The following is a 72,089-nucleotide window of genomic DNA, read 5'->3' as shown; positions in this document are numbered from 1 at the left end:
GTCCCTTTCTTCCTGAAGTTCAGCCTTTTCTTTCTCGAGAGCAGCATTGGCCCGTTCAAGACGAGCCTTCTCTCGAGCGATTTCCTTCTTCGCGGCCCGGTCGGACATCAGCTTGCCTTCAATCTCCTCGAAGGATCTCTTTCTCTTCAGCATCCTTGTCGTTGGCTTTCTTGTGTTCGCCCCTTGCCCTCTCAATGGCGCCTAATCTGGCCCGAGCAAGCTTCTCCGACGCTCCCAGTTGGACCATTTTCTGCTTCAGCGCGCTATCGTACTTCTCGACGAGGAAGTTCATGCTTCTATCACTCTGCAAATGACAAAGATAAAACGGGGGAGGAATTAGTCAAGAGAATTTCATCCAACTCGTTTGATGAAAAAGATGGAGAGAGCATGTTACCCGCCTCCTCGTAAAAGCGGCATCGATGTACTCGTCCTTGAAGAATAGATCTCTGATTGGCGGTAACTCCTTCGTCCCACCACTGATCTGACGCGTCAACTCTGCGCATTGAAGTGGATTGAAGATCAGAGGGGTCGCCTCGTCATACGAGAACTGCACGTGATCCGGGAATTCAACCCTCGTCCTCTTCGCGAGAGAACCTTCGGACTGGGAACCTCTTCTCGTCGATGCCGAAGCAGGGACGGTTCCCTCGCTTGCAACAGAGTCCCGTCGAGGTTCAGAAGAGGGACTCCCACTCTCCGTGACGAATTCAGGCTGAACCTCACCAACAGACGGTTGCTTCTCCTTCTCAGCTGATTTCTTTCTCGTCTTCTTCTTTTGTCACTCCTCGGACATCACCTCGATCGAACCAATCTCGGCATGATCTTCTGCGGTGTCTTCCCGATCCTTCGCCGACGCCCTGTTTTTGTCGCCAGTAGAATCCTCTCGTGATCTCTTCTTCTCCTCCTTCTTCTTCTTCTTCTTCGAGCCTTTGGGAGCTTCGCCGAGAGAAACATTCTCTTCGAGAGACGTGGACTGCTGCTTCTCAGCAGCGTGTTTCTTCGCCTTCGCCGTCTTGCCCATTTTGTTTTTAGGACTCGGAGCAGATAGCTCCACGTCTACGTCCTCGTCGACCAAACTAAGGACGTTCTCCTGTGAAGTCCCAGCATCTCCAGGACCGTTCGTCTCCGATGGAACAACGGAAGTCGACTTCTTCGCCGAAAGCACCTGCAACTTCCCCTTTAGCAAGGCGCTCAAATCCGGGACTCCTTCCATTTCTCTGGCTTTGTTCAGGAGCTTTTGCTGCTTTCGGGTAAATAAAGACAGTCGTAACTTACGAGGACCGAGTACACAAGGAAGTCTAGATTCCCAATCAACTGCAAAAGACGACCAAAACATGAAATCAATGCAAATCATCGACAAAACTGGTCGACTAAAATCAAAGAAGGCTCTCGCGGAAAACTTACCTCTCGCAATTCGAGCCTGCTGACGACGTATCCACTCTCGACTGAGATCTGGCCAACGAAGATGGCTATGTGTTGCAATCGTCTGAGCACTCTCGAACAACTTCTTTGGGTACGCGATCGTATTTGGGTGGCGAACTGCAAAATGAAGAGGAAACGGTTTGTATCCGCGAGTAAAAATGATTCCAACAGTTAATCTCTACCAAGTTGCTTGTTCCAGAGAACATGATAGTCGTCCCCTGGCGGCTCTTAAAAGGCGTGTTCGTCACACTTAATTTAAAAATACGAACGCTGCCTGTGCTTCTTCTTGTAAGATTCATACACACACTGGTAGCCAACTGGAGGCGACCAGGACCACTGCTCCATAGAAGGAATGATGTATGTGATACCAGCGCTTCCGTGCCGAACACGTTCTTCCAAGATTGTCCTTCAGCCCACGGGTCCGGCAATGCCTCAGGCGGAAGTGGAAGGAGCTCCTCAAAGATCCCACCAGGATGATAGATCGTAGGCCGGCAGTCCATCTGATCGAAACGAATCCTCCAATGAACCATTCTCGAAGGCCTCAGAACTTGGCTCGATGCTTCAGAACCACTACCCTCTGAACTTCTTTGGCCATCACTCCCGTCTCCACGACCGTCGCTCCCACTACTCCTACTACTGCTCTCGCCGCTATCCTCGCTAACTTCAATCCGACCGGCCGTTTCCTCACGAATCTGCCTATGGGCATCGGCGACTAAAAGTCGCTGCGCTAGACTCATATTCTCTGTATCCCGCATAGCGTCACGATGGTCTAGGTCGAATTCATCCAACAGGCTACCGTTCGCCGTCGTGTCTTTAGTCGGACTCGGAGTAGTAGCGACAGCCTTTCCTTTCTCCTCGCGTGCTAATCAGGATGCTCACTTACCCGAATGCGAACTTAGAGAGAAGCAAGAAAAAAAAGTAGAGAGAAGGGAGAGAAAAATGGGTACCAGAATCTGCAGAGAAGAATGACAGAAGCAAAGCGAAGTGGCCTATTTATAGTAAAGACGAAGGCGCACTTCCCAAACGCAATCATTAGGTCCTGAAAGGCCTAAATGGGCCTCAGGGGGCCGCCTATAGACGCAATAATCTACTCGCGACGGTTTGGCTTCTCGTCCAAACCGGTTCCCGGTTTGCATCAAACCAAAAATCAATTTCTGTTTCGCACTTAAACCGGATCCTAACAGCAGATGGTTAATGGTCGACCACCCCGAAGACCAAACCGCTAGGGGAGGCGAACGGCGACCAAAACCTTGATGTGCCAGACATAGACAAACGAGGGACGACTAAACGCGTTTTCTATCACGAAAAACAGCAAGTTTCGAGTAAATGTCCCTCGACAATCACCCTCTACTCGACCAACGATAGGCAGAGTGTCTCCTATGCTGGATCTTATTATCCGATCGAACCTAACCCATAAATTCACTGAGACCGCTACGCTGCTCACAAGTGAACTGGGGGGGACTTATTGTAGGAGATGGATTACATCCCTCTACAAGGCCCATCAAATAATAAGATCCAACCCGCCAAGCAAGGAGTCTACTCGGCTCGGCGAGTAGAACTGTCGGCTCGGCCCCGGAGTGCTTTTAGCCGATGGCAAAGCCGACAAAAGAACCAGGCTTAAAGAGACTCCTCGAAGGCCCATGTACTCGGCCTTCACAAGGCAGGGCCCAATAAGGCGTACTCGGATTAGGGAAAACGAGGAGAGGAGGCTTATAAAAGGAGAGGAGGCGGCAACAAGAAGGGGATCCACGCTTTGACACACAGACCGAGCGGCTAGATCTAGGGTTTTAGTTTCTCTTTATCTCTCACCACTTTGTACTTTCCCGGTTAGCTCTCCGAGTATCGACTTGTCACCTCAGTCTCTTCACACCCTTGTAATCTCTTTGTCCAAATCTAATAAAACGTCTTTGTTCATCTCACCTTTGAAGTTCTCTCACTCTAGTCGACTGAACTCTGTGCAAACATTTTGGATAGTATTGGGGTTAAAATCAAGTTTTGAATCATATTTAACAAATTTCCCTGATTTTAAACATTCAAATACTCAAATATCTGCTGATTCAAAATATCTGAAAAGCAAAAACTAAAATCTAAAAATATCTTACCAAGAGACAAAAAGCGATGACGTTATTTCGTTTTCACTGAACAGGTCGGGCTAAAATATGTACGGGTATTTTTTTTTGAACAACCGTCTCATCTTGACACCCTGTTGAGTTTCTTGTGGGCCAAAGAAGATTTAAAGTCGTAGTTAGGTGAGTATCCCGAGTTAATGATGACTCCAAAAGAGTGAAAGAAGAAGATCACATGGCAAAAGGCAGAAGAAGAGTCGTAGAAGTTTGTTCAGTTAGGGAAGTCAATTTTTAGTTTCGCACTATTAATTAATTAAATCGACCCAAACCTCATGTCCTATCTTCAATCACATCTCCACTACAGAAGATCACCACCAGAACAGAAAAAGTTGTCTTTTATTAGGTCTTTTGTCCGGTCTATTGTTCGGAAAATGGCATTAAAAACCTTTATAAGACAATACCATGTGCCATTTTATCTAGAATTCACGAAACTAACCCCTCATTTTCTAAAGGCATACACATTTTGATACTACGGCTGTTTGAGTTACATTTCTTTTTTGTGAACTGCCCTTCTAATCAACTCAACTCTCTTTTTGAGATTTCAAAACGGTTACATCATCAATAAAAGCTAGAGAAAGAGATAGGATTCCATATATAGTTTTTGTTTCAAGATCTGCCAAAGAAAAACCTTTTGGAACCCAAGTTCAAGCACCGATAACAGAGGAACACTACAAGAAAACATCGGTATTCTAACAGACATTCCGACGGAAAATGAAATCTTCGGAATTTCCCGAGGAATTTCCGAGGAAATTTTGAGGAAACCCAAAATTTGGGTTTCCTCGGAATTTCCTCGGAATATACCGACGGAATTCCGAGGAAATATCAATCCGTCGGAATATTCCGAGGAAATTCCGAGGAAAAGTGTGTTCCTCGGAAAAGACCGATGAATTCCGAGGAAATAGTATAGGGATTTTACAAAATTCCGAGGAAATTCCGACGAACTAGTGATCGATCGATGCGTTTTTGGACATATACCCATCGATCGATCACATTGTTACGCTTTGGTCTATCTTAGTGATCGATCGATGCGTTTTTGGACATAAATCCATCGATCGATCCGTTTATAAAAAAACATTCAAGATTTTGAAACCCCAAACACTAGTTCCTCGGAATTTCCTCGGAATATTCCGAGGAAATTCCGAGGAACACTTGATATCCTCGATCGATCGATGGGATAATCTCATCGATCGATCACATTGTTACGCTTTGGTCCATCTTAGTGATCGATCGATGCGTTTTTGGACATAAATCCATCGATCGATCTGTTTATAAAAAAACATTCGAGATTTTGAAACCCCAAACACTAGTTCCTCGGAATTTCCTCGGAATATTCCGAGGAACACTTGATATCCTCGATCGATCGATGGGATAATCTCATCGATCGATCACATTGTTACGCTTTGGTCCATCTTAGTGATCGATCGATGCGTTTTTGGACATATATCCATCGATCGATCCGTTTAAAAAAAATTGACGTTTTGAAACCCCAAACACTAGTTCCTCGGAATTTCCTCGGAATATTTCGACGGAATTCCGAGGAAGAAAAGGGTTTCCTCGGAATTCCCTCAGAATATTCCGAGGAAATTCCGAGGAAATAGGGTTTTTAAACCGAAAACAACGTTTTGCGGTTTGAATAACACCTATATAACCCTTATTAAGTGTCTTACGTTCATTATGAAGTCAAAAATTTGTTCCTTACCCTATAATAAACATTTTTCCAATTGTATGAACGAAATCCCCACAATATAAGAGAAACACTTATACACTTTAATGAACGGTAAAGGGAATACTTACAATTCGTTTTGAAATTTGTTATTTCATGGTTTATGCTCATCTATACAAAGAATCCTCAATGGTATGCATTACAATTGTATAAGAAATGAAATACGGCAAAAAAAATTGATGTTTTGAAACCCCAAACTCTAGTTCCTCGGTATTTCCTCGGAATATTCCGAGGAAATTCCGAGGAACAATATAAATTAATAGAAATACATGCACAGGATATTCTTTTTCCTCGAATTAATGAAAATATTCCGAGGAAATTCCGACGGATATTTAAGTGGCCGTCGGAATTTCCTCGGAATATTTTCATTTAACCGGGCAAACAAGCCGCCAAATATTTCGCGAAAATTGAAATTGAAAATACTGAGGGAATTCCGACGGAAAATATCCGTCGGACCCAAGGTTTTATTAACTCGAAACGCATCTTCTTCCCCATTTCTCTCTTCTTCCTCTCCGGCGATCTCTCTCTCCTACCGGCGTTCTCCACCTTCTCTTGCGACGATCTCTCCGGCGAATCCTTTCCATTCTCTTACAAATCATGTAAGGATCATATCCCACTCTCTTAGGTCCTATTTGTTAGGTTTTTAAGTAGATTTGATGATTTTAGAAGGTTTTTGATAGATTTTTGTTAGGGTGATTGGGTAGGATTGTGATTTGTTGTGTAATAGGTTTAGAATTGTGATTTGGTTGTGTTGAATTGATTTAGAACTTTTTTTATAAATTGTTCATTATTTTTGTATTTACAAAACTTTTTTTCTATATAAATTCGATTTTACAAAACGTTTTTTGTATATAAATTCGATTTTTGGATTTATAAAAGATGATTTCATATTTATAAAAATATTTATATTTATTAAAACTAATTTTTTATTTATAAAACATTTTTTTGATTTATAAACACTATTTTTTATTTTTGTATTTATAAATACTATTTTTAAATATACAAACCGTTCTTTGTATATAAATTCGTTTTTTGGATTTATAAAAGATGATTTCATATTTTGAAATTAATTTTGTATTCATAAAATATTTTTTTTTTTATTTATAAACACTATTTTATTATTTTTTGTATTTATAAAAACTATTTTGTATTTATAAAAAGATGATTTCATATCTATTAAAATATTTATATTTATAAAACTAATTTTGTATTTATAAAACATTTTTTGATTTATAAACACTATTTTATTATTTTTTGTATTTATAAAAACTATTTTGTACTTATAAAAAGATGATTTCATATTTATTAAAACTAATTTTATATTTATAAAACATTTTTGTTATTTATAAAAACTATATTATTATTTTTTGTATTTTAAATATGTTTTCTATTTTAATTTTAATTTTATATTTTCGAATTTCAATTTAAGAAAAATAAATTTATAATTTTTTTTTTTAATTTGGAAATATTCTGAGGAAGTTTATCCCTCGGAATATTCCGACGACATCTTCCTCGGAATATTCCGAGGAATTTCCGACGAACTTGTGGTCCTCGGAAATTCCGAGGAAATAGGGTTTCCTCGGAATTCCGTCGGAAATTTCCGAGGGATTTCCGAGGAAAGATGAATTTCCGAGGAGTTATTTCCGAGGACTTTTTTCGTCGGTATGTCGTCGGAATAGCGTTATTCCGACGACATACCGACGATTTTTTCCCTCAGTATGCCGCTGTTTTTTTGTAATGGAAGACTAAACTAGTGTTACCAAAACGTGAAGAACAAGTATAATACTGAATATAGTTTTTATTTATGCCTAAGACGACTCAAGTGAGGCTGTTTGTATAGAACAAAGATAAACAAGCTTCCTAAAAAAGCTACCAACTAGTGAACTATACTTTCGATAAACTAAGACGCGACTGTATTTACCATGGACCAAGAAACAAATTGAAACTTCTAGCATAAGGCTTATAGTGTATCTTTATTCTTCAATCCCTTCCCTAAACTGGAAATGCCCTGCTTCAAGTTTCTTTTTTTTTTCTTTTGCTAAATAAGTTTCTTTTCCTTCCCTCCCATGTTCCTTGCTTCATGAATCATGATGTTCAATCCAAACTAGATTACTGAATATCTCTTATATTTAATCATACAACATCTTTTTTGCTCATATGGAACCAGGTACCAACGAATATCTTGATTGCTTATTCACCTCTTGTTATGTGTTTTTGCTGCATGTCAATGAACCATTCAGTATAATCCAACTTCTGCTGCAGCTCGCTCCTCTTTTGCTTTGCTTATCCAAGCAATGCGATTATATTGAGAGAGTAGTAGATGGCATCAATTTTGTTGTAAAATTCCTCAAATATCTTATTCTGATCCTGCCAGACTTTCTTCATTAACTCCATGACTTCATCTCTACTGTATCTATCCTCATACGACGGATTTGGTTGTGTAGGATTAACTCCAGGCATCTAAAAATCCCTCATACTGTGGTAAACTCTAATACTATCCTCCTGACTTATCTGCCATCTCCAATATTGCTTCTATATCATCCTTAGAAACGTTGATGATCCTCCAATCCAATGCTTGTGCATTGCCATCCTCGTCTATGTATACTTCATACTCATCAGGCTGCACAACATGGATCTTCTTATTTATAGGGGTAGCAGTCGAAATCGCAAAACTCTCGCGATAGTCTGGAAATTCAGGACCGTCTTTCGATGCTTTAAGTTGCCTATCGATCGTTGCCTCAAATCGATTGTCGAACAACACCTCCAGTTTTGTGTAGATCAATAGTTCTCCGTCAGATTCGCGTTCTGCTTGAGAAGAGGACTAACAAACTGCTATGAGACTGGATCATCTCCAATCTTGATGTAGGACGTCTTTGTCTTGACAACTCTAACTGGATCATAGTAGATAATAGGGTTTGTAAGTGTCAGGCACAATTGGTTAGTCTGCATGTTGCAAACTGCTCCTACAATAGCCATGAAGGCTCTCCCAAGTAGTAGAGAAGAATTCCAGTCAAGCTTGATATCCAACACATGAAAGTCCACTGGAACTAGGGAATTTCCTATCTGCACCTCAAGGTTTTTGACGATTCCTCCTAACCTCAAAGTTTTTGACGATTCCTCCTGAATTCCTCTTAGAACAATCCATAAAAGTGAATGACTCCTCTGAAGGCTCTATATGTAAGCTCAGATGATCTGCCACTACCCTAGGCATGTTGCTTAGTGAAGAACATGTGTCCCAGAGTGCACAAGGGTAGTCGATGCCTCCTATCAAGTAGGAAACTACAAACTTCCCAGAATCACTCTCCTTCTTTTTCAGTGTAACCCTTTGCTTCATCTTCTCTCTGACCTGATGGAACATCCTCTCAGTGTCCTTCTCAGTCTCCTTGGTTTCTCTAAAAGACATCCACAATCTGTGGGTAAAGTAAGCTATATTGAATGACTTGTCCATAAGGATCCTTAGTACCCTTTTTGTGAAGCTATTCATCTCCTTCTCATTAGCTTCTCTCCTTAGATGCTTGGAAATCTCTTCTTTCCTTCCCCTTCAAGTTTGTCCCTCAGTAGCCTGGTCAATGATCATAGGCTCTGTTACATCCTCAGATTGCTGGTTGTTGATGTTTGTTGATGTCTCTGAAGGTTTAGATGGGTGTCTGAGTGCATTCAGTCTGGCCACATTGATGCTAGGTAGCCGCACTCGGTAGGTGAAAGGCGGGTGTGAATCACTGCTGGAGAACTCATGTCGATCGTGGCATGACTCCTTCTGTCGATCGGTGACTGATTGTTAGTGCTGATTGATTTCGTCTGTGGTCATACGGTAGGGCTGGGGTGGATGAGGTGGGTCATGATCCTCACTGTCTCGCACGATCCAACTGAGTCAATAGATGGTGTCAATTGATGCTTGACAGGATGTGTCGGTCGGTTCTCATCTGACTCCATCGGTCGGTGCTCCTCTCTTGGTGTCGATCGACACCAGTGTGAACTGCCAAAACTCATAGAGCTTCAAACTTCAAAATTGCCCTCTTGAAGCTTCTTTGCCTTAACCACTTGCCATAAATCATCATCTATGATGACATTCACGTGGTGTTTTAGCGCTTTGTCTCCTTTTCCCTTGATTAAGGCTTCTTGCCTCTTAACAACTTATCTTGTCTGAACCACCTAAGTCTCAAACTTCTTCACATGTGTGCTTAAAGTTTCAAACTTTGTGTTCAGGTTGGTGAAGTTTAAGCACACATGCTAGCTTGGCTTTAACATCGACTAGCTGCTCCTTTCCCAAGCTAGCAGCCACTTTTCTCCTCTCAAAGTCAGTGTTCTTGGTGTTGTTGATGGATGCCAAGTTCTCAATAAGTCTCATAGCCTTTTCTGGATTTTTAGTGTTGAAGTTTCCCTCACTAGCAGTGTCTAGAGCCATCTGGCATGCCAAAGCGATACCTCTGAAGAAAGTACTAAGTAGCTATACTTCATTGAATCCATGGAGTGGACAGTCTCTCTGATATGATTTGAATCTGATCCATGAGCTTCTGAAAGACTATGTAAACTTTTGTGTGAATGTAGCAATCATGCTCCTCAAGTTCTCAGCGCGTGCATCATCAAAGAAGTTACGAAGGAATGTGTTCTTGATGTCTGTCTAGGATGTAAGAGATCCTGGTGGTAACTGATTAAGCCAGTGCGAAGCATCTTCAACAAGTGAGTACTTGAAGAGCTTGCAGAGAAGATAGTCCTCAGGGACTCTATTAGCTTTAATGACAGAAACCAAATCCTCGAACCACTCCAGATGGCCCATTGGATGCTCATGTGGGTGACCATGGAAAAGTGTCTGTCCCATTAGTAGTATGCATGTTTCAGCTCGAAATCTATCCTCCGGAAAGTAGGAGGACGAATTGCAAATTTATTGGAATAGTATTGGTCCGGACGGTTGTAGTCAGCCAAAGATATGGGTCGAGCGGCCTGAACATTCTCCTCAGCTACAGCGTGAGCATTAGCTCCGGCATTCTCAGCATTAGCATTTGGTAGATTAGCTGCTTCAGGTTCAGAGATTACAGCCCCCTGATCATCCAACCTCTGACCTGATGCATTATGCAGATAACTGTCCTGGTCATGCAGGTCTCAATTCCCACCCTGAATAATACCTAGAGTCACAACCATGTCTGCTCGCAGATTAGTGTCTATCGATATTCAGATAGAAGTGTCAATCGGCGGTAGCTAACAGGTATCGGTCGAGGAAGTTGAATTGTTGTCAATCGATGTAGCGCGTCTCTCTTTGGAGATTTTACATTCCAAACGTGCAGGGTCTGAGAATAATAACGATTTTTCCTTGGTGCTTTTGGTACTGCTTGGCATGCACCTGAAAAGATCAAGAAAATCATTTATGAGAAAATTTTAAATAAGAAAACTAACCTAGACTAAATCGAACTAATCAAATCTAATGGCGATCAAAGCACTCCGGCAAAGGCGCCAAATTTTATATCACTCAAATTATCCTAGAGTGACTTTTACTCACTCAAATAAGAAGTTCAGTTGCAGTACTTAGAGATTGAATCCACAAGGAGTGATGGCACATAATAGATATAAGTAGTCAATGATTAAGCTACGAAATAAATTACAAAGCAGTAAATAACTCAAAACTAGCGGATCGATTGGATGGTTGGTTTGTATACAATAAGAGAAAATGGCTAGATCTAGGGTTCAGGTAATCATGATTATAATGATATATAATGCTTAAGGTATGTCTAATGCATAAGATGTCCAGCTTCCATTGCGAATCAAATCTGTTGACTAAGTCCAATATATCAGCTTTCGCTTGTTGACACGGATCGAGCGTCGATCGATGCTATTAAGTTAGTGTCGATCGATGCTACCTTAGACAAGCGTTAGCGAGCTAATCGATGGGTTCACTAGTCTTAACTAAATCAGTTGTTGCTTGTTTCTAGCAATCCTAGCTCAAGAGAAATTATTCTGGTGGAGAACCTACTGTCATAGTGGTCCACAATCCTAAAATCAAGGTCTTAGTTAGCTACTCAAGAACACATTCATTAATAGCAATTCTTTGAAGTTTGTTTAATTATCACCTTAAAAATTTTATAGTTTTGGCTAATCCTTCGTTCCCCTAATAACCATAAATCTAACAAAGAGAACTACTTAAACATAATCAGGCAAAGCATGACAATAAATTGAATATAATGCATAAATAGAATAGGTAAAAAACAAAGAAGTTCCAATACAAGCTCTGAAAGAGTCTTGGATCTTCTCTCCAAACTCTTAAAAACCTTATAACCTTATGCTGTATATAATAGAAAATAAGAAAGTGTATGTTATCCAATACAATGGCATAACACATAAATATTAGGGTAACGTCGGGCAAGGATAGTCTTGTAAGTATGTGGAACTTGGGCTTCAAATCAGCCATTTCTCGCGCGTCGTTGTTGGTCGACGACAAAAGGTGTTTGTCGATCAACGACAAAATCTGTTTGTCAATCGATAACAAAATGTGTTTGTCGATCGATAGTTGACTCCATTTAGAACATTTTATTTTTCATTAAGAATATATATATATGTATTTTTTTTTTGAAAGTTTGTGTTTATGGTTTAGGATTTTGGATTTAAATATGTTAAGAATTTAGGGTTTTAAATAGTCACAAAAAAATTTGTAGTAAATTCATGGCTAAACCGTGAAAAAGATATTTTCATAGATAGGGGTGGGCGTTCGGGTATCCGTTCGGGTCCGGATCGGGTATTTTGGATTTTCGGGTATTTCGGTATAGAGATGTAGAACCCGTTCGGGTATTTTTGTACTCCGGGTCGGGTTCGGATATTTTTAGTTCGGGTTCGGTTATTTCGGATCGGGTTTGGATTTTTAGATTTTGAAAAAAAAAAATTAAATTTTCATTTCTCAAATTTCTTTTATTTAAAAATATAACTTTCGCTTAACTAATTTTTTATTTTTAATAGGTTGAATGGTTAATATATTTGGACATAACATTTTGAAACTAAAAAGGCATTAATTTGGTTATTTTTTAAAAAATTTGGATGTAACTTTTTGTTAATTCTTTAAATAAAAAATTTGACATGCATTTTAAGCGAGTAGCAAATCATTTTCTCAGTAATTTTATGTATATCATATGAACTTAAAAAATATGTGCAGTATCAATATAAATATTTTATATAAAATGAGAGATGTAAACTAAAAATATAAGGTTAATTATACATATGTTCAGTTATTTTCGGATATCCATTCGGGTTCGGATATTATCCGTTCGGGTTCGGAAATCCAATCTCTCCTAATTCAATACCCGTTTGGATATTTTGCTACTTCGGTTCGGATTTCGGTTTGGGTTTTCCGGATCAGGTTCGGGTGCCACTTCGAATATCGGGTAAAGGGCCCACCCCTATTCATAGATATAAGACAGTTTTATTCCTTGACAAAAAAAAAATAACAGTTTTATTCATGTTTTGATTAGTTTGTCACGGATAAATCACGAATAAATAGTGTATATTGGTGTTAAAAAAAAAGAAAAAAGAAAAAATAGTGTCTATTGCTGTGAAAGTAATAGAAAAGTCTATTTTTATTCATAACATAGAGGTTCTTTATATAACAGATTACACCGTCATAAATAAACAGAAAGATTACAAATCATAATCTCTTGGTTATGAGCCATCCACAATCAGGTTCATAACAATCCCTCTTGGATGTCATAACCATTTAGAGCTTGTAATGTGCTTTAATGTTGTCTCATCAAAACCTTACCAGGAAAACTCAATTGAGACAAAACCATAGTGAAAGAAAAAGAGTACAACACACATTACTCCCCCTGATTTGGACATTACTGAAGGTCCCTTGGACCTCTCCAATTTTCTGCAATCTGTGGGTGATGAAGATCTTGGGCATAATATGCTTCGTCCTCGAACATGATAGTTGGTTCTTCTTTACCATCGGCCATGCCACAATTTGATCGAACATATTGAGTCATCGACCTCAAATACACACACACGAAATCTTGGATGATGTTGTTGTGATATGTGTGTACCACTATGTGTAAAACATAACCTGTCTGAAAAACAAATCAACAAAACCAAATAACCCCTCTTTGGGCTGGTTAGTATAAAATAAACCAAAATCAAAGGCTTCTTCATCGTCCTTCTTATGGACCAATCAGATCAGTGTCTAAAACAAGACTTCTGCATCGTCCATCTCAGGACTAAATGAACTTCTGTATCGTCCACCTTTGGACGGAATGGACTCATTTATATCCACTAGCTTTATATCTCACGATTTCTATTCCTCACAAGACCCATTTATATCCACTGGTTTTAACATCATATGGCGTCTTAATCATATGGCCAAATACGCCTTTCTTCCTTAAACTATTTAACCCCACGTTTCCATTCAATCCAATCTGTTCTACGAGTGCACACTCTTATATTGACATGGGTTCATAATCCTTGCTTATATTCATAAATTCAAGTGCTACCTTGTATGCAAATAAATCATCTTATGTCGACATTCCTTATTGGTTCCATTATGTTCCAGACATGATATAATCGATTGAGATTCATTATTATCAGGAGCTTAAATACTTTGCAGCTTGGCGTCCCAAGTTACATTGTTTGGTACCTGTACCTTAGAGTCGGCCGGCCTTATCTCCATGTCTGGGATGGTTTCCTTAGTAACCTCGGATTTGGATTTTGATTATCATTCTCTGCACCTTTCTTTTGTTTCTGAGGATTCTTATCTTTTGGAACCTATTGGTCTACCACGTTTCATACGTTGTCTAGACTCTGTAGCAACTTGACTGTGTCTCTTCTTGGACATCAAATTCGTTGGTGCATTACAAGCTGGTTTATATATGACTTAGTCATTCTTTTTCGGGTCAGCAAATGTGTCTGGCATTTGATTAGCTAGATTTGTAAATGTATAATCTTTGGACGTCTATTTCACATTCTTTAGTCCGAGGATCTTGCCAAGACATTGATGGTTGATTCCATTCTATTTCTTTTACCATTCTTTTACCAGCTTTATTATTTTTCTCCTCTGGTCTTAAAATAATCTGTGTACTTGGCCTCAAATATAATCACCCATAGTTGGCTCAAAATACTTTATTATTGTGGGAGAATCATATCCAACATATATCCTCATCCTCCTTTTGAGGTCCCATCTTAGTTCTCTGTGGTGGAGCAATTAGTACATAGACAGCACATCCAAATGTCTTATGATGGGGTATATCTGGCTCTTGACCCGTTTATAATTTTGATAGGGGATATCTATGCTCATTAAATGGCCTGATGCGTATTAATTTAGGTGCATGTAAATTTCGTGTGGCCCAAGCTGTGAATGGAAGTTTTGACCTCACAAGTTATGGTCTATCAATCACCTATTTGCATTTTAAAAGATTTCGGCCAAGCCGTTCTTGGTATGGACATGTATCACAGAATTGTCCACACTTACCCCCATGGACATACCATAATCATTTAAATGCTTGGGACATGTATTCACCAGTATTATCTAGACATATAGTCTTTATTTATGAAAAAGGGGCTCGTAGCCATTTTACTGGTGATGGCCTAATGAGTTTCCCTTGTGTACATGCTACACACGTGAGATTCTTTGGGATAACTCTTCTTATCTTTTAATGTGTGCCTTTTGAATATCAATTTTTGCATCATGTTTGAACCAGGATGGCCAATCCGGTCGTGCCATAAAGTGTATATTTTCGTAGGCTTTTAGCCTCTATCATACTGATCTATGCATAGTCTAGGTCAGTAGAGAATGCATGTATAGTCTTTAGGACTTATTATGGTCTTGAGCGATTTTATACATATATCTGAAGGAACTCTTTGTTTCCTTCGCCCATTGTTTCAATATGGAAACCATTCATTCTTATATCTTTAAAACTCAATAGGCTGCTCTTGCTCTTAGAGCTGGGTGAATATAAGGCATCACTGATTTCTAGATGCATACATTTAGGCAATAATATATTAGCCTAGCCATAGTCTTCTTTCAGACAGGCGATACCTGCTCTAGTACTTATATTGGCGTTTTTCAGTGTACTCATATAGAAAAATCATTCATTCATTTAATCTAAGCAGACAATGTAATAGAAATAAATTCAAGGAGATAAAAATCAGAGAAAACATACAAGCAAAGCAATCACACAAATCAGATTATCAACTTGATTCTTTTAGGCAATCATAAGTCTCATATTCCATAAGATCATCTTGATCATGTTCGAAATCATTTTCACCATCTTTATAGACCAAGTGGGTTTCAGGATTCTTCCATTTCAGACTCTCTTTGATAGAGGTCACAAAAATGTTTGGGAGTCCTTCATATCTTAGCCCAATGGTTCCCCATCCCACATCTATGGCACACTGATTTGGTCGAACTTTGTGGTTTAAATGATATACCACGGCCACTGCCTTGACCATGGCTCAGATTGGGTTGATACCCACGGCCTCTGCCATAGTGATTCCCACGGCCAAATGTGTTATAGTGGCCATGGCCACGTCCTTTCCACCCTCCACGGCCATGACCGTGTGGTCTATCATTCTGGACGTGGTTACCTTTTTTTTTCTGCGGCCTTATTGGTATCAGGTAATGAGGTTAATCCAGGAGGTCTCAATTCACTGTTTCTCATCAGTAATCCATTAGTTTGCGCATCTAGCAGTAGACTTATCCAAGGACTTATAGTCCTGGATTCTGGGATTCCTCCAATCAAATAGGGCCTTTGGTAATAACACCGTTCTTTGGTGATCATATCTCGATTTTTTAACTCTGTCCAAAGGTCTAGAGGATTCTTTATAGTCAGATACTACTGATCTTTGAGACTCTTAATAAGATGATGGCTAATAATTAATATTGCTATGTATCAATCTTTCTCATTGGCATTATTGCCTTCTATGATACATTCACCAAGTCTTTTTGACTTTAGGATAATCTTTGTATCCAATGCCCACCGTAAATAATTATTTCCAGAGAGATTTAGGGCAGCACAATCCAGGTTGATTTTCGACATCTCAAATCATATATCACCCAATATTTATGTATAATTTTCATGTGGTCTTACTCTTAAAAACAATCAATTCGGATTTCAATCTTGTGAGGACAATGAGACTATCAATCTAAAGGCATTTAATCAATCAGTCAATTTCTAGCAAGTCTCAGCAATACTATTTCTATGTGCTCATAATATTATGTTTTATCAAGACTAGCAAAAACGGATTCAATTAATCATGCAATTAGGGTTTAACAATCAATGGATTTTAGCAAGACTAGTAAAAAGATTTATTAATCACTCAATCAGTTTCAAGGCTGATTTTAGCAATACTAGAATATAGATTTCAAGCATGAATTTCAATTAATCAGTTTCAATGCTGATTTTAGCAATACTAGAATATAGATTTCAAGCATGAATTTCAATGAATCAGTTTCAAGGCTGATTGGTATTTAGCATAAACCATGTGTAAATAATTTATCTAATATCCGAATTTATCAAACCTCAAAAACATATAATCAGATCAATCAATTTAATCGAACTTAGCATACAATCTTAAACCTCAAGACATTAGATTTTATCATGAATCTATCAACCTAGCATACGGATTCTCAATTCTCAAAGACATCCAAATCAGATCAATATAACCTATCATATCGATTATTTAGGGTTTCTATTTAAAACAGATCAGATTACCAAACTATCAATCCAAGCAGATGATATTAAACCTCAAGAATCATGCAATCAGATCATTCAGATTTTAAACAAGTAAACCTCAATCAATCTATCAACCTATCGGATTATATAAGCAAAGCAAGCTAGCAACCTATCGGATTCAATCAATGTTTTAACAGGCTGGTCAGTTTAAACAATTTTAAATCATATGAACAATTAACCAAGCCGGATGAGAAAATAAATCTAACAATTTAACGGTCAAACAATTCTAGCAACATAGCATCAGATTAAATCAAATTTAAAACCTCAATGATCAAAACCGAAAATAGTTTTGATTTCAAAATATTCGATTAGGGTTTTAATATATAGTATAATTAATTCTGATACTTATATTATTTAGGGTTTATAGATATAGGGTTAGGGTTTATCGGATTTTAACTTGTAAAAACCGATTTGGGATTTTAATCATGTAGGAACATGATTTAGGGTTTGGGGTATCGAACTTTTAGAGCTTCGATTTACTCAATTAGGATTTTTGATCTATTACCCTATGGTTTTGATTCATAAAGATTAGGGTTTTAGGGTTTCATTCTTTATCAATCAATCCATGTTCGATTATCGGTTCTTAGGTTTTGAATTACCTTTTAACCTTAGATGATTGTTGAATCGGACCACCAAAGGAGTTGAGCCGCGAGCTGGACACGAACGGGACGCGAGCTGGAATGGATCGAGTCGCTTCTATTGGGTCGTGGACGTCCTTTGTTGCTTGATCGGGAACGCCTTGATCGTCGGACGCGAGCTGTCTGATGCTGTCGCGAACGAGGAAGAGGTCGCGTGCTGGAGCTGCTCTCGGGTCGCGAACGTCTGAGCTAGGATCAGGAACGCCTTGGACTAAAGCTGATCGGGGACGCGAGCTGGAACAGATGCGAGAACAAGAGACACAATCGGGGTTTAGGGTTCGTCGGATCGCCGGCTAGGGTTAGGGTTTTAGGGTTTTTCGATTTGGATATTAGCTTAGGGATTTAGAGTTTCGTGCTGATAACGTGTTGTGAAAGTAATGAAAAAGTTTATCTTTATTCATAACATAGAGGTTTCTTATATAGGAGATTACAACACCGTCATAGATAAATAGAAAGATTACAAATCATAATCTCTTGGTTATGAGACATCCGCAATCTGGTTTATAACGTCTATTTATAAGTTTCCGTTAATGACTATTTCGTTGCTTCTTTTTTTGACAACTAAAAAAAAAACTATTTCGTTGCTTTTAGTCGTGAATTTGACATGATTAGTCACATATTTTACTTCGTAACTATTTCGTGGCTATTTTGTAACTATTTAAAAAGGGTCACGATTTTTGTGACCAATTCGTGACTATAGACGAAAGTTCTACTAGTTTGTTCACTGTTTATGTAAGCCCACCGTTATCATCGTAGGCCCATTTAAGCACTTCAATTAGCATCATTCAAATCCTAGTTTTTTTTTTTTTAATCCTTTAAATATTTTGAAAGTTAAAAAATAATTTTTCTATCTTTCTTGGTTAACGTGGACCGTCCACACCGACCATTAATTGGTTGGCCAAACACAATGTATTTGGACATGTACTATATGTTTTTAAAACCTTTCAAGAAAAACACAAAACCTTGTTCCGATCAATGTTTATGGTTTAACGGGAAACTAGTGCTAAGTATCATTAAATTAACTTATAATTAAAAATAAACATAAAACAAGTAGTTGAGGGAGTGGTGATAAACTCAAAACACTATAAATAGAGTGTGGTTGAGCTCTGTAACTCATCAATCCTCACAACTTGCAAAGCAAAGTATTTTTCGCAATCAAAAGTGTGTTTTACGTAGTTTCTTGGTGTTAGCTAGTTACTTGTTTTAAGAGATGGCAGATCATCCTCGTTCAAGTGAGCAACAAGAAGCTGATGATGCAGCTTCCAAAGGTTGTGGAATGTTTGACTTTCTCAAGAAGAAACCTGAAGATGAGCATGTCTATGTGACTGACGCGACCAAGGAAAAAAAGGAAGAGGAGACACCTTCTCTTGCGGCAAGGCTTCACCGTTCTGGCAGCTCTGTAAGCTTATGTATATGTATACACATTTGTATTTAGAATTCTATGAGAAATGTTAATAAAACTTGTTGTTTGATGATGTGATATGTATCTACTCGAGTGATGAAGAAGTGGATGAAAATGGGGAAAAGAAGAAGAGGAAAGGATTGAAGGAGAAGGTGTTTGGTCACAAGGATGAAGATCATGTTTCTGAAGATCATCAATATACAACTGAGGAGAAGAAGGGCGTCACGGAGAAGATCATGTTAAAAGTTCATGCAGGTAAAGGGACTCATGAGCAAGCCAACAAGCATGAGCATGAAGATGGGGAGAAGAAAGGGTTTATGGAGAAGATGAAGGAGAAGCTTCCTGCAGCTGGAGGTCATCATGACCAAGCCAACAAGCCTGAACATCAGGAGGATGGGAAAGAGAAAGGGTTTATGGAAAAGATCAAGGGGAAGCTTCCTGCACCTGGAGGTCATCATGACCAAGCCAACAAGCATGAGCATCATGAGGATGGGAAGGAGAAAGGGTTTATGGACAAGATTAAGGAGAAGATTCCTGGAGTTCACAATGGAAAGCCCGAAGTTGAGCCTCGTCATGAAAATGGTAAAGAGAAAGGGTTTATGGAGAAGATCAAGGAGAAGCTCCCTGGTCATATCAAGCATGATGACAGTGATGAGAAGAAAAAGGAAACTTAGTCGTTCGTAAACCTCTTTTTTTTACTTTCTTGAATCAGCTTTCTGTTTTCAGTACTTTGCTTCATCATCTTCTTGTATTGTGATCACCTCATCATGTCAACGAAATGCCAACTTTCCCTTTGAAAACTCATGAATGCATGACATTTTGTTCTGTTCTCTTTGAAAGCTTTGTTTCAATTTCGCTTTGAGATACTTTTGACACATACTATGAAAAAGCTATCTTCCTATCTAGGCCTAATCAGTTTAAGTTTGGACCCAATAAAGGCCAACTTAATCTCCATATGTTGCATGATTGACTGTCGAGACTTGAGCACGAGATAAGTCAGAACAAAGTGTGAGAGAAGTGAGAACACAAACACGGTGACTGTGTATGATCAGGTTGAAAGAGAAATGAGAAAGACGTCTCTCTCAACGAGAAGAAAAAGAAGAAGATGTGACTTTTGTCAGTTTGTGTTTCTAGTTGTCACTCACTTACGTGTTAATGCAATTGGTATATATTGAAAACGAAGCTTATAAAAGAAAAACTTGACGTTGAAAGTGAAAGGAGGACACAAACTTGAATAACCAAAACCTTTTTTTTTTTTTGAGCAACCAAAAACCTTAACAATGATATATGAGCTGTTTATGACGTTACCATTGAATTTTATGTTAATATATTAAAAATAGTGTAATCTATTTGAACAAAAAAAAAAGGGAAAATTTGGAGAAATGCATTCAAATAAGAATATAATTTGAAAACTACACCCTTATTTAAGTTTTTGGAAAAATACACTTATATATACATATTAAATTACTAAATTGCTCAATCTTAATATTTCTAAAAATCTAATATATTGTTTATAATTTTTTAAAAAAAATTGTTAGAGAATCTACCAATTATCCCTTTTAATATATTTACACAGTATCTTTTCCATATTTTTTTAATAATATTTTAAATTATTTTATTATTTTGAAAAAAAAGAACTCAAGACTGCGACTCGTCTTCTCGTCTCCTTCCTTCTTGTATCCTCTCCATTTCTGAAATTGTTTTTCTTTTTTTTTCTCTAATTTTGCAGATGTTAAAAGAGGTTCTGGAAGACCTGTGAAAAGAAGATATGAATGCTTTGGAGAACAAGCAACAACTAAAAACAAAGCACGAAAATAAGTTTGCTCAAGATGTCATCGTTCAGGACACATTCGTGCTAGCTACGACTTTGGAATTCGACGCTTTTATGTTCTAAACGTTTGTTGAAAACGTTTTTCTGTTCTAAACGTTTTTCTGCAAAGCACTATGTCTGTTGCTTACTCACAACGGTTCGTGTAGATTAGGAGCTAAGAAGAATGCAGTAGCTTGGGTTCAAGATGCTGTAGTGACCGGTTTTTCCCAGTTCAACTTATTCAAAGAGCCTGGAAAGCAAGAGGATACTACTGCTCACCAAGACCATCATCACTACATTTTTATTCCCAACACGTCTGAGAAACTAAATCCCAAGGAGAATACAACAAGTCCAAGAAGCCAAGCTTACAAGGGTGTCAAACAGGCTTCAACAAAACATAGTTCTGTTTCTGAAATAAGTAATTTTGAAGTTAAGAACAGGTTAAAAGAGTCACTGAGTTTAGCGGAGGAGTTACTCCGAGTTTCAAGCCAATGGTTCTTTAAATATTTGGAGAACTCACTGAAGAAAAGGTCCTTCTTTGTGAAGAAGGAAGAAGCAAATGGAAAAGAGTCTATTCTTATCAGCCTTAAAGCAGTAAACTGTTGGCTCGATGATCTGATAAAAAACAGATGTGAAGCCAGTGAAAAAGTCGAAGAGTTAAGAAAGAAGCTACATCAGTTTCTATTTAAACATATTGAATCTGCCATTGGAGAAACAATGTAACATAATAATCCCATTATATGGAATTTTTATTTCAGTGACTAATCTGACAACGGTTTGATGAGGAAGATTTGTATGAAGTATGGTATAAAATAAAAAAATTTGTCATTTCCGTATCCATATTTGATATTGTTCCTCTTCATCGTTCTCTTCCTCAGCATGAGCGGTCTTGACTCCCCCTTAAGCGATAAGTACACAAAGGTACAACAACAACTCTTAATCATAACTCTTTCCTGCCAGTAAGGTACAACTTTCAAGCTACAATTTACACTCTGTGGAAAGAAAAGAACAATTGGAGGCATGGGAAAATATTTCCCCACAAGAAACTTGGAAAGATTATGACATATTTATCTCAACACACATAGTTATCTTACACATAAATTATTTTAATGATATTATTTTTATTAGTTTTGAATTTATATATTAATTTCGAATTAATATCTTAATTATTGAAATATCTTGGGTAAAAAAGTCAATTCATAATCAAGGAAGTGTATTTTTCAAAAAGTAAAATAGAAAATGCAATTATCAAATTTCAAATCCTAAATAGGGTATTTTGCAAATTATCCCAAAAAAAAATTATTTGCGCCGCAAAACCAAATTATCCAACATTTTAGGTAAGGATGGCAATCAAGGACCTGGACCGCGGGCCTGGCCCGTAAAGGCTTGCAGCGAGGCGAAATTGGGCCTCCATTTGGTAAGCCCGCAAAATTACGGGCCTCGCGGGACGGGTTCAAACCGGGACGGGTGCGAAAGCGGGACGGGTCGAAAGCGGGATGGATTTAACCTGCAGGATTTTGAAGACCCGCAACCCTAAGTCCCCATTTCTGCTTTCGCCTAAAACATTGAGAGATAGGAGAGAGAGAGAGAGAGCCTTCGATCTGCACCGGTGGATTTTCTTCAAGTCATCATAAGAAGTTTGAAAACTCACTTTCCACCGAAGAAGAATATCTAGTTCCTGCCATGGGTTCTTCATAGTTTTGCCTATATGTATTTGTTCATATTATCATACATTTTGGAGTTTTAGGTTTCAATATATCTTTAACTGACTTCTATTATTCTTATTTGCAGAAGATGAAGTTGATAGTGAAGAAAAGAAATTTCTATCTTTTTATCGCTTGTTGGTGATAAAGATGAAGAACAAGAAGTATGGTTGGTGTTTTCTTTTTATTTATTTTTGGATTAGCATCTTTGATTTGTTGTTGGTTTTATTTAATTTTGGATTCAGAAAACTAAAGCATTTGTTATGAACTTATGAGTTATAATATTTGGATTCAGCAACTAAAGTATTGTTTACTTTTAAAATGTTTGGAGTCTAACAAAAGTAAATAAACTAGTGTTTTGATCCAATTAAAATCTTCAACTAACAAGTGTATTGCCTTATCCAGTTCGACTAAACTCACTTACTGATGCGTCATGAAACTGATAAAGCGTCCTGAATCATGTCTTGAAGTGTTCAGAAGCCATATGTCCGTTTGTAATTCTATGTCCCGCGGGCCGATCAGCAAAGGCCTACATGTTTTGCAGTACGGGTTTGGTCAGCCATTTTGAGGACCGCAGTCCGCGCGGACCTGACCCGCAGTGACCCGTTCGAAAACGAGTCGCTACGGTACGGGACAGAACAACCTATTTGACATTCCTAATTTTAGTCGCTTAATTTCTGTTTTTGGCCTTTTATTTTGTCTATGGGAGGCTCTCTCTCCTCTCTTTAGAAAGAGAAAAATTTCCATGTTCTCTCATCTCTATCTTTCAGAGGATATGAACTTTCTAGAGGAAAAAGACTTTCTTTTGTTGTAAAATAATCCTTTGATTTCTAGATCGATTTTATTTCGCGTTAGGAAATTTTCAGTTTCGCGTGGGCGATTTTTTGGAGTTTTTTTCAATCTCTCTCGAAGCTGTTCTTCAAGTCCTTTTTTTTAATTTGATCATTTTTCAGCCAATTCAGAGATAAAAAAGACGAAACCTTTATCTTTATTGTAGATTGAAATAATCAGTTTTCACTAGATCGGCACTCCATTCCGGTTGTTTATTTGGTTCAGTTTTTGTTTTACCCGTGTTCACTTTAATTTGTCTCTGGGAGAATCAGTCTTTCATATTTATTTGCCTGCTATGGCGTAAAGGAAACATCTCTGATTTGAGATTAGATTGGGTTTGATGGATACTCTCAGCCAGTTCTGGAGTAAATCAAGATGAGTTGGTGTTGTATAACGGTCCGACAAATGATTATGCTTTAGTCTGACCCTCGATTCCTTTGTTTTAATTAACTTCGGTGAAAAGAGGTTTTCTGATCAGATATGTGCGGTTGAGGAGGAATGCATCCTTCATTGCTGTTGACGAAATCCCGTGAAAAGATACGATGGTGATAGGAGGCGAGTCTGGAAGTCCATGGTGGTAGAAGATTTTGTGGCGATCTTAGGAGCCACTTTTGGCATGATAAACACGTGGGAGGACGCGTGTATTCAGACGGCCATGATTATCCCTAAAACTGTTTTTTGTGTTTCTTAATTTTTTTTTTCTCTGATTAAAAAAAAATTAAAAAAAGAACTAATCTTGGACCGCCACGTGTCAGTGGGGCTCGCAAACAGTACAAGAAACAGACAAAAGTGGATCTTTATTTCATCTCTTCTATCACCGGTTTTTAATTAAAAAGTGGAACCCACCGCTTAAAAACCCCTCATATATCTCACGATAATTGTGCTCTTAGAAGCTAATATGTGGAGGGACACCAAGTTCGTTACATCTTCAAGATATGGGCGTTATTTCATTTATATTATAGGCTTTTTGTAATGCTACCAATGCATCGGCCTATTAGGCATGATTTAATGAAACCCAAAGTTGACAAAAAAATTCTGTTTTTTTTTTCTTTCTCTTTCTACAGTCAGTTTTAGTTATTGATGATGAATAAATCATACTATATTTTATTATTATTATTATTATTATTATTATTATTATGAGTCTTATTTTGTGGACTATTGCTATTATTTAACTACCTTATTTTTCTATTTCCGACATAGATACAATGTTTCGTCAAATATCCTTACGCGTTTCAATCAAATATTAGTTCATTATTTATTATGTAGAACAAAAAAAAATCTCATTTCAATCACAAAAAAATGAGAGTGTAAAGATTGTATATTATATCCTAAATACCACATAATGAAAATGAAACGAAGGATTAAGTTCGTATTATTATAAGTGAGAATGCATGGTTTGATTTTCTTATAAATAAAACTAGAAATTGATCTGCACTTTTTTTTACCCTTATTTTATAAGTGAATATTTGTTTTTTCATAATTTTTAGCCAGTAACATAAACAGATTCCGCTAGGACTCTGCACACTAAACTGGTGACTCCGTTTTCATGTGAAAGACAAAAAACGGTTGTTTCTTAGAACATAATGCGAGACTATGCCCCCTGTATTTTGCGTATTTTGCGTTCGAGGTATACATATGACTTATGATCTATTGAAACTTCCCTTGAGGATCTGGATATCTTTCAATTAAGTTGCAAAAGCAGACCATTCTTGAGAAAAATCTGTTGCGAACGTCATATGAAGCTGCCGTAAATTACTCACATTTTCCATTACCAAGATAAGAGCTTCTATTTCCGAATGAAGGGGTGAGAGGATGGTCATATTTCTTGCCCCCAACAAACCAATAAAACATTCTTAAGTAATGTACCACTCTTGTCCCGAGTATTTATCCTTTTCTTTCCATGAACCATCCGTAAAACACCACCGTCCCAGGGTGTGAGATAAAGTCCTCAGCTCCCCCTCTCTTGATTGGGTTGACCATTGTGTTAGTGATGTCTGTGCCGCTTCCCAAATAATAGATTTGGGTTCTTCCAATTGTCACGTATCTCTAGGGTCAGTGTCTATATTACTGAAAACTATGTTATTTTATCCTTTCCAAATGTACCAGAAAATCCATGTGAACTGATGATTTTCCATTTTCGGGGTCACCCTCCAATACAAGTGATCCATATTTTCACAAAGCAATGGATTCAAAATGTAGTTGGATTGATTCCTGTGTTGCTCCACATCATGCACACTGAGTATCACATTGTATCCCTCTTTCCCTCAAATATTTCTTAACCGATAGACATCCTGTGACTATTTTCCATAAGAAGTGCTTCATCTTCGGTGGGCATTATATTTTCCAGGAATGTGCTTTCAAATTAGTGACATCTCGTCAGGATCCGTTTTTTCTGTATCAGGGTACACCCATTCCACTTGATACCCAGATTTAACCGTATATTTTCCCTTTTCAGTGAAGTGCCATCCATCTTGGTCTACCAAAAGGTTCCAACTCAATGGTATACTTTCTATAATCTTTACATCTTCCGGATTCACTACAGCCCGGGTTGCCTGAAAGTTCCATGTTGTTGATGTCGCGTTGATGAGAGAATGCACTGTAAGATCATGGTAGATATTGTGTTGATTACTACTTTCTGGTCTCGGGCGAGTGGTTGGGAGCCAAAGATCATTTCATACTGAGATGGATGACCCTGATTCCATCCTTTTGATTAGTCATTTGCTAACCACAAATCTAGCTGAGACAATACTGCGCCATCCATAAGATGGTGAGTATGATTTAATCGGTTCCATGGGTGATGCATTCCTGAAATATCATCATTTGAAAACTGTAAAGAAAGGTATTTGGTTTCTCAATCAAACGCCATAATTTTTCCCCAACATAGCTCTATTAAAATTCACTTGATCTTTAAATCTGAGGCCTCTTTCATCCTTGTGATGACACAATTTATCCATCTTCAATCCTTTGTACGTTAGGTCTACTGAATTATGATGGTACCCTGAACCACGTCCTGCAATCCGACTCCATGCACGATCGACTATGTCTACGACAGATGCCATTGCACTCCAATAAACAAAGTAATCTGATGGCAAGACTCCAGTGAAATGTCAAAGATACGCAGCTTGGGGGAAACTCATAGAATCTCTACGAGAAGATATTGGGCCATGGAACTCGTTAGAACGAAGGACAAGAATCTGTAGATTAGGCAGCAAGCTCAACCAAAAAGAAAACATGTCATTGAACATATTGTCTTCCATGTTCAGAAACTCAAGGCGGGCACAGTTTATCAGAGACTTGGGAAGTTCTCCTGATAACTGATTGTGAGTCTGTGACCAACATCGAGTGATATCAAGTGATCACTAATAGTTTCCTCCGGAAAAGTACCAGAGATGATATTATTCTGAAGATGCAAGACGGACAGAGTGGCGTTGAAATTCTCAAAACACTGAGGAATAGAACTGTTGAAGTGGTTGTTGGATAAAACAAGTGTATCAAGTGAAACCATATCACATATTGTTCTAGGAATCTCTCCCCCAAAAAAATTGTTGGAGCCTAAAAAGAAAATAGTAGAGTTTGGTAACAAAGGAAAATCTTGAAATGTGTTTGAGCTTATATCAAGCATATATTTTTCACTTCTTTGAATAACATCAGGTGGTCCTTCAAAACTGCTAAAGGAATTTTGAGAAATGTTTACATACCGCAATACTGGCAGTCCCCATAACCACTCTGGTACTTGACCTTTAATTTGATCGGCAGAAATGTCTAAATATACCAATCTAGTTTGGGTGTGTAGAAACTTGGGAAACTCATAAATATTACAGGATGAGAATGTCAAGATTTCTACGGATGAGGGAAGATGGAAGGTTGAATTAATCTTTAGATTATTCCCTGAAAGATCCAAACTTCTGAGTGTGATGAGATGTGAAAAAAATACTCAAGTCAACCATACTTTGTGTATTCAGATAGGAGAGGTCAAGAGAGGTAAGTGACTTGAGATGCAAGAAGATGCTAAAATCGACCACACCCTTGCCTGTGTTCCAATAAGAGAGATCAAGAGACCTAAGGCCGACTAGTTTGAATATAGACCTTGATATTGGCCCACTGAAATTGTTTTCTCCAAGGGATAACTCTCTAAGTTGAGATGGTTAAGGGATATATTACCTATTTCAAGAGGACCACTAAAGTCATTTCTTACTAGAGCAAGGTGGGTCAACGAAGACATCATGAAGAGGGACGACGGAATAGGTCCAGAAAATGAATTTCCGCTCATATCAAAATACACCAGTTTGGAGAGGTTACTTAGATTAGATGGAAGCATACCTTCGAAATGGTTTGAACGAAAAATGATCCGGGTGAGCTCGCTCAAGTTGAGTAGCATACGAGGAAAGTTCCCATTGAGGCTGTTAAATGCAATTTGCAAGTCCGTTCGTCGCCTTAGGTTGCCGATCAAAACAGGAAGTTCACCGGTGAAACCGTTTTCAAAAAGATCAAGTTTGGTGAGATAAGAAAGATTCCTCAATGAAGAGGGGATCTTTCCGAAGAGATTGCAGCCAGGAAGACTCAAAACCCTCAAATATTTGTGGTTGCTGATGGAATTTGGTAGGGTACCAGAAAGATTATTCGAGTCAAGACTAAGACTCGGTATTGTAGTCTAAACAGACTGCTGTTAGTTGTCAAAGGGCCATTGAGAAAGCTCTCCTTGAGGTCTAACTCAATCACCATGCCCGTCTTAAGTTCACAAGACACACCATCTCAAAAACAGCAATCAGTGTTCTTCCTCCACTTTTCTGTTTTTGGATCAGACTTCCACCAATGAAAATTGAGCCTTTGGACATAGAACTCTCTCTTGAACTCCCAAAGAGCATGCCTCTGGTCTGGACGACACAAGTACTTACCAGGAGAAGCAAAAACAAATATTGAGAAAGAAAGATAAAAGATTAAACACAATCTCCGTACTATCATCTTCCTCTCACTATAAGAATGCGTCATGTTTTTTTTGTTTTTTATTATATGTGAACGAATGAATGTCGGTGTAACACCCGTTTCCTCCTCTCTCGAGAACGGCGTGCTACTAACCGAAAAATACCAAATTAAACCGATTTATAAAACCGAATAAAATGTCAAACCTTTTAATCAAATAATTTCCAAATAAAACCAGTTTATAATTTAAAACCAAATACATTAAATCGAAAAGTTAATTAAAACCAAAATAAAATGCAATGATCCCAAAACACCAATCCGTCCACATATCCAACTACTCGTCATGTTCACCTGCAAGGGGAAGAAAGAGGGGTGAGTAACAGGAGAGTTACTCCGTGAGGTATGAGATGCTAAACCGCAAACCACTGACTCAGTACATAGCACTATGACCATGTAGGCCTAGTTCTAGCATGAAACAACCACAGTGTCTAATACACCACATAAAACATCCAGTGCGCTGATAGTACATGCTACTCTATGCACCCCGCATTTCCTCATAAGGATATATGTATATCTCCAGGCATACAGTAGTCCATCTTTGTACTCCCAGAATTTGCGCGTCGGCGACTGATACAAACGTCTTTGTACCCCCGTAATCTCACTTCTCGTTGGCGGCTTACACAAACGTCTTTGTGCACCCGCAATCACACTGCTCGTCGGCGGCTTACACAAACGTCTCTGTGCACCCGCAATCACACTGCTCGTCGGCGGCTTACACAAACGTCTTTGTGCACCCGCAATCCACACAAACGGACTTATATATTTATATACATATATATATATATATAGCAGTTTTAACATCACTCAATTCATTCAACAGTTGAATCCTCTATTATCCTATTTCCGGTTTAACAATCAATAATAATAATAAACAAACAAGACTCTCAAAAAGACTCAATTCACAGAGACAGATCAATTTTCGAAACTAGACTTTCCATAATAGTAGTACTAAACTAGCTCGGGATTTAACAGAATAGCCCTCACCTTAGCCAATATAGAGAACCAGAATCAGATCGGAAAACAATGACATGACTTGATCACCAGAAAGCTAAGGTTTCACCTTGGATTGGTTTGAAAAAGTGGCACATCCGGAGGACCATTCGGACACATAAAACATTAACACAAAAGAAAAGTGGCAATTAGTTTAGTTAGATTTACGGCTTCACATAACTTGATGCGCAAGAAAACAAGGAAGAACCACACTTAACCCTTCACATCTTTGATCATGTTCTTCACATCACCAACCATGTATGTAACGTCATGAGGCTGCATCTATGGCTCTCCGTCAACACATCTCATCTCCAATGACCAAGAGTTCACGTCGGCATGTGCGGATGGTCAACAGAGAGGAACGTGGCGGCTCCGGTTTGCTCGTCTATCACCATGGCGAGTGTACCACCACCGGCACGAGGCAGAGATAACGTCCAATCACAAGGCTTGGTCTCCGGTGATCTTCATCAACTCCAGCATGGCAAGGCTCCTCCGAGTGGTGAGTTTTGATCAAGATGACGTACAAACCACTAAGTGATGTTACACGATCGTGAAGAAGAAAAAGGGAGAAGTAGTGGAGGCGTGAGGTTAAGCGGCGAGGGTTTTGAGATAGATGAAGAAGATATAAACACTTTTGTGTATTTATATAAGGCAACAATTAATAAAACCTAAGAAACCAATTTGCTTGTTGGATATATACTTAATTGAACAAAACCAGATTGGTTTACCAATTTAATTAATGAGAAACACAAACCAATTCTGGTTAAGAAAAACGAGTCGTTACAATTCTTCCCCACTTAATCGGAATTTGTCCCGAATTCTAAATTAGAACCCGAGAAGAACTTCAACGGATACAAAGGAGAAGAAGAACACGAGATAAAGAACAAATGAAACAAAAAGAAGCTTGGTCTTCTCCTCCTAAACAAAACAAACTCAGAAACGCTAAAACCTAACCAAGTGATACTGGAGAGGAAGGTGTCATATATATATATTTTTTGAAAAAGTTCCCAATCCCCGAAATATTAAAAATCGTTGAAATCCAAGTCCCATAAATCGCCATCCGGGTCAGAGCCGGGACGGAACCCCGCTCTGATACCACTTGTAACGCTCCGACCGCCCACAGCTAATGGGCCACCCACGCCCGCTCTCTCGGCCCGTGGGGCCATCCCGTTCATGCGATTGGTCCGTTTATTTTTCTAAAGGCTCGAAATCATTGTTCATTGACCCTGAAATCACCACCCGACCTTTTCCCATGTTTTGGCCTCACTCGCACGCTATCGCGAATCACTTTCCGATAGGTCACCCATCCTTCCACTACTCCAGCTCAAGCACGCTTAACTCTGGAGTTCTTTCAGGATGTGCATAAAGGTAAGTCAACTTTGGTGACATAGGTAGCCAAATCAATTCCTTTAAGCCTTTTTCACATATCACAACTCGGGATGTTACAATTCACCCCCTCTCAAAGAACGCAACGTCCTCGTTGCGCCCACGACAGGTCTCAAGATGCCTCTCAGGTCAGAACTGAGATGGCTAACCAGCTCTGATACCAAATTGTAACACCCGTCTCCTCCTCTCTCGAGAACGGCGTGCTACTAACCGAAAAATACCAAATTAAACCGATTTATAAAACCGAATAAAATGTCAAACCTTTTAATCAAATAATTTCCAAATAAAACCAGTTTATAATTTAAAACCAAATAAATTAAATCGAAAAGTTAATTAAAACCAAAATAAAATAATCCCAAGACACCAATCCGTCCACATATCCAACTACTCGTCATGATCACCTGCAAGGGGAAGAAAGAGGGGTGAGTAACAGGGGAGTTACTCCGTGAGGTATAGGATGCTAAACCGCAAACCACTGACTCAGTACATAGCACTATGACCATGTAGGCCTAGCTCTAGCATAAAACAACCACAATGTCTAATACACCACATGAAACATCCAGTGCCCTGATAGTACATGCTACTCTATGCACCCCGCATTTCCTCATAAGGATATATGTATATCTCCAGGCGTACAGTAGTCCATCTTTGTACTCCCAGAATCTGCGCGTCGGCGACTGATACAAACGTCTTTGTACCCCCGCAATCTCACTGCTCGTCGGCGGCTTACACAAACTTCTTTGTGCACCCGCAATCACACTGCTCGTCGGCGGCTTACACAAACGTCTCTGTGCACCCGCAATCACACTGCTCGTCGGCGGCTTACACAAACGTCTCTGTGCACCCGCAATCCACACAAACGGACTTATATATTTATATACATATATATAACAGTTTTAACATCACTCAATTCATTCAACCGTTGAATCCTCTATTATCCTATTTCCGGTTTAACAATCAATAATAATAATAAACAAACAAGACTCTCAAACAGACTCAATTCACAGAGACGGATCATGTTTCAAAACTAGACTTTCCATAATATTAGTACTAAACTAGCTCGAGATTTAACGGAATAGCCCTCACCTTAGCCAATATCGAGAACCAGAATTAGATCGGAAAACAATGACATGACTTGATCACCAAGAAAGCTAAGGTTTCACCTTAGATTGGTTTGAAAAAGTGGCACATCCGGAGGACCATTCGGACACATAAAACATTAACACAAAAGAAAAGAGGCAATTAGTTTAGTTAGATTTACGGCTTCACATAACTTGATGCGCAAGAAAACAAGGAAGAACCACACTTAACCCTTCACGTCTTTGGTCATGTTCTTCACATCACCAACCATGTATGTAACGTCACGAGGATGCATCTACGGCTCTCCGTCAACACATCTCATCTCCAATGACCAAGCGTTCACGTCAGCATGTGCGGATGGTCAACAGAGAGGAACGTGGCGGCTCCGGTTTGCTCGTCTATCACCATGGCGAGTGTACCACCACCGGCACGAGGCAGAGATAACGTCCAATCACAAGGCTTGGTCTCCGGTGATCTTCATCAACTCCAGCATGGCAAGGCTCCTCCGAGTGGTGAGTTTTGATCAAGATGACGTACAAACCACTAAGTGATGTTAAACGATCGTGAAGAAGAAAAAGGGAGAAGTAGTGGAGGCGTGAGGTTAAGCGGCGAGGGTTTTGAAATAGATAAAGAAGATATAAACACTTTTGTGTATTTATATAAGGCAACAATTAATAAAACCTAAGAAACCAATTTGCTTGTTGGATATATACTTAATTGAACAAAACCAGATTGGTTTACCAATTTAATTAATGAGAAACACAAACTAATTTTGGTTAAGAAAAACGGGTCTTTACGGTTGGTGACTCTACAACATTCAATTGCCTCTACAACATTCGATTGCCTCTTACATATATAAGAAGAAATTGAGAGCTTGACTTACCAAAAAAAAAAAAAAAAAGCTTGACTTAACAAGTCTACTGTGAAGACTAATAGCTTCCACACAGATTTAAAAAAAAAATCAATAGGAACGGTCCACCTAGTCAAGTCAAATAAACTAAACGTTGATGAGTGATTTGATCTTACAGACTATTCAAAGCCACAAACGCAAATTTTCTCAGCCGTATGGTGTAGGTTAATCGTTGAAACGCTGAAAGATTCTGAGCCGAGCAAACGTCTTGTGTCTCCACTGTGACAACTGACAAGTAAAAGTCTAATAGTCTGACTCGTTTTTCCGCTCCCGCAAACACACTCAGTTTTTTGCAGTTTTACAACAATCACAGTTTCGTACTGTTCCAAACCTCTCAAAATCAAAAGCTGATTCCAGCTAGCGTTTACGGTTGCCTAGGATAATTTTTTTTATTGTTTTGTAAAAATTATGTAAATATAAGAATAATAATTATATATAAGTGTTTATAAATACTAATATATATATATATATATATATATAAGTTTAATACTATTATTTTATGAATATAATTTATATTATTATATTTATTATAATAATATTATTTATAAATATAATTTTATATTTATTATTTATTATTTTCTATTGGGTTTTAATTATTATTTTTGTAATTAAACATTCTGACACTACAAGAAAAATGACTTTTATTAGCGGACGAAAAACGCTATCTATCAATTCGATAGCGGTTTATGAAGTGTTGTATCATCGTCCGTCATAATAGGTCAAGCACTTTAAATAGCGGTTTTTTGCGATGCAATCTTATTGTCATATATTATAGTGTTTTTTTGTATGCAATTAAAGAGTTTTTAATAGCATGAATTTTTTGTTATTATTTACATTAAAATTTATTTATTTTAGAATTATTTATTTTAGAAATATTTATTATTTAATTATTTAAAAATAAAAACTTAATTAAAATTTAAAATTATTCATAGAATCAAATTTTCTTTATTACTTAAATTTATCTATAGTTAAATTGGTTTACAAAAATACAAAAAAAAAATCAGATTAAATAATAAACCAACAAACTAAATAAACCAAAAACTAAACCAGGCTTTAACCTAATTACTAACTAAACACACCACCACTTCGTTGTCTTCTTCATCTACCGGCCGCACCACCACCTTCGTCTTCGTGTTTTTCCATGACCTTCATTAGTATCCAGCCATGATTCTTCTTCATCCTGGGATTTGAGAGGCAAGTTGCAGAGAGGAGGCAAACGTCACATCCATCTAGACCTAATCTCGTCGCCTCCTCACCAACTCGCCGTCAGCTTCCTCTTCCTGAATCTGAAGCCGTCATCTTCCTCCTCCAGCCGCCATACCTGCCTTGCCTTGCTTCCTCCATCCCTAAAACAAATAATACAGTTCAAAACAGAGAGAGAGAGATAGAGAGATGAGTTCTAACTGTGGTTGTGTGGTGGTGGTGATGCTGGGACGGCGAACGAACGGTCGTGTGGTGGTGGTTGTGATGCTGGGACGGCGAAAACAAACGGTTCGTCGTGTGGTGGTGGTGATTGAGGAAGATAGAGATCCAAAGAATTAAAAAAGATTTAGATCATATCAGATTTAGATCTGTAACAAAAAAAAAGAGAGAGATAACGTGAGACAAGGAAGGAAGAAAGGAAGGAAGAAAAAGGAAGGAAGAAAGAGATTGAGATATGAGATGTGTGATTTCTAGCCATAGGATCAAAAATACTCAGTGGTCAAGATTGCTATCCTTGTGTTTAAGATATTGACCAATGAGAAAAAAGGAAAAAGATAAACCAAACATATAATAATTAAGTTAAATATTTATATAATTTCGACCAAAAAAATATAATTAATGTAATTATAGTTTGGTTCAATGTTTCAAATAATAGACTGAAAATTTTAAAATTGTTTATAAGTTATGATTTACTTTAAATGTAAAATGAAATTAGTTTAAAGGTTTAAAATACAAGAGTATAGTAAATAAAATTAGTTTAAAGGTTTAAATTTAAACATATTAAAATTTTAAAAATGTATGCTCAAAGTTTGGTGTTTAAGTTTGAGAATATTAGATTTGTGATTTATGATTTAGTTTAATAACTAAATGTATAAATTGAAGGTTTGAGGTTTATTATGATATATAAGATTTGAGTATATAAGGTTTAGAGTTCAAGGTTAAGATTTTAAGTTAAAATTCAAAAATAAATTTGAATTTATTTGAAGAATAAAGTTTAAGTTTGATTTTTTTTTTTGAATTTAGATTTTAGATTTAAAGTTATGAGTTTAGAATAAAGGTTTGAGTATAGGGTTTGGGGGTTAAAGGTTTAGGGTATTGGGATTTAAGATTAATTATTGAAAAAGAAATAGTTTTTGAGTTTATATTTAATATTTGAGGTTAAATTTAAGATTTGATATTAAAATAGTTAGATTTTGAAGTTATGTTTAAAGTTTAGGGTTTAAAACTTGTTTAGGGTTTAGAGATTTAAAAAGTCAAAGATAGCGTTTTTAATAATGCGCTATTAAAAATACGCTATCATAGCGTTTTTAAATATACAGCTCTATCATAGTGTTTCTAAATATAAAAACCCTATCTAAAACTAACGGGTATGTCAACCATAGTAGAAAGGCAAAAAACGTTATCCTTCACTGCTATCAAAGCACATTTTTTTTGTAGTGTGACTATTAAATAATTTTTTATTAATTGATTTATGCATTTGTTGGTAAACCAGTCAAAATGATCTGCAAACGAAATAATTTTTAAATGTTGTGCCAGTCAAACAAAACACTAAATAATGCTTGAAATCGCAGCTATCCGCTTCTGCAAATTCGTACAGCCGCAACCGCCGCGTTTGAACTAGTGAGGCTCTAAGCCGTTGTGTCTGTGAGAAAACTCTGAATTATTTCTTTATTGTTGGATTTTTTGCCTCTAATAAACGTAACTTAGAATTTATTTCCTTGTTGCCCCGAATATTTGACATCTTTCCGCTTGCCTTAGAAGACTTCTCCGTTTTTAATTTGAGAAAATGAGACTCAGATTATGTCTTGTTTCTTCTACTATTAAAACTGATGTTAATTTTAATAAGTAAACCCTTTTTTTTTTTTTTTTTTTTTTTGATAACTCTGGTATCTGGGCAGCCACAGTCCCAACTATCCATCCGTAGGGAGTCCAGCGCCCCAGCGGAAGGAATGTTAAATCCGCTGTGGCGGGGGCTCGAAGTCGTGATGGCGAGCACCTCAACCGAAGTTCCTTTTACCACCAGACCACGAGGCCCGGTTAGTAAACCCTTCTTTCATCCTAATAATTATAACTAGGATTTGACCAACTCATCCCGTGCATGTTACTATAGTTGTTTTTCCAATTTGTAATGCGAAATATTTTAATAATTATTTAATAGTTTTTAACTATTTGTATATTTGTGATATTCTCATATTGTATTGCATCTTGATAAATAAATCAATTTTCTATGGTAGATAAGTTATTTTTTATTTGATACCTACCGTCGCATGGATCATTTATATATTGTATTTTATATGAGTTAGTCTAACCAGTTAGTATGTATGTTAATATATTTATTTTACTGAAACCAAATATTTTTTGGCAAAAATAATTTATATTTATTTAAATGAATATGTCTAGTAGTTTTATGAAAAATTATTTACTTCATTTTTTGTATTCTTATAGTTTAAATATAGTTGTGTAGACGATATGTATATAAGACAAAAGTTAATTTTATTATTTAAAGAAAAAACATTTAATATGGTTATATATTGATATTATAACACCTTATATAGTGGAAGCACTTGTTCTTAAAAAAACTATCATATATATATATATATCATATTTATAGTATATATGTTAAGTGTTGTAAATAAATTAGAAACATATTAAGATAACGGGTTTTACCTACAGTAGAACCTCCATAAATTAATATTCTAAAAATTAATAATATCTATAAATTAATAAATTTTGTCGGTGCCAACTTGGGCCGGTTCAAAATTTGACACAGATCGATAAAATAATAAGACAATAGATTTTTAGAAATTTTTATGTAAATATATGGACCCATTAAAATTATAAATTAATAATTTATATGTATCTGTTTTTATATAAGTAATAATAACCTATTATTATATTGTTTGTTTTATATTCACAATGGAATTATCTTTATATTTTCTTAACACTTAATATATTTTTGATGAGATTTAGTAATATTTTATCTAAAACCACATTTAAGTTCTATGAAATCGACAAGAATGAAACCAGTGACGATTGGTTTTTGGGTTAATGTTACAAGGCTGACAGGAATACCTCCGGTAACCAGCCCCAAGCACCTTTCGCCAAGACGTCTTTTCCAGTGTCGATCATCTTGCTTTCCCGAATTCGTTAGATTTCCGCCAGTTCCAGGATTGGGAGAACATAGGATTGGTAGTTGGGCTCTTCTCCTAAGTTGTTTCGCGAAGACTGCAATCTTTCTAAAGAAACAAGCAAGAAACTTGACTTTGGCTCCAACCGCGTAGTCACTTGCATCGCACATGACCTCAAATGGTAAATTCCAATCCGGTGGCTGGACTATGGGGGAAAAGAGAGGGATTCAAAAAAGGCTGGCTCCTTAGAAGGGATTTGAGTGCTTTAGACTAAGAGGTGAGATTAGATAGGCTTGTCTTAGGATTTGATGCACATTCAAGGGAAACTTCTCTGTTATTCCTTTTGTTTGTGGGTAAGGTGATCCACCGTGCTGAGAGTAAGATGGACTCTTTGCCAAGGAATGCTGTTTTACGTCTCAAGAAGTCCATTTATGGCCGTACACCAACTAATATAATAAAATTAATATAAATGTCAAATTTCAAAAAAATAACAATTAATGTCTATACATTAAAATCAAATATTTTTCTTATCTTAGAATAAATATATCTTAAAATAAGAAATCTAAATGTGTAAACTTTTGTAAATCAATATCTTTATAAATTAATAAAATTTCAAAGTTCCAATATTATTAATTTAAAAGAGGGTCTACTGCATTTCATTGGCAGAGGCTTAAAAATAAAATGAATTAACATCACATCATTCTTTCCTCTAATAAAAACCAGAAAATATGTAAAAAGGATATCCTAGTGAAACTATCTTTTTGATTAACTTTGACCTTCCCATATCTCCCTTTGAAAATAAAACAAATCTGAGAAAAAAAATTTGCTGTCTCATTTTTGGAAAAACATAATTTTGTTAAAATATATTATTTCAGATAAATAATTAGATTGATTCATTTGTCAAAGACAAAAATATCCTTAATGAAAATATAAATTCCAATGGCAATTAGTGTAAATAACACATGAGGTAAATGTTAATTCTAATGTGTACTTCTCTTTTAATTGAGTAGATTTGGGCCACTTAATTAATAACTATTAATTAATTAACAACAAATCATTTATTTTGTTAGATTCTTCTCTATCCACACTTACCAAATTTAATTAATTAACCATAATAATTTATTTTTAGACTTTTATCTAACCAAATATACGAGACTTAAGATTATTCTCTAAATAGATTATTCGTTAACTCAATTTTACAACAAAATTAAAAAACAATTATTTGACATCCAAAATATAAAGTATATATGTTTTTATTAAAAATAAAAAAAGTTATTTTCAAAAATATGTTAAATATTTTGGTGAATAAAATAATTCACCCATATATACTTGAATTACAAGAATACAACAAATAAATTTTAGTTAAATATTTTCCTCAAAAATAAACATAGAAGTGGTATTTATTTGGCACATGAAACATTTTGAGACATATCTATCTGTATTATTAAAACAGAAATACATTTAATTTTGAAAATTTAGATTTACTAGTCTAATATACATTAACATAATAATTGGTTTTTTAATAGACTAAAGGACGATTTGGGAATCTGGTGGAATCTAAGGAAGATTTAGTAGCCATTGCTACAAAATATTTTAGATAGATTTTTGATTCATCAAATCCACCAGGAATAGCTGAAGCTCTATCTAGTTTTAACACGTCTACTAGATTCTGACCCGTCCTTTAAAAGGGCGGGTATATTTTTTGTTTTAATGTTTACATTTAATAAAAAAAATTAATCGAATAACCTATTTAAAATCCGTTAAACTAAATGAGTTTATATTAATATTTATTTCTATTAAAAGACCACTTAAAATCCGTTAAATCCATTTTTAATATCATGTGATTTGTTAATTGATAAACTTAATGTCTGTAAAAAATATGTAAAATTTGAATAAATTAATGTCTGGTTGAATAAATCATAATTTATTGGGCTGGGATGTAAGTTATGTTTTTGTATTGTAAATCCTAATAGAATAGATTAATAGTCAAACCAAAAGGAAAGAACAATTATATATCTGAAAGTGAGGAGTGATATAACAATTGACACAATTAATAAACTATTACTCTTAGTATAATAGATAAAACCATGGTTGTTACAAAAACCATGGCTGTTACAAAAAAAAAAAAAGAAAAAGATAAAACCATGGCATTTGGTACTAACTAAAATGAAGAAATAATATTCAACTAGATTTTGACCCGACTTGGAAAGCGCGAGTTTGTTTTTGTAATTAAATATATTTTAACCGAATTTCTATATAAGATAGTGTATAAGTTTGAGCACATTTATCCAAAACCACAGACCAAACCGTACCAAACTGAAAAAACAAAAATTGAACTCAATTGCATAAATAATAGAGCAAATCATATATATCTATGACTGGAAAACTGAAACCTAACCGAGAACCAAATGAGTACCTGAATTTTTAAATAAAAATTATATATTTAAAAATATTAATTACATTCAATTTTTAAATAACCAAATATCCTAAAAATACCATTTATAAACCGGATAACCCAAAAACTTGAATTACCCGAATATTTTTATTTGGTTGATAAATAATTTAGTTAACCAAAAGTATAATTTATGTATATAATTATTTATTTCAAATATATATATATATATATATAACTATGTTTAATATAATACATAGTATCAAAACTATTTTCAAAATAATATTATGTTTTAAAATAAGTAGATTTTGTTCTAAAACACAATTCTACTGTTTTCCTATTTTAAAGTATCGATATAGTGTTAATAAATAACAAAGTATTTTCAAAGTTTTTAGAAGTTATCACTAACCGATTTATAATTGGTTAGACTAAATATCTAACAGAACCGAATATAAATAGCCATTTTCTGAAAATATAGCAGATGGAAAAATTGAACCGGTTTTAAGTAGACCATAATCATATCTATGGATTCGTATAGGAACTGGTTTGGTATTGAATAATACAGCCAACTTGGAATATTAAGTTGTGACAAACATCGTTTAGTTTGTGAATGATAATGTCAAAGTGTTCATATATATAACATAGTTAATGAAATCAGTTTAGTTAATAAGGTTGGTATAAAATAATGGTTGATCTCTGTAAAAGATGCAATTTTTTTACAATGGATATTGTATTATGTTTATAGTCTTTGAAGGTATTAACTATAAATAAATCACCAATAATCATATATACAAATATAGGATGGACATTATTTAATAATAACACAAAATAATTATGATGGAATAATGCGTACGCGCGGGTGTATTTTTAAAAAAATATGATGCTATTTATTTTTATGTCACTATTTAGGGTTGGGAAAAAAACTTGAATTCGAAGAATCGAACCGATCCCAATCCAAATAAGTAGTACGGAATCCGAACCGAAATTGATTAAATATCCGAATTATTCAAAATTTTGGTATTTGAAAAACTGAAACCTAATCCGATCCGAAACGAAGTATTTTGGGTATCAAAAATAGATTTATATAATTATATATATTAATTATTTTTAGATTTAATATATATAAAAACATCCAGAATATATATGATACTTTTAAGTTCGTTTAAATACGTTTAAATAGTTGAAAATATATACAAATAATCAAACGTAAATATTTAAAATATACTCAAAACTCCAAAAACACTTAAATAATTATTAACTCACTATCCAAATATTTAAACCAACCCAATTTAAATTGGTTATCTAAATCCGAACAGAATCCTCAAATATCTGAACCGAACACGAAATCCCAAGCAGACCCGAAAATGAACCGGAACGCCCACCCCTAATCACTATTATATATCATATATGTGTCATCATAGGTTACAAAAATATGTGTTATCATATAATTAATCGTATTTTACACGTACGATCAAATAAATTTTTTTATAATTAATAATATTTTATATGTACAATCATATAAATAATCACATATATTATATTTTAAAAAAATTCTTATATAAACTGAAAACAAATTTATAATGGTTATTGTAAAATATGTTAGTAAAAATCAAAATTTGAATATATGTATATTTTTGAATGAATTTTTGATATAAATAAATTTTAAATTATTATTTTGATTTGAATATATATATCAAGTAACATAAACCCATTATTTTTTAATATAATGTAATGGACTTCTAATTGTTTTAATAAAATAAGCTCATTACTCTTTTTTTTCCTAACTTACTGCTATCCATGTTTCCAAACAACATTTTTTTTTTAACTGCTATTTATGTTGCCAAACAAAAGCTTAAAGTATTTCTACTTTAATAAGATAGATATAGTAAATGTATATGTAGAGAATTACGTTAGTACCATTTTTTATGACTAATTTTCCTTTTATGAAGAATAATTAAGTTAGTAGTATGAGAAATAATAGGAATTCTAGTTAAGTGAAATGGTCCAACTATGACTTGTTTTAAGTAGATTTTTTAGGACTACTTCCTTTTTAATAGTATTGATACTTATAAACGTGGCTCAATATATGTGTTTGGGGGAAGTGGGTTCCTAAAAATTTGGAACTAAAGTAGAAGTTGCAAAATAATTTTATTAAAAAAGGTAGTTATGTTACAATTTGCGTGGAGAAAAAAAAATCATACAGTTTGCTTTATATTTTAATAAAAGAAATAAATAGTTGGACTTAACCTATACCAATAGGTCATGTTCCTAATTTAATAGTATTGATTAATGATTCCATGAATGATGAGCTAACAAAACTAGTTAACATAGTAGGAGGGCAAGTTGGCTCTGTTTGCGATGCACTAGAAAAGGCAGCCAGACCGGATAGTACAACTGCCTTGTTCCATTCGGCTACTAAGTTCTCACCATTTCAATTACTCTTATGGTTTCAATCCTTTGCGCCTTTGAATTTGTTTCCTTTACCCACGAATAAAAAAACTAATCCTGGTAGCAAAAAGAAATCTGAGGTTGTGTTGAAGTTGTATGAACAGGTTAGGAAGAACATTGAGCACAAAACACAATGTACAAGGATCAAGTGAACGAAAGCCGTGGAGATTTTTTTCTGGAACTGGGTAATTGGGTGTGAATCCATTTGAGGAAAGAGAGATTCCAAATGAAAGAAAATCAAAGCCGTTGCCAAGGATGGAATGACAATTTCAAGTTCTCAAACTCATTAACAAAAATGGATACCAACTCGACCTTCAATGTAAGTACAACTAGATCTTAATCTGGGTGTTCGTTTTAAAATAAATATATACCTTTCAAACCACAACACTGTAATGATTGCATTTACACAACAATGTAACAGAGCTAGAGATTTAAATCTCATTCAGGTATTTATAAATTTTGGTTCATGTTCAGGTTAGATAATTGCATGTTCAGTTTGAATATAGGGGAATATATGTTTAAATTATATTAAAAAATAAATATATTTTAAAATCCTCAAATTCAAAATTGCAGGTTTGGATAATTGCAAGTTCAATTAGAATATCCTTTAAAAGTTATAAAAATGAAGGAGGAATATTTAGAAATTGTTTTGCATTTGGAAAAAGTTGTTTTTATCAAAAAAAAGTATACTGACATATTTAATAAGGTTTAGATATTATCATAATATGCATTTGCTTTAAAATAAGTTTTAGCGGATGGCGAGAGTGCATGTGAACCGAATTACTGGTGCTACATTGAACTAATCATTATGTTAATTTTGATTGGCGTATGTTATGTAAGTATGATTAATGTAAACACTTGTCACAATTTGTTAACAATAAAAGATGTATTGTGAGAAAAATATATATCAATATATATATATATTCAAAAACGTAAAACAATATTGATAAATCATATATATAATGGGGCTCTTTCCTCTCTTCTAAGAGCATCCACGTATGCGTTTTTTTAATGACTGTGGGCCCCGTCTAATTTTCGGTTTCGATTGGTCAATTTGGTTTGGTCTGATTTGTGTCTTCCTGTTTGGTTTGATAAAAGTGAAACTCTGCGTTTTGGCTTCACCTAATTAGGGCTTCATCGTTATCCTCATTCCAGAACTCACCCCTCGCCTTCTCCGCTCATCTCTTTATCTCCTCTATCGTTCAACGTATTTCTTTTAATTCGCCAATAATTGTTATTCACATTAAACCCAATAACAATGTGGACCTTTATGTTTCCTTCACATCGATCTATAAATAGAAGAGGGTTTGGGAGCAGGATGAATCTTCATCTCCACTCCGCAAGCTCCGTACCCAACCTCTAACCCTCTCTTTCCCAACTCTTCCGGCGTCCCGATGCCGTCCGGAATCCACTGCTCTGTTTCGGTAGGCGAGACCACAATACGATTCGTGGAAGATGTCCCTGACATATCATGAGGCTGCGAGATAGATTCAGTCAAGAACGCCACTTCTCTTCCGAGATGGCTCTCCGGCGAGAGAGGACTCGGATAAACAGAATAAGCTGGAAAAAAAAGAAAAAAAAACTCACATGTGATTATGGCTGTTGTGGAACGAGGGTCACAGTTTTCCGTTACCTCATCGACTGGAATCAATTACCTTCGCAGTCGATGATTCTCACGGAGTAACCATGAACAAGAAGCCGCTTAACAATTGCGCGACCAAGGTAGGAAACGCCGTAGCAAAGTAAGTAATTTCCGTAAAATAGAAAAAGTAGAATGGAATCTGTCATATTAATATTTTAGACAGGTTACTTTCAGGAATCTGACATTGAGCAGCAGGCAAACAAGACAACAATTAAAGGATTTAGAGCCTCAAGCATTTTAATCGGACCAAGCTCAATGATTTTCAGACAAGTACAAAGATAGAGACTTTGGTATGTACTCTTAAATATTTATATTTACAGCTTATGTCATTACACCCTGTTAAGTTTATTTTGCATTTTGAGCCTCTTTCTTTATTTATCATGTCTGTCTGCAGAGGGAAGAAATAAGGCTCATGGTCCAAAGAGATGGGTCTGCAAGCAATAGTTTTCAGCCAGTTCACATCATTCTTGGATCTGATAAACTACACCCTCGGGAAGGTAATATCAAGAGAAACACACTATGATATGAATATGTTATTCTTTAACCAATAGTTTTAATGAGAGTGTAAAATTCTTTCAGTGTGGGGTTTGGTTGCACCCAACTGGTGGGAAGCATGTCAATGGCAACTAGAGATGTTGCTATCAATAAATTCAGGGAAGATCAAAATTGCAAAATTTTCTTGATGAGTTTGAAAGCTGGAGGGGTTGCTCTCAACTTAACAGCCCTTCTATGTTTATTCTGATCGTTTCACGGTTGTTTCCTACGTGACGTTATACGTAGATTGTTTATACGATTGTTTTAAGTAACTAACGAGAACCTCATAGTACTAAGAGATTAATTACATAAAACACAATTTCAAATTTTCTATAAATTAATTACATAAAACACAATTTCAAATTTTAACACACTTTGACAACTACTAATAACAAAACTATGCTCTAACTAAACTACTTTAATATTTAACTGTTTTTTTTTTCTTTCCACGATATCAATTCATTTTTTTTACTTTTTCTTTTTCTGCAAAACACTTTTGTGTTAACGATTCAGGATAAGAGGAGAGGTCTTGAGACAGTAGTTACGGTAGGTTAGCCAAAGACAAAGTAAAGTTTACTTGCAAGTGAGAACTTTGTGGCTTCCACACTCAGAATATGGTTACAAAGTGAAACAACTAGATCATAACTAAGGAATTACTAATTAGCGTATAAATCTGACTAGAAGAATCTCGAGGTGTTTATAAATCTAAAGAACTGCTTAAATTTTACTTATTTTAACCGTAAAACCCATTACGAACCAACAAAATATTGAACATAAATTTTGTTATTTTAGACCACTTCAACTAAACAAACAAATCACTCCACGACACTTCCTATAACATTTTAAAGGTATTTTAACACATCTAATTGTCAACAACTCCGCGCTTGCGCGGGGCTCCGTTCCTAGTGGATATAGTTCGAACGTTATTAATGTATAGTATTTTTACTGTTTACTAGGTAGAAATCTGCGCTACGCCGCAGGATGTTATAACACGAATTGATTTTGTATATAGTTGATGTTTAAAACGGAGCTAACTTCGACCAGAATTGTCAATCTTTTCCGAATATGAAAACGGAGCAAAACGAATACTGTTTTTTTTAACGCTGATTTATTATGATATTACAATTATGATATGAGAAATGTTACATAAACGATTCAACAACCGACAATACTACCTGTCTTACGAGGACTTATGCCTAACTGCATCACCTGAGCTATCCTATGAAGATCCACACTTGACCCGATTTACTTGCACCATGTTGAAGATCCCTTGTAAGTCTTTCTTTCGTAGTCTGCATAATTGTTTAATAAATCGCTCTTTCCGGGACTTGAAACCTGGATTACCTGTAATCCGCAAGAAATTGTATAGTCTGGGATTTGAACCCCAGACCTGGGTGTAGAAGCCTTTAAACCTTAACCACTAGGCTACGGTGCTTCCACAAAAAATACTGTTAGAATCATCAGATTCAAAGCATATGACTTATCCCCGACTTCCTAAGCAATCACGACTTTTTCTCTATCTTTTCGGTCAAAATACAATCCGTTTTTAGCCCCTTCATCTACTGGGCTTAATATCATTTAGTATATAAGCTACATCTTCCAAAAACTCCTATCATCAGTGTTTGTAAGGCACTTGGCAAAAGATTTATAGAGGCACCTCCCTCTCCTATCTTCCTATCCTTGAAGTGAATCTTAGGCTCTTAGCTGAGATGTTTACGTTGAAACTTGAAACCATAAACATCTTTTATCATCAAGCACACACAGTCATCACACAAATCCATTCTAAACTAAGCATCAACCTAATTTCTGATATATTAGAATAAAGAGACATAATTCTTTTGCAACTTTGCATCACTTGATGTTCATCAGTTTTGGATAGTCTACAGTGTATATGTGACCAAAAAATAAAGTTTCATAATGCACTCTTGAAAAAAATTCGAACATAACTGAAATAGAGAAAAGAATAATTACTTTACTCAGAGACCAAAGTTTTTTTTTTAACAAACTCATTTCACATAGAAGACAATAAAGAGAAAGTAGAGCTCACAATGCAATTACCGTCTGGAGAAAGAGAACTCTTGATGTCTTCATCAGCATCTTAATCCTCTTCGAAATCTAAGTCACATGCGTCACTGCATTTTTTTCTCAACAGATTCTAAAGAAAAACAAAGTTTCCTTTTCATGGAAATGGGTTCCAACCACTTGTTGGAATGGTCTAACATAAACCTTAGCTTCTTGATAATATTTGTTATTTGCCCAAGCTTACCATGTCCCCACGGAAAAAATAATAAGAAATTATTATTTTTTGGTAAACGTTTCTCTGAAATCGTGCATAGTGAAATCTTCCGTAAAGTGTCGCCATCATCATCCCGACCCTCCTTGAAATCTTACAAAGCTTTAAATTAAAAATTTTACATTGTTATATGAAAATAGTAATACACAATCAAGAGACTGGGAAGAAACAGAGAGAAGACCTATAATGCTTTGTACCTCGATGAAAGCAGAGACGTCTTCTTCTTTTGACGTTAAGAAATTCAGAAGAAGATACGTTCTTGGCGATTTTACCGACAGATTTAACCCAAGCTGAAGTGAAATGAGATTTCAAACCGAGCAATGTATGGATTGTCTCAGGCAAATTCTGAACTGGTTTAAATCTTCTCCTCTCCGTTAAACGAAATCTTGATGTTTAGTAGAAACAGAGAAGTTCTCAGGTTCATATTCTGATTTCACTGAGCTTTTTCCGAGAAGTGAGGAAATATAAGGAAGTAGTAAAATTGGTGTCAGAGATTATTAATGGCAGAATCTGGAGATGTGCTTTTACTTTTAGAGGGCTAGAAACTTGAGGAAAGTGTTACTTCATGATAACCATAGAGGAGAGATATTTGTAGCTGGATACACTTGCTGAGACAGTAATACACAACTCTGCTTAGTGTTTTATATTTTCCGTTTCTCAGATTGAACCCTAGTTATCTTTAGCTTTGCCTCGTAGTTCCCCATTAAATCCGACTTATGATCAGGTGCAGCTTCAAGTTCGAACCCTACAAAAAACTATCGAAACTCAGTTCAATATGTGATGGAATCGTAGCTTTGCCTCTTAGAAAAGATTTTCGATTCGGCCAGGAAGAAGAAGATATAGACGAGAATACTCTTCCGGAGATAAGACTTGTGTATTATGATGTGGACAAGCGAAATGTTTTCATTAGTCTTTCAAGTTTTTTCGGTTAATCACATGTCACTCTAATATGAATCTAAAAAGATGATGTGTGAGATACAGTACGTTGAGAGAACCTTGCTTCATTATTGTGTTGATTTTTTTTTAAATAGCAGTGATCTATTTCTCGTTCATGTTTTTTGTTTTAAAAGTAATTTTCTTTCGGTGGAGTTATATAAAAATGAACTTAGACAACACATTCGATACTTAAATTTTGAAGAATTTTCATGTTTACTACTTTCTTAGTACCATTATTCATGTTTACCATCCCTAAAGAAATATTTTCAAAAATACATTTTTCATTGAGTGACAAACGACTTTTATACCCTTGTTCTCTAAAGAGACTTTTTATGTTTTTGAATTGTATTTTTTCAAATTCGAACTTTTTGTATTTTTTAAAAAAATTCGAAAAAATTCAATTTTTTTTTTCAAAATATCTTTTTGAAAATCAAAAATTATTTTAAAAACTATTTTGTAACTATTTATATATATATTTTTTAGAATCCTAAATTTCACATTCCAAAAACTCTACCCTACCATTTAACTCTAAACCCTTATTCTAAATTATTTAAACTTAGGGTTATAAATGCTTTTTACCCTTTATTAAAAGTGAGGGTAAAAATGATTAGTGTAAACATGAAAAATGCTACTATGAATATGGTATTTATGGCAATTTCCCATAAATCTTTGACATGACTATTTATTAAAGTGAACAATAAATTAATTTAGTTCTATAAGATTTGTTCAAATATAATGAATTAGTTATGAATAAGATTTAGGAGATTTTGTATTAAATTAGGAAAATATATTAAATGCTTAAAGTTAAAGGTATTTATTAATTCAGTGGCAGTTTGTTGTAAATAAATGATAGTTTTAATGGTTAGTCTACAAAGGTACTTTAGTTTTAATAATATATAGGCGTGAGTTCTACTTTCAACATTTGTGACATAGTTCCTTTTATGGCATATGATCTAGATTTGAGGTCAAATCCTATTCTAAGTGGGTGGGGATGATACGATCATGGGTGATTTGACCATTGGTCCACTCGATTAGGATGATCCCCAAGATGATAAGAACGACTCAAAGAGGCTTTCATTGGAGCTAGGAGTAGAACTTGAAGATCAGGAGCTCAAATGGGGATATGGAGATAATTTTACTCGTCCAAACGACCAAGATAAAGACTTCAATCAAAACAAAATTTGCAAAGGAACGATTACAAGAAGATATGTCTTGAAGTCTCATTTCACGATGCCCATTTACTTGGAAGGCCTTTGGCGACGGAAACCCATTTTGGATGAGGCCTTAGCTATTCCTACTGAGCCAATGACTCGATCCAAAACTAAGAAGTATCAAGAAGCCTTAATGGCCTTTGTGCAAAGGCTTAGCCCAAGAAAATGGTTAAAGACGCATGAAAGAGTAGATGAAGAGGTTCTCGACCAAGTCTTTGGTCAAAATGCATGGGGAAGCCTCCAAGGAAAGACTTGAACAAGTCTTTAACCTTTTCTGAATTTCTTCTAAGTATTTTTGCTTCTTTACTCATTACTTATATATAAAGGCCTATGTAAGATTCTACACAACTTTTGATCCTTTTGTGAATAAAAATGTGTGTGATACACCCGTGAGCATTGTTAGATAAGTTGTATCTTGTATCCATCGGTCGATTTCGCTTACTCGGGTGAGTCAAATCCAAATGAAGCCGTTATAGGGTTGTTTGGGAGTCGTCCTTAGCTTCCAAAGTGGCCGTTCGATCCATCTAAAAACTTAACAAAAGTGCTAGTAGCCTTTGGCGGATAAATCTATCCAAACATCATTGTTAAGTGCAATCCGTGGGTTGGAATTCTATCGCCATCCTATGACATCAGTTAGTGATCTTATATTAGAGGAGGAGGAGACTTGGAAAGCTGGATAACTTGAATCCCTAGTGTATTCCTCTATTCCGGAGCTTAACAATATGTTAAGATAGACAAAGGAATGGATACTGCTGAAATTATACAAGAAATCAGGGTATTGGGTGGCTCGAAATGTTGTGGTTTATGGAGGATCGGAGATATCTGTTGAACCGCGTATTCATGCACTTCAGGTTGTTTGCTTGGAAAATTAAAATACCCACAAAATGAACTATCTTAGTGGGTAGATAATGGCTGGTCACCAGACTGTTATAAAGAACCTAAGACGCATAAACATGAGATATGACAGCCACTGCCCATATGTAAAGAAGAGGATGAATCAATAAACCATATGATTTTTAAATGTCTCTGGTCGAGAACCTCCTTGGCCTTACGCTCGTAAACTTAGCTTTTGTTAATGACATGTTTATACAAAATATGGACTATTTGTACTGGATGAAAAATGAAATATGAAAAGTTGAAAGATGACCAAAATCCATATCCTTTATTTATTTGGTATATCCTGAATTCACGGAATAATGAACCTCTTTTCATTGAACTAATGAACCTTACTCATATGAGATCTATTATCTATCCACTTGAATTAGTTACATCTCCTGTTCAATGTTTTCTCAATCCACGCGGCTTAATTGTTTTCTCAAGTCATATAAATGTTGACTATTTGAAGAAGATTGAGAGACATAATAAATGGCTGAGGAGAGAGGACCATCTTGGACATAATCTATACTTGTTATGTATTAGATGATTTTTAATTTTTATTTTTTTAACGTCAGAACGGCCATTCTATTACTCAAGTTTGAGGTGGTCTGGGTAACCAGATCGGAATAGAACAACCAATGAAAAATAACTCCCTATGAAAGGTTCTAGCAGTTTTAGCTAGAAAATCAGCAAACTGGTTGCGCACTCGTGGCACATGAGTGATTTTGAAATCCGAGAAACAAATTTGCAGCGTCTCTATCTTCTCTAATTTTGTCGCGAAGCTTGGCCACTTCTGGGGTTCCTTTATCATTGCAATTAGCTTCTTGCAGTCTGTTCCAAAACTCTGGCATGGCGAGTGTTGAAGCATATTCTCCATCGCCCATCGCAGTGCTTCTACCTTCGAATGCAATGCTGATTCACATCTAATGAAATTCTGTATTCCCATAAGTTGTATGTTCTCCCCACTATCCATCCAGACCCATCCACATCCACTAAATCGATCAGAAGTTGTCCAAGATCCATATAACAGGCAAATATTACAAAAGCTTAAGGCTTGGTTTTCCTCATTATTGCTAGCTTGTATTGCTGGTGGTATCATTTCATTTGCATTAAACCATGCTTGACACTCACTTTTTGCGTATCGAACTAGTTCCAAAGGGTCTCTGTCTATTCCCCTGAAAAGTTTATTATTACGAGCATTCCATGTATACCATATTATCCAGGGATAATGATCTCTGTCTTGGTCTGGTTCTATGATATAATTCTTCCTCCAGAATAGATAGTCCATGTTTGTCTAGACGCTTGACACTGGAAATGTTCCTGGGCTTGTAGGAGTTGCTGATAATGACCATACTTGGAGAGCTGGAGGGCAATCAAATATTGCATGAGTTATAGATTCTTCTATTTCTCCACACCTTGGGCAATAATTATCGCACCTTATATTCCGCCTTACTAGATAATCATATGTATTAGATGATTGAACATGGTCAATTAGGAGATATAATACTTGTACAAATTTTTTTCCAAATAGTAAATTATCACGAATAGAAGAAAATAATATAAAGAAATTCTCTAGGATAGATCTTTTTTAAGTTTTTGTCACAAAAATAGTCCTCAACGAAGAAAATGACAAAAATAAGTTTTATTAAAAGGTAAAAGTGTATTTTACGCTTGGGTTAACTAATCTAGACTTAGGGTTTAAAGTTAAGAGGTGGAGTTTTGGGAATATGGTTTCAAATTTTAAAAAATAAAAAATAAGTATTAAAATTTTCAAAATAAAAAGGAGCTATTTTGGTCAATTTTTTAGGGCTATTTTTGTGACAAAAACTTAAAAATGGCTATTTGAGAGATTTTCTCAATAATATATCTAATTCTGAATTTATTGGTGCTATATTCTTACAAAATTACTTCAAAATTATCCCTTTTTATATTCAAAAAACATTAACGCGACTTAAGTGAAAACAAAAACAGTTAAAAATTTCATAATAATATTTTAACTAGGTTGAGATCCACACTTTGTGTGGGGTGAGACATGAGTAAAAATTATATAGTCAAAGTAGGATGGTTCAATCCGGATTTCGGTCCAGTTTCGGTTCAGTATTTTATTTTATAAAAATTAGATCCCATATTAAAACTATTTCTACTTTGGTTTGATAAGGTTTATATAATTTGGTTTTTAGTTTATTCGGTTTATGCGAAAATTAAAAATATATTTATCTTTTATAACATTTTGTCAATTTTATTTTGTCTGATTAATAATCAAATTTCTTAAACACTACTCTAATTTTTAAAAATATAATGTGTTATATTTTATTTAACTATTAAAATAGTAATTAAATAAAAAACATTTCATGAGATAAAAATAAAAATATTAATAATATTATAGCATTATTAGATAACTAAATTTGAGCACAAAAGTATGTCAATGAAATACTCCACTTAAAAATAAAATTATTCAAATTAACGTCTTAAATTTCAAGATCATATCAATAAAATAAACTATATATATATATATATATATTGTCAACTATATTATGTAATTTACATATAACTAGACTACTATGTGGAAGCAGTAGCGCTTGGGAAAAAAAATCTTCATGACATTTGTATACTGAGAACAGGTACAAAAATTGAGAAATAAGTATGGGAACGTTTAACTAGATATGATCTGGCAAGATCAGACCCGTGGTTTATTATTGGCGATTTGAATGAGATAATTGGTAATCATGAAAAAGACGGTGGTGCTTTACGAAGTGCCGGGTCTTTTCTATCTTTCAATAACATGATCAGGAATACTGGATTATTGGAATTTCCGGCACGGGGGAATCAAATGTCATGGCAAGGAAGAAGAAAGCAAAGAAAAAGAAATAAAGTAATGGTTCGGTGTCGTTTGGACCGAGCATTAGCAAATGAAGATTGGCATGCGCTTTTCCCATGTTCTTACACATAATATCTGGGAATGGTGGCGTCTGACCATCGGCCAGTGGTGGCTCATCTTGATAATAAAGTAGCAAGACCGAGGGGACAATTTCGTTTTGACAAAAGATGAATTGGACATGATGGTTTATTGGAATCGATTGAGAGAGGTTGGGGTGAATTTTCCGAGGAGAATCCGGCGGATTTCGTTTCAAAAATTACAAACCGTCGTCATGAGATATCTACATGGCGAAAGAATAATCCACCATATGGAAAAGAGAGGATCGGGGAGCTTCAAAAAGCACTTGAAGAGGTACAAACAAATAATAATAGAACTCAGGAAGACATTCTCGAGGTTTCAAGGAAGTTACAAGAAGCATATATGGATGAGGAAGATTTCTGGCAACAGAAGAGTCGTAATACGTGGAATACTTCAGGGGATCTTAACACAAAGTTCTATCATGCCCTAACAAAACAACGTCGTGCCCGTAATCGAATAGTGGGCCTCTATGACTCTGATGGAAACTGGATAGTTGAGGAACAGGGGGTAGAAAAGCTGGCAGTGGATTATTTTGATGATTTGTTTCATACAACTACTCCTACAGACTTTGATGGTTTTTTAGATGAGATTACACCTTCTATTACTCCACAGTTGAATCAACGGCTACTTCTGTAAGCAACCGAGGAAGAAGTTCGACTGGCTTTATTCATGATGCACCCAGAAAAAGCTCATGGGCCGGATGGAATGACAACTCTCTTCTTCCAACACTCATGGCACTTAATAAAAAGGATCTACTGGAAATGGTCAACATTTTTTTGACATCGGGAAAACTTGATACAAGGTTAAACATTACGAATATTTGTTTGATTCCTAAAAAGGAGAGGCCCATAAGGATGACTGAACTCAGACCTATTAGTTTATGTAATGTAGGATACAAGATTATATCTAAGGTAATATGTCAAAGATTAAAAGCTTGTCTTCCATCACTTATCTCAGAGACGCAGTCGGCTTTTGTGCATGGACGATTGATATCGGATAATATACTCATAGCTCAGGAGATGTTCCATGGATTGAGGACTAACAAATCGTGTCAGGACAAATTTATGGCAATAAAAACGGACATGAGCAAAGCTTATGACAAAGTTGAATGGATTTTCATCCAAGAACTATTGACCAAGATGGGGTTGGATCATCACTGATCCAATTAATGATGGAGTGTATTTCCTCGGTTCAGTATAGGGTTTTATTAAATGGTTAAGCAAAGGGACACATAATACCACAGACGGCTACGACAAGGGGATCCTTTATCTCCTTATTTATTTATTATGTGTACGGAAGCATTGGTAGCGAATATTAAAAAGGCGGAGAGAAATATACAACTGACGGGTATAAAGGTTGCTAGGGATTGTCCCTCAATTTCTCATTTACTCTTTGCAGATGATAGTCTTTTCTTTAGCAAAGCACAAAGGGAGGAATGTCAGACAATTCTCAGGATTCTAAATGAATATGAAAGGGTTTCGGGACAACAAATAAATTTCGAGAAATCATCGATTCAATTTGGACACAAAATTGAAGAACCCACAAGACAGAAACTACATGATATTTTAGGCAAACAAAATTTAGGAGGAATGGGATCATATTTGGGTATTCCGGAGAATCTGGGAGGATCAAAGGTCCAAGTTTTTGGATTTGTTCAGGATCGCCTAAATAACAGAGTAAATGGATGGACTTTCAAGTTTTTCACCAAAGGGGGAAAAGAAGTGATTATAAAATCTGTGGTAACAGCTTTGCCAAACCATGTATTGTCATGTTTTCGAATTCCAAAAACGGTAATGAAGAAGTTAACGAGTGCTGTGGCACAATTTTGGTGGAGTCCGGGGGTAATACGAGAGGTATGCATTGGAAATCATGGGATAAACTCTGTAGTTCTAAGGATGACGGAGGTTTGGGATTCAAAGATCTCACAGATTTTAATACAGCTATGTTTGGAAAACAATTTTGGAGATTAATAGATAAACCGAATACATTATTTTCTTGTGTATTTAAAGGGATGTATTTCAGGAATGCATCACCCCTGGAACCCATTAGATCGTACTCGTCATCTTATGGCTGGCGCAGTATTGTCTCTGCTAGATCTCTGGTTAGCAAAAGACTAATCAAAAGGGTGGGATCAGGATCCTTTATCTCAGTATAGAATGATCATTGGCTTACATCCACTCGCCCGAGAACAGAAAATAAAAATCAACACAATCTTTACCTGGAACTAACAGCGGATTCTCTCATCGAAGGAACATCGAGAACATGGAATTTACTGGTTATTCGGACTCTGGTGGACCCGCAAGATGTGAAAATTATTGAAAGTATTCCTTTAAGTCGATTTCATAAAGAAGATCAGGATGGATGGCATTTTACAAACAATGGAAGATGCACGGCTAAATCTGGATATCAAGTGGAGCGAGTATATCCGGACAGAGAAATAATACCACCCGTGTATGGTCCTTCGGTCACAGCGCTGAAGGCTTTCTTCTGGAAAGTACGCTGCCCACCAAAGATAAAACATTTTTTATGGCAACTGCTGACAGGATGCATTGCGGTTAAAAAAAAATTTAGGTCAAGAGGAATGCAAGGAGATATAATTTGCGACCAATGTGGAGCTCTTGAGGAGTCCATAAATCATGTTTTCTTTGAATGTCCACCGGCGATCCAGGTCTGGGCACTTCACGAATCCCAACGAGTCCGGATATATTTCCCACTCAATCTTTGTTTACCAATATGGATCATTTATTTTGGAGAGTCTCCCCGGAAATGGAAGATCATCACTTTGCATGGATTCTATGGTATATATGGAAAGGAAGAAACAATAAAGTATTTAGCAATTTGAATATGGATCCGAGAGATACTCTCAAATTGGTAGAAACAGAATTGTTACTTTGGGCTGAAGCACAAAACTCTCTTATACAGGGAATGAATCATACTCATGCAGTTACCCGTACCATCGATAGTACCGACTATACCAGGTAGATGGTGCTTTACGAACGGATCTTGGAAAAATCAGGATATATATTCAGGGCAAGGGTGGTATTGTACCATGGAAGGTTTTGATGGATTAATGGGAGTAAGGAATACAAGAGCGAGTCAGTCGCCACTACATTCAGAGATAGAGGTTCTCATATGGGCAATGGAATGCATGAAGAATCTTAGACAGTTCTCGGTTACATTTGCAACGGATTGTTCTCAGTTGGTGAAGATAGTTTTGGAACCAGAGGAGTGGCCAACCTTTGCAAGTTATTTGGAAGACATAACATTTTTGAAGAGAAGTTTTAACAGCTCACAGATCATTCATATACCACGGACGCAGAACTCAAAGGCGGACAGTCTTGCACGCAGTGCAAGGAAACAGCTGTCGTTTGTCGTTCATATGGACGCGGAGCTACCAGTGTGGTTTGCAGAATCTATATTAGTCTGCTTATGTTGCTGACAAAAAAAAAAAAAAACTAGACTACTATGTTTTGATTTATTGGTTTAGTTGGTTAATTTGGTATGACCTGTTTATATACTGAACCATCTCTATATATCATGGTTTTAAAAAAAATAACATACATTCGGTTTTTTTTTTTTTGATAATCCAGTATCCGACCACTTTTGCGTGATCGACTAGCCCACCGGGCCTAAGCCCATGCCATTACAGGATTTTTAAGCGTCCACTTAAGGGCTCCTAGTTATGCGAAGTGGTCTGGAGGGCGAGAGGAGCCCATGTAAATCCCCTCGTGGCCAACGCGAATCAAACCCGGGACCGTATCGGGGCCGAAGCTCCCTCAAGTACCACTAGGCCAACTCGAGTTGGTTTACATTCGGTTTATATGGTTACCAAATTCAAATCACTTTTGTATTTTGGTTTGGTTTTAATTTATTTGGGTTTACCGGCTTTAACACCCTTAATTCAAAGCACTAAATAAAAGTTTTTGTATTTTATAATTAAACATAAAAATAATTTTTAAAGGTAGAACATATCTTTCAAAGTACTAAATTGAATGATATATAACGTTTGATATTGTTTTTCAAAGAATAATGTGTCTTTGGAATATATACTTTCATATTTTCCATAAATATATCGATGTTCATATATGTTAGGATATAGTTATGATGATTTATCTTTAGAATCATATACTCTGGCATAAAAGACAATAAGTAAGATATTTTTTATTTAATACAAATGAGGTGCATATTTCCAAATACAGGTTTGAACTCAACTTGCTATATCACGTGTATCTATACTATTAAAAGGGATGATTCCCAAAAGATCTACTTAAAAAAATTGTTGACCTACTTATTTTTTAGTCAAACCTATTATATACAACTAAATATTATTAACTATCCCCTATTATATAGCAACCAAATAATATCCTCTAACATTTAAATAAATCTCACTCACTTTAATTCACTCAACAGTTTTACATAAGATCATGACTACATATATGGAATGTTTCAAATGGTTATTTTCCTTAAATCAACTGTCCCAACTTCCTTCAATTTAACACTAGACCCTGATCCGCGCGCCAGCGCGGATTTGAATTTTCGGTTTTTGGTTATTTATTTAACTAAATAATGTATTTGTAATATTTGATGTATTATATTCACCAAGTATATAATTTTTTTGGCATCTTAAACCATCTATTTACGATGAATATTCGATATCATATAAAAAATTGAACAAATAGACGTAATTAGAGAATTGTATACGATATATAAAAACAATGGTTATTAATGTAAAATATAAAGAAATATTATATTATGACTTAATATGGCATAAAAGATTATAAATTATTTATACATGTTTAAAGAAAATAAAATGATTTTTAAACTTCTATGAAAAATTTAACATATAAAAAAGGGCGATGAATTAGTCATCAAATTGTAAATAATTTCATAATTTTATTAATAATAAATTATTTATAGTCTTTGTTTTTCGTCAAGATAATTATTAAATGTCCATAACATTAATATGTTAAAATGCCATATTATGAAAGCCCATGTTGTAACAGTTTTTTTCCGGGAAGTGTAACAAAAAAAATTACATTTAACTCTTCGTTTTGTTTAAGTTTGTGTCGGTAAAAGATTAAAAAAAATCTCTCTATCTTTTTCAATGTTCAATTTGAGGCTTATTATGCGGAAATCATACGCAAATATAGGCAATTGGTTGGAATCTCTATATCTTTATATTCTTATAAATTTTAAATTTATTGTTTCCTCTTCTGCAAGCAAATCAATTACCGAAATAATAGATCAATTGGTTGGAATCAAATTTATTCTTATAATTAGTGTAATTATGGTTACAGTTTCTATATTTAATAGGTACATTAAAGATACGACATTGAAGATATTCTGTTTTGATTAATAGAAGATATTGGATTTTGAGTTTGTATTTATTGATTTGTTTTTTTATAAAGCTTAGAAAATCAATAGGATGATTGGTTGATTGATTGATATATCCTATAAAGAAAACGAAAACTATAGGTGGTTTGAATATTGTACATCGATCGATGCATGATGTAAGTTGACTATATAAAACTTGAACATTATCATTTCAAACTAAAGTATATGTAGGTTATATGCATTTGTTATATTGTAGTTAATATATTTTAAATATTACATAAGTCAAGTGATTCACGTTTTCGTAAAAATAAAATTCAAGTTTATTATTGGGCCGTATTCGTACGTAATAAGCTACGTTAAATATGATGTATTTTTAGGTTCATTTAATGACATTAAGTTTAAATTTGATTAAGGAAAACTCATTAATTTAACTGAAAAAAACAAGCATTAATATACTAGATTATGACTCACGCGGTTGCACGGAATTATTGATATTTATAATTATGTTTTTATATTTATTAATTTAGATACACGTTCAAATTGTATTTTTTTAGTTTGGCACTGGTTCGATTGTGGGTTTTGATTTTTGGTTAAAAAAAATATAATAATAGTTCAATTATTTATGAATTTGGATTTGGTTTGGGTTTTGTTATTTTTAATTTTAGTTTCGTATCATTTTGAATTTTTTATACACAATTTTCGTGTCCAATTTTTTTATCCGGCAAATATTTATGTGATATGTTACAGCTAATACTATATATGATTTAAAAAAATATTGTAACATTTATTTAGTATTATAAAATCTTCTATAAAGATTAGTTTTATAGACTTGAAGATAAACTCACGTTTTATAGCTGTAAATTTTGTAAGTCCGTACTCAAAGAGCATAAATAAAAAAATAGGAAATGCGAGAGAAACAAAAGTTGTGCTGCTATGGCAAATTAGGCCCCCTTTTTAAAGCTCAGCTTTAAACCTATAATATATTTACTTTTATAAATACTAGATCTTGTTTTGCGTCAGCAGTAACCTTTTTTCTTGACACGTATCGATCCGTAGTTCGTACTCGTAATACACTTTTATTGGTACATCAATTAAGATATGCCCTAACGTTTAGAGTATATGGTATTGGATTTTTGCTGACCAATCATCATCGGGGATAAGCTAGAGGATGTTTCTTCCAAGAACATGTAGCTTCTCCCTCTCATGGCAGAAGCATTAGCGATTCGAGCAGCTCTCAGACTTGTGGTATCTTTTATCCTCAACCACATTTAGCTTCGATTAGACTGCAAAGGGCATGTACAAGCCATTACCACGAATTGACGATCTATAGAGCTTTTTGGAATTCTAGCAAACATTCTTCTTTAGTTTTTTTTCAAGTCATTTCTAGGATTTTCAATGAGCCTGTCTTTGTAACAAAATTTTCCAAGTGGACACGGCTTCATGCTATAAAGCCCTCTAAAATTTTAATATAATTCAGTTGCTAAAAAAATATAGTATATGGTATTGAAAACAAAAAAAGCAAAAAAACAAACGTAAGATCAATGTAAGTTTTGTTTTCACCAAAGTATAAGGAATATGAAACGAAATTTGTAGAATGGTTACAACATAGAAACGTGAACGTGATATCCAGAAATATCTTGCAACATAGAAGAATTTATGATGTGTGTGTATTTTTTTAACTATTAGGGTTTGTGTGTTGATTGGCTATTTAAGAGAATATAGTGATCTATTAATAAAAAAGACAAGTCAAATAAATAACAAATCTGATAAAGAGATATTTGTAAGTATATGGTTTGATTTGTGGTGTATGAATGTGATTCACATATATCTTTAGTGGTGGGACTATGAATTCTAAGTAAGAAAATTGGGAATTGTTTAAAATAATGTTGGGTGCATGTGATAGGAACATTTATAGATGACACAAGTTGGGGCACTTTCATGAGCCCTAGTTAAACAGTGCATGGTGACCCATCATTTTGAAAGTTCTCACCTTTTTTTCTTTTTCTTTTTTACCTATTAAAATTAGTTTTTTTGTTTTTAAAAACAAAAAAAATTGTTTCATCCTGTTGGAAAATCAATTGTAATTTTAATATTTTTTAATTGTTCATATGATGTCGCAGCCATTCATTACAAGGTAAAGAATAGATTCAAATGAAGATCTAAGAGCATGATTATCCCAAAGACCCATTTAGGGGCTCTTATTTATTTTTTAATATTTTTAAATAGTAAAAGTGAATTAAGAGACAACATTAAGAAACCCAAACATTTTTATGCTCCATTGCAAGGCTCTTAATTAAAGGTTCTTAAAAAAATTATTATACATTTTAATTGCATGAATGTACCAGTTTTAATTGCATGAATGAAATATGATTCACAAAAAAAAAACATCATGATGTTTCTGAATCATGAAAGAACATAACAAATGTTTCTTTCTGATGAAACCGATAAACCAAGCGTTATAATTAACAACCGTACCATGCCAACCTGAAGATAACACTAACATATATCTTTTCTAATCTATTTTATTACTATCTTTCATGAAAATGGCTAATAACTAAGTCACAAGCTGCTTATCATCGTGCTTCATCACATACCTTTTTAAGAAGGCTTCATTGGTATATGCCAAGACACATGGAATCGAAGGGAGTTCACTTCCAAGCAACCCTTTGGCGATGAGAGCTTTGATTACGTTACACCTAGGCACAATCCCTTCTCCATGCCGTATCCAAGTAGCTGAGGAAACAAAGCCACAACTTCTAGTGGCCAATTCATCTGATTCACAGCAAACTCAATCTTCTCCTTCACCAACCTCAATCAATACATCAAGATGAAACAACAAAGACATACCCTTTTCTTAAGTAAGCTTTGGCCAATGCAGGATCCAACTCAATAGCTTTCTTTGTATCTGACACAGCTTCTGCTCATCAAGAACTTGTGACACTACCAAACTAGATTTCACACAGAAAGACATTATTTTGAAAATCAATATTCAAAAATCTAAACTTTACTCCGCCTTCAAGGAGAACTCAGAGAAGCAGAGCACAAGGAAGACAACTCAAACAAAAAAAGCAAAGACTTTCATCGGAGGAAATCAATCCCATAAACAAAAAACAAAACTTTACTCATTTATTTCTCATAATTCAGAGAAACTATCAAAACCCCTAATGCATCATTCAACACTCAGCAAAACAGAGCCAAACACACACACACACAATAAAAAAGTTGAGATTTTTAACGACAATGGAGGAAGAAGAAGAATCAAAACGAAGAGTGATTGACCAAATATTACCAGTGGTTAGAGCCTTAATCATGCCATTTCTACGACCCTTAAAATCCCTAAAAACCTCCCCCACCGTGTGTGGGTTGTACGCGGCACCACCACCGTCGCCACCTCCTCCGTCCATAATCTAACACACAGAAGAAATATATTTGACTTGCTCTGAAGAATTGGGGAGGAATCGTCGCCATCGAGTATTGTCCGAGAGATTTTGGAGAATGGTCGACGAGAGGGAGAGAGACACGGAGTGAGAAGAGAGAAAGAGATGAACGCTTTTTAGTCAACACGTGTCTCAAAAGACCGTCTCTTCTAACTCCTAATTAAGCGACGTTTCTTTCTATTTGACCTATTTTTCTTTTTTTTTAATTGATATTAATAAGAAGAGACGGGAGTTGCATACCCCGTTAATGATGCTCTAATAACTTAGCTTTTGTCTACTACACATGGAATCATATGTCTTTTCTAGATAGATGTCGTAACTATTCTTTCAAACTTATTGATTTTTTTCTCATGACGTTAGTTCATGATATAATAATTTTCTCATTTTTATTTTAAGTTTTAGAAGCAGAAAGTGAACATATGAAATTCATTTGTTTTAAAACATGCATCAATCCATAACTGATTGTACTTATTTTATCAATCAACATAAATTTGGAAGAAACCTAAGCCGGAATTTGATCTTCAATACCAACTTTTCAAACTCTAAAGGAATGCAAAAATTTTCTTTTAAGTTTGCTGCTGAAGACATTAACTTCATATAGTAGATAAATTAGAAATAATTAAATGATACAAGTAACAAAATCAAATTTATTTCAACAAGAGGTTCAGAATATCTGTATCAATTAGTTGTATACATGATTTTTTGAACTTTAGTTATATACATGATTGCTCTGAAATTTTGTGAAATATAGACAATTTAGTTAAAAGTAATGTTAGTAAAAAAATTTACTTAAAACTGGGAATTTTACTTTGAAAAACGGGGAATTTTACGTTAATATTTTACTTGTCTTTTTATCAAGACCAATCCCGATTGCATATATCTTCTATTTATTTTGTTGACTAAGGGGATGAATGGTTTTCTCATTACCACCCGCAAACGCAGTTTTTGCGGTTGATAACGGTTGTTGGCGTTTTGCAACGATCGCTAAAACCGATTCAAACCGCTCTAAACTTCATAAATTTAAAAGCTAGTTCCAGCTAGCGTTTGCGGTTGCGGGCAGTTGCGGGAAGATAAAAATTTTTTTTTTTCTAAAACAATATAAATACAAAAATAAAAATATTCAATAAAAAAATTAAAATTGGAATTATAAAAATACTAAAATATATATATTATATTTTAATTAATATTATAAAACTTTAAAATAAAAATATTTTCTATAATTTTTAAAATTTAAAAACTATACCTTTCTGAATATAATTTTTATACTCCCTCCATTTCAAAATAGATGATGTTTTGGAGAGTTTAAAATATTTCAAAATACTTGATGTTTTGATATTTTTATATTAGTTTTAGTTTTACAGAAAACTGTGTCACAAATGATGTTTTATAGTGGGTTTTGTGATTGGCTGAATTAGTTTTACTTTATATTTTTAATGTTATTTTTTAGAAAAAAGTGTATGTCTTAATTCTTGTGCATTCATCTAAAACATCAAGTATTTTGAAACAGAGGGAGTATTTATTATAATATTATTGTTTTTGATATTTTTATAATTATATAAAATGTAGATATTGTTAATTTATTATTTAACGGTTGCTACATTTGGTAGTTAACTAGTCATAAGTATCTGCAAATGCACTAATTTATAATCGCAGAACCAGTCGTACAAAAATCTCTTAGAACCGCTAGAAACCGCAACCATCCGCATCCGCTAACTTTCGCAACCGCAACCGCTGTGTTTGAACCAGTCAGGCCCTAAGTGAACTATAATCAGATCATGGTTTGATTTTATGTTAAATGTATGAGATAAAGAAGATTTTGGACCCAAAAAAAAAGATTTCAGAAATTGATAAATCAAAGTTGATAAAAGAGCGGTACTACCGTAGTCAAATTGAAGTATCATGATTCATGATACAATATTACAAATGAATATAACCAAAATAAGCTTTTAGCGAAAAGGGTTTTGAGTGGATATGTAAGTTGTTACTGTGCGACTAGTTTTTCTCATTTATCTTCATTTGAAACGACGAACAGAAAACGTCAAATGAGATATTATTGATGGTCGTCGAAATACTTTTCTGAAGCAAAGTAAAAAGGAACTTATATAAAGGAAAGAACCAATCAACCTTCGTTGTTTTTTATGCCATGGAGACCTACTAATTAGTTAATATTATTATTTTTTAATGAATGTAAAATTTTATTCAGTCAAACTTTTTTTTACATCAAATGCTTCCATTGTTGATTAGAGAATATAATCAATGAATTAAACGAAATAATCAATTCTTTTGAACTTCAAATCTGAGAGGAATCTTGCATTCTTGATCCAAACCACACACAACCCCTCCCCAAGATTTTCAATCGCCTTTTCCTTTAACTGGTAACAGTTTCAGGCGAATAGTTTTGTCCACACATTTGATCAGAACCTTCACATCCCTTGGCTGCTCTCCATGGCGTCGAGCATTCCATTCTCTCCATAACCTGTGTACCATAACTTGGAAAGTGTAACGAAGTTTTAACTAATTAATTAATATTAACGAATCCGGTTATCAAGAATAATTAGATGTAAGAAATGAACTGATCTAAGTTTACCAATCTTTTACATTTATTTGATGCTTTAGGGTAACCAAGTTGAAGTCACAAGTTTTAACTCCTGATTTTCATTTATTTATATGAATATTTACCATTCATCAAAGAAAACACACTCGAGCCCCAATTATGATGACTAGGTCCTTGTCCGCGCTACGCGCGGATAGTATTTTGTTTTTTTTCTTCATATTTTTGTACTATTATGTCAATTGTTTAGTTTTATAAAATGTTATGTTTTTATTGTAAATTTGGAATTAAAAATCTAGTTTTTGCTTACTGTAAAGTAAGTTAATTTTTTTGAATCTTACCACAATACATTATACATAAATAGAATATAGTTGGTCTTTATATTCTTATTTGGTGTAATATTGAAAATTTTGATGGTTTTTTTAAATTATATATATTAGGATTGATTTTCGTGACTATATTCTATAATTGTCTAAAAAAATTGTTTGTCCTATATAGACATCCACATAAATATGGACTTCTGATAAATTTGTTCATTGAGATATTTAGTTTCACTTTTAACTTTATTCTCTTTTTTGACATCCTCATGCTAGCTTGTGGGGCTAGCCAACTTGGTGCAAAAGGGTTTACAAAAGCTGATTGAGATGCGCGTGATCGGACACCTTTTGCTAGGCTATTCATACGTAATTTTAAAGCTCTAGGAATATAAGCAATAGAAAGTTCAGAAAATTCTTTAGATACAGCATGTATTTCGTTGAGCTCCGAGTCCAACACAGGCCAATCTTTCTCCTTTTGAATAAGCATAACCAGTTGTTCACAGTCGATTGAAAGACCATCTCTCTGTGTCTAAACTTCAGTATCACTTGCATTGCCCATAGCAAACCTTCAGCTTCCGCTTACAGTGGTGATTTGGTGCGTGTATATCGGTCCTTACTCCAAACAGCATTGGAAAGTCACCATCCATTAACACAAAGTCAAGTCAAGATATGTCTCTTTCATTTATCCAGGATGTCTAGCAGGAGCGTTTCTTTGCGAAAGAACAGTTGTGTCTGTTACCTCAACTCCCATGTCAATCTCCATAATCTTGTCTACACGTTGAGTTATCCTCCAACACTATGCTTCAATTTTATTCGCTAATGGGAAAAACATAATTACTACGACACTATTAATGATTGTTTTTTTTGTTAGACCGATACGGCAAACTTATGTTTTATTTAACAAAACTCTTATTTTAATTTTGTATTAAAGAATCAATTATATTTTATATTATCCATAATTTTAGTAAATTTACTTATTTGTCATGTTTTTATTAGGTTTTCGCTAAATCATTGATTTATTATTTATTTTTAGCTAAGTCACTAATTTATTAATTTAAAAATACCCTTAATTAATATTATATATATATATATATATTAAAATGAATTTTTTATTAGTAATATTAAATTTCTATTTTATATTAAAATTTAGTTAGTTTTTCTTATTTGTCATATTTTATTAGGTTTTAGACTTTTAGATAGGTTATTGATTTATTATTAATTTCTAACTGATTCGCTAATGTGTTAATTAAAAGAATACCCTTAATGAATTTTATATATAATTAAAAACGAATTTTATTTTAATCATATAAAATTTATATGTTATATTAATATTAAATAAATGATTTTAAAATAATATAATAAAATTATCAAAAAAATTTAAAATAAGATAATTCTTATTTATATTTTATAGCTATCTGAAAACAATAATTTTATTATAAAAGTTAAAAAGATACAAAAAATTATAATTAAATATTATTCAAGAAAAAAATATTTATATAAAGATATTTTCTAAACTATTTCTAAGATATGAGTGTTTTAAAAAATTTAACACGGGATGTTTAGAACACGGGATTATGCTTATGAGAGAGTGGCTCGGGAATGGGCTTCGAGATGGGTCGTCATGAGAGAAAGGTAAATGGGGGAGACGGCGATTAGGTTATTCAGAGGATGAGAAAGCTGTGTGCGCTTTGGCTTGAGTCTCAACAATACGTAGATTAGGGTTAATGGGCTGGGCTGGGATAAAGTGAATTATCAGATTGATGGGATTAATGGGCTGGGCTGGGTGAAAGTGAATTATCTGAGTTTGGCTTCACTTCGGCTGATGGCGCAAAACAAAAATACGGAGTCGGAGAATGAGTTAGCGCACAGGAAGCCCGATCGTGATTTTAATTTGAAGCCTAATCTGGCAGTGACGTGGCAATTTGATTGGCCCTGATTATTTTGAGCATGTGGCTAGCTTTAGGAAGCTTAAAAATAGTCCCTTTTATATAGTGGGATAGCGCAAATTCAAGTCAAGTCGGTGACAGGTCAGCAAAACCAAATCAAGCTCAACTTTTATCACCACCACATATATAAACAGATCACTTTGACTCTCGTTGGGAACTATATTCCAGCGGTTACCACATCAGCCGTAGAATAATTTGATAGCAAAAGAATAATTGAATTATACTTTTATCTTGCTTCAGCGAAGCTTTCATGAAGCTTGAAGGAAGAACAGTTTGCAACCTAAACTCATGTTCCCTCTCTCGAGTACGGAGTTTAAAATACCTGCAGGAGCCAAAAATATTAGCAAGCTAACTGCATCAACATGACCAAGAATATTGAAACCTTGGATAAATTTACATTTTGAAGCTTTTAAAAAAAATTCGCAGAACAAATTGCAGTCAAGAAGTGTGAGTGTGTTATGATATAAACACCAAACCGAGATACTTTGATAGAGATTGTAAACGAAAAGCACCAGAGGTTCGGTTACACTGAGAATCAAGCAATCAATCACGACAACTTGATATCAGAAAACGCCATTGAAGAGCCCAGCTCAACAACCCCAATGTTTTACAACAGAAGATGCATAAAACCGTAGAACAATATAACTATCGTATTTAAAGAAGATGAGATTAACAGCAAAGCCTCTGTCTCCAATCCAGTCTCTTCCTTCCCTTGCCACGTCATCATTAGTCAAAGAGTATTTACTTCCACTATCACTCTTCTCTTTCTTAAGCTCGCTGATACTATGGACGTATCAGAGTGATCCATCGTGAAATGTTCTGAGACCTCCCCACTGAAGAACAGCAGGGTCCTGAAACTAACCTATACATCTGTTACTAACAACTGAGTTACAGTTACTTTAATCTTTTGAGGCTACTTATCTGCTGCAATGCAAGACTTCTTGTGGATCCTTTTCGTTGGAAGGACTTCCCATATGAAACAATCTGCGAGAAGCTTTCAAGCAGTAGGCTGTTGTATCTGGAACTGCACATGTTCTTGCGAGCTTGCTCAAACAGAGCATGCTTGACAATCCTTGAGGGGCTCCTGTCTAGTTTTGGGCAACAAAACACTCCAAAACTGTATATAAGAGTTCAAACAAAATTGGTTTTCAGTTTGAGATTATAAAATCATGTTCATCGTCATCCAGCTAGCTCACCATGCATTCAGATTATTTGATTTCATCAAGAGAGTTTGACGGGCTTATCCATGAATTAGAATCAATATCATTACAAATACTCATATTTGGGTTTTTTTCTTCAGAGTCCACGGCATATAGCACTAAGATCCTAGATGAAAACTTTGTAGATAAAATCAAGCAAAATATATTCTAGCAACTCAAGGACAACCATAAGAAGTACTTAAACACTCATTTGAAAAAAAGCTCAAAGGAAGTGATCCAATCAGAGGTGAATGTCAATGTTGTAAATTTGGAAAATCTACTAATAAAAAATTGGAGAACTACCAACCTTGTGCAACTGATTGTAGCTGAGTCCATCTATGGCACTGGACCAAAACCAAGAATAGTAATGCTCATTCCAGTGTGATAAAGCCGACATCTTCTTACACTCATCTGTGTTCATCAACCAAATATAAAAAAAAAACAGAAGCAATCAGCATCCAAAGGAAAATTTAATAAATAGACACCTATCTATATGTTATGAGCTTACTTCTCTCTCCCATTTAACTCTTGAATCTCCTTTTCAATCAGCCGAATCAGAGTGTTGCATCTTCTAGCTAGTTCCTGACTCGTGCGGGATTTCACAAACCAGTTAAAACATGAAAAAGGAGGTCATCCCAGTTCCCACACCCAAGTTTTTTGCTCAGTCAGATCTGTTTAAACCAACAAAATTTACCCCAAAATCAAACGCCACAATAGTAAAAATGAAACAAAATAGTGAAAGTAAATGATGAAAACATAGACCATGAATTCGTCGCACTCTCCATTGTAAAGCTTCCCTTTGTTCTGGCCATATTGAATCTCACTTGCAGCCCAGGGTTTCTGCAGCGACTTAGCTTCTTTTTACATTTGTTGAAAATTATCGCCAAAGAGATTATAAGAAATTTCCGACTAATTGGACAAAATCACCAAATCCAATCGGAAATGCGCACAAAGCATTTATCTATCGTTGTATGATAAGAGGAAACTGGGATAACACCAATCATCGATATCTTCGCCGGATAAGGTCTCTTCAAATTAGAAATTTGTGGAATCCAATCAAACTGGATTGGAAATAGGGCTCTTCGCTGGGAGATGACGATGAGATAAACAGATAACTATATTGATAATGACGATGGTATAATTGTAACTCGGTTTAATTTTAAGTATATGGGTTATATATGAAAGTATGTTTTTACATTTAGTCCCAACTTGTAAAATAGGTCCCAAAAAAAATACGCCCCGGTAGAATTCAATTAGGATTCTATTTTAATAGAGTAGATTAGAAATTTGTGGAATCTAATCAAACTGGATTGGGAATAGGGCTCTTCGCTGGGAGATGACGATGAGATAAACAGATAACTATATTGATAATGACGATGGTATAATTGTAACTCGGTTTAATTTTAAGTATATGGGTTATATATGAAAGTATGTTTTTACATTTAGTCCCAACTTGTAAAATAGGTCCCAAAAAAAATACGCCCCGATAGAATTCAATTAGGATTCTATTTTAATAGAGTAGATTAGAAATTTGTGGAATCCAATCAAACTGGATTGGAAATAGGGCTCTTCGCTGGGAGATGACGATGAGATAAACAGATAACTATATTGATAATGACGATGGTATAATTGTAACTCGGTTTAATTTTAAGTATATGGGTTATATATGAAAGTATGTTTTTACATTTAGTCCCAACTTGTAAAATAGGTTCCAAAAAAAATACGCCCCGGTAGAATTCAATTAGTACTCTATTTTAATAGAGTAGATACATTTGATATAAACGGCACCGAAGTTTCAATACGTAGGGGTCATTATCATATATTCCATCCTCCTCCGTTAGATCAAAATTTTCTTACAAGATAACTTTTGAAATATAAATGAGCCATGTCCTCTTAAACATTATTGATCAAACCTCCAGAGTATTTTCCACCCAAAATTTTATAAAATGAATCAATGAATTTTGCTAGGTCTGGGGTTTTTGGACCTAATTAGTTTTTTTTTTGAAACAGACCTAATTAGGTATTTAGAAAACATTATTTGGGTTCGGATCGGTTTCTTTCGAATTTGGATGGTTTCGGGTCCATAATTCAAATACGTATAAAATATTTGTTATTTTTTTTGTACGTAACGGATATTGTTCCTTTCAGATATTTAAGACTCGAATAAAACTCGATAAACATAAAAATACTCGAAACACAAAAAAAATATCCAAAAATCTAAACAAATACCCAAAAATCTAAAAAATATTCAAAAGACCTAAAGTTTTACCCGAAATCTAACCCGAGGAACCAAACAATACCCGAAATTGTTTCTGAATACCCAAAAATATATATTTAAAATCCAAACTATAACCGGAAATTCAAACCAAAAACTCAAAAATATATGTATACCAAAAACATATCCAAAATACACAAATATTTCTAATATACACAAACATTTTGGGTACTTTGGCTCCCAAACAGGTTTTGGGTAGGTCTCAGGCGCGAACAGAGACCCACATTTCCAAATAAAATACGTATTTTTGTCTGGACATATGTGAACCAGTATTTTCGAGTTGATTTTGGTTTCATGGTCCATGTAAAATGTCCATGCGTAAGAGAGAATTACATAAGATTTATACAAAATTCAAAATAAAGTAATTCATAAATTATATAACTTTAAAAAAAAATTCATTTTTTATATAATTCGACTTTGTAACATAATAATGTAAAACAATCACAAAATACTAATTCATATTAAAATTGGTTATAACAAAAGAACTTGCGCTTTCAAGCGCGGATCAATATCTAGTTAATTTGTTACTTGGTCTACATTCTTTTACTCAGCTAAAAAAAAATTAAATGACATTTAATAAACCGATAGAAAATTATTTTGATGAGGTCCAATATAACAAATAGTTGAATAATCAACTAAAATTGATTAGCCAACTAAAATGCCTAACCCTAATCTAATACCAACTCTCGTTGTGTATCCGATGAATCAAACAAGCAATAAATAATATCCGATAATGTCCAACTACAATCCTAAACCAACTCTCGTTGTGAATGGATAACTAGTTCATCAGGATTTAGATTCAGCTTATTAATTACACTCTCGTGTCTCACGATAATCCTATGATTCTAGATTCGAGTTATCAGTCACACTCTCGTTTTATTCCAACTACTCTAGAAACTAGTATGATAATCAATCATGGTGTAGAATTCTGTAAACCCTAGAAATCCTATGATTAGCAATTTGACATTAAGAACATGAAATCTCTAAGAGACTCTTTGTAATTATAGGTTAAAACACGTCGGGACTCTTTGTAAATAAAGGAGACTTTTGGGTGAAACAGAAATTATTGGAAGTTAATTAAAACTCGTCGGATACTAATCAGCACGGGCATCGTTCAACACTCAAAGGGCGTCGCTCGACACTTGCTACAAACGTTAATCCTTGACAGCTTCTTCTTGCGCGTCAGACGGACCACTTTTCAGTAAAACAAGCATAGCTTTTGATATAGGATTCTGATTGACATTAAACATGTCTCTTATTAATCTAAATTTTTTTTGCTTTTTGGATCAATTTAATTATTTCATGGTGGTTCTGTAAATAGCTAGATGTTGAACTTCCTCCTCCAAAGCAGGCCCGGCTCACATGATATGCAACATAAGCAATGGCTTAGGGCACATGGGCTATGTTTTAGAAATTTAAATTACATATTTTCATTATTTTCATATTTTATATATTAGCTTAGGGTCTTAACCAAATTTTGTGATGTTTGGCACGGGCCTGCTCCAAGACTCCATCCCCATTCCCTTTGCTAGTGAAATGTAATGACAAAAGAATGTAATAACAACTGTAGCCATCTTCGGAACTATGCCTCTCTCTCTCACTTGGTTTTAAACCGGTTCTACTGTTGCATCCTACTGAGCTTGGTTGGTGTTGGCCATGTTCCTCGGAACCTTTGCTCTGCTATTTCCTACTAAATTTCTTACATTCAGAGACAAATCTTAGTATTCTTATGTCGGAGATTCATGTGGATGGACCGGTTTCCTTTCGCTGGTTCATCATATTTAATTGTGAATTGGTTTAGTTCGGTTTAGAAAATACATGTATATATATAATAGTTCGGTTTCGGGGAGAGCTCGGTCGCTACGTAGCGACCAAGCTTTGGTGAGAGCTCGGTCGCTACGTATCGACCGAGGTTCAGGGAGAGCTCGGTTGCTACGTAGCGACCGAGCCGTTTTTGTGCTTGGTCTCTACGTAGCGACCGAGCTTCGGTGAGAGCTTGGTCGCTACGTAGCGACCAACTTTTGCGCTGGTTGCTACGCGGCAACCTTGTTCGTGTCTTTCTTTGATTTTTCGTGAATGTGTTTTCTCTGCAAGATTGTTCGTAAAAATAAATCTTTTTCTAAGATTTATTTTTCGTAAAAACGTTCATGCCGATTTTTACGGACTTTCAGACATTGATTCCGTCGTGACCGATTTTGACCCCAACAAAATATCCACTTGTAGAGTACTCCTTCCACCAAGACGTATCGCGCGGATTGGGTCTTAATATTTTGGGCCGCCCATTTTTCCGCTGGGAGTTTCCCGTCGGCGATGTATGCGAGGATTGTTTTTGTCCAAGATTTGTCGAATCCATACTCGGATTGTTCTAAATTCTTCATTGGCTGAACATCGACTTTGTCTGGATCGCCGTCGGGTGCCTCGATTAAGTTTATTATGACGGGCGGCCCGGTGCTAGGGTGCTCTATGAATTCTACGGGAATCACTCTGCTCATACCTGGATCTGAACTAGATGCCAAGGCAGCTAGGGCGTCAGCCTGTGCGTTTTCGGCACAAGGAATCCGGGTTTGAGCAAATTGGTCAAAACTTTGAGCCAAGTTTTGAACGAGTTTTAAGTAAGCATCCATTTTCTCGTCCCTCGCTTCGAATTCCCCGCTGTATTAACTTGCAACTAGTTGGGAATCGCAGTACGCGTGAATATTACGTATTTTTAGGCC

The 72,089-nt window shown here is 35.1% G+C and overlaps 1 protein-coding gene and 5 long non-coding RNA genes across 8 annotated transcripts; 2 read left to right on the top strand and 4 right to left on the bottom strand.

Annotated features, from left to right (window-relative positions):
• Positions 1–18,717: 18,717 nt before the first annotated feature.
• Positions 18,718–19,838, top strand: LOC106356487 (cold-shock protein CS120-like). Its single transcript, XM_013796237.3, has 2 exons — positions 18,718–19,004; positions 19,102–19,838. The coding sequence occupies exon 2, from the start codon at positions 19,244–19,246 to the stop codon at positions 19,679–19,681; it is 438 nt and encodes a 145-aa protein (XP_013651691.2). The 5' UTR covers positions 18,718–19,004; positions 19,102–19,243; the 3' UTR covers positions 19,682–19,838.
• A 3,792-nt stretch (positions 19,839–23,630) lies between these two features.
• LOC125591647 lies at positions 23,631–32,933 on the bottom strand. Its single transcript, XR_007327749.1, has 2 exons — positions 31,794–32,933; positions 23,631–31,108 (listed from the first exon to the last, which is right to left on the bottom strand). It is a non-coding gene; the product is annotated as an uncharacterized LOC125591647 (long non-coding RNA).
• Positions 32,934–33,626: 693 nt separating this feature from the next.
• On the bottom strand, positions 33,627–40,804 carry LOC125591646. The gene is made up of 2 exons (XR_007327748.1): positions 34,102–40,804; positions 33,627–34,043 (listed from the first exon to the last, which is right to left on the bottom strand). It is a non-coding gene; the product is annotated as an uncharacterized LOC125591646 (long non-coding RNA).
• A 2,044-nt stretch (positions 40,805–42,848) lies between these two features.
• Positions 42,849–44,372, top strand: LOC106358326. Its single transcript, XR_001272448.3, has 4 exons — positions 42,849–43,610; positions 43,674–43,800; positions 43,905–44,007; positions 44,090–44,372. It is a non-coding gene; the product is annotated as an uncharacterized LOC106358326 (long non-coding RNA).
• A 14,107-nt stretch (positions 44,373–58,479) lies between these two features.
• On the bottom strand, positions 58,480–61,342 carry LOC125591645. 3 transcript variants are annotated; one of them, XR_007327747.1, is made up of 3 exons: positions 60,498–61,342; positions 60,245–60,422; positions 58,480–58,933 (listed from the first exon to the last, which is right to left on the bottom strand). It is a non-coding gene; the product is annotated as an uncharacterized LOC125591645 (long non-coding RNA). The 3 variants fall into 3 exon arrangements; XR_007327746.1 differs by lacking the exon at positions 58,480–58,933 and having other exon boundaries at positions 59,949–60,422; positions 60,498–60,598; positions 60,940–61,342; XR_007327745.1 differs by lacking the exon at positions 58,480–58,933 and having other exon boundaries at positions 59,949–60,422.
• A 5,023-nt stretch (positions 61,343–66,365) lies between these two features.
• On the bottom strand, positions 66,366–68,251 carry LOC106358325. Its single transcript, XR_001272447.3, has 4 exons — positions 67,863–68,251; positions 67,609–67,771; positions 67,408–67,511; positions 66,366–67,018 (listed from the first exon to the last, which is right to left on the bottom strand). It is a non-coding gene; the product is annotated as an uncharacterized LOC106358325 (long non-coding RNA).
• Between the last annotated feature and the right edge of the window lie 3,838 nt (positions 68,252–72,089).

This window comes from Brassica napus, chromosome C8, assembly GCF_020379485.1.
Source record: "Brassica napus cultivar Da-Ae chromosome C8, Da-Ae, whole genome shotgun sequence".
Classification (NCBI taxonomy): domain Eukaryota; kingdom Viridiplantae; phylum Streptophyta; class Magnoliopsida; order Brassicales; family Brassicaceae; genus Brassica; species Brassica napus.
This window is presented reverse-complemented; position numbering and strand designations above follow the sequence as displayed.

Excerpts from the sequence above, each read along its gene's own strand:
- LOC106356487 (XM_013796237.3), top strand. The coding sequence starts at position 19,244 with ATGTTAAAAGTTCATGCAGGTAAAGGGACTCATGAGCAAGCCAACAAG.